This window comes from Carcharodon carcharias, chromosome 32 (genome assembly GCF_017639515.1).
Source record: "Carcharodon carcharias isolate sCarCar2 chromosome 32, sCarCar2.pri, whole genome shotgun sequence".
NCBI classification, from domain to species: Eukaryota; Metazoa; Chordata; class Chondrichthyes; order Lamniformes; family Lamnidae; genus Carcharodon; species Carcharodon carcharias.
In genome coordinates this window covers 20,196,488-20,268,576 of record NC_054498.1, presented here as the reverse complement: position 1 = coordinate 20,268,576, position 72,089 = coordinate 20,196,488, and the positions used below count along the sequence as shown (strand labels likewise).

General features: G+C 44.4%; 2 protein-coding genes across 4 annotated transcripts in view; both read right to left on the bottom strand.

Annotated features, from left to right (window-relative positions):
• Positions 1-16,971, bottom strand: part of LOC121271973 — a 22,411-nt gene extending 5,440 nt beyond the window's left edge. Inside the window, exons 1-4 of one of the 2 annotated variants that reach the window (XM_041178233.1) lie at positions 16,733-16,968; positions 12,197-12,326; positions 9,433-9,615; positions 2,582-2,752 (exon numbers count right to left, since the gene is read on the bottom strand). In XM_041178233.1, the coding sequence (XP_041034167.1) occupies positions 2,582-2,752; positions 9,433-9,615; positions 12,197-12,326; positions 16,733-16,879 (631 nt within the window). In that variant the 5' untranslated portion in view covers positions 16,880-16,968. Of the gene's footprint in view, positions 1-2,581; positions 2,753-9,432; positions 9,616-12,196; positions 12,327-16,732 lie in introns of both variants that reach the window. The other variant, XM_041178234.1, reaches the window with a different exon arrangement.
• Positions 16,972-34,910: 17,939 nt separating this feature from the next.
• On the bottom strand, positions 34,911-63,010 carry idh3a (isocitrate dehydrogenase (NAD(+)) 3 catalytic subunit alpha). Of its 2 annotated transcripts, XM_041178651.1 has the most exons (11): positions 62,905-62,993; positions 62,099-62,158; positions 60,055-60,138; positions 58,003-58,117; positions 55,321-55,508; positions 50,696-50,829; positions 48,473-48,575; positions 48,286-48,350; positions 44,954-45,038; positions 42,348-42,500; positions 34,911-35,770 (listed from the first exon to the last, which is right to left on the bottom strand). In XM_041178651.1, exons 1-11 carry the CDS (start codon positions 62,929-62,931, stop codon positions 35,687-35,689), a joined length of 1,098 nt encoding a protein of 365 aa, XP_041034585.1. In that variant the 5' UTR covers positions 62,932-62,993; the 3' UTR covers positions 34,911-35,686. The 2 variants fall into 2 exon arrangements, with proteins under 2 accessions (XP_041034585.1, XP_041034586.1); XM_041178652.1 differs by lacking the exon at positions 62,099-62,158 and having other exon boundaries at positions 62,905-63,010.
• Positions 63,011-72,089: the final 9,079 nt, after the last annotated feature.

Genomic DNA, 72,089 nt, shown 5'->3' with positions numbered 1-72,089 from the left:
TGCCTGGTGGCCACTTTTGTATCTGCGCATGTGTGAGGGGTGGGGGGATGCAGTGGTTTGTGCCTGGTGTTTGTGACCTCCACCAGTGTCCACCCTAGCCTCCACCACACTCCCAGGCAGTAGGTTCCAGATCCTAACCACCCATCACATAAAGAGTTTTTCATGTCGCCATTGCTTCTTTTGTCAATCACCTTAAATTGGTGTCTTCTGGTTCTTGATCCTTCCAGTAGGTACAGTTTCTCCCTACCTACTCTATCCAGAACCCTCATGATTTTGTACATCTCTCTCCCTAATTTCTCTTCTCCAAGGAGAACAGACCCAGCTTCTCTAATTTGTCCATGCAAATAAAGTTCCTCATCCCTGAAATTATTCTCATGAGTCTCATGAATCTTTTCTGCACTCTAACGCCTCCACATCTTTCCTAAAATGTGGTGCCCAGAACAGGAGGTCATACTCCAGCTGAGGTCAAACCAGTATTCTATACTGGTTTATCATAACTTTCTTGCTTTTATACTCTATTTGTAAAGTCCTGGATCCCATTCTTATGCTTTCTCAACCCAGGTCCCTCTCTTTTAGAATTGCCCCTTTATATTTCCTGTTGATAATGTTGACTTTTAATGATCTTTTAATAATTGAACAAAATCCATTTCCATTTTTGTTTCATGTTTACTTGTTAACCTTAGGCAGGAACTTTGTGGGGGCAGGAAATGGGAGTCAGGACTGTTCCAGGGCCCCAAACTTACCCCAGGGAGGTTGGGGGGTGGGGGGGGGGGGTGTCGGGGAGCGGTAACAGTCACATTGGAATTTTAACCTGGGGGGATCCCCTTAATTTGCTTGGAGACAGGTTCCCTGTCCAATTAGGAGTAACAGGTGGCCATTCAAAGCTAGAGGACCGATCAGAGGCCTTCCAGCTTCAGAGGAGCTGCATGGGTGTTAAGTAACTAAGAGGGATCGTCCACGTGGAGGTGCCCTGTATGCAACTTTAAAAAAAATAGAAATAGCAGACAGGCCACCTCTGTGGGGAGAGAATCTCTCTACAGGGTAGCCTTTGGCTGCAGCCAAGGAGGCAGCCTGTAGACCTGCCACAGAATACGCCCTTCCATGTATTTGAACTGTTCCCCACCAACCCCAAACACCAACTCACCACGCCCCCCACACCTCATCATCATGTCAGGCAACTGGAGGATGACTGGAACATTACACTTGGCCTTCACTATTTACCTTTCTTCTTATGAAGCCTAACTGGCTGCCTGCATTGTTGGGGTGTGCAGCCCTGTAGATTCGAACTCAATTATCAAAATGGCTGATGTCGGGTACTGGGTTAAGAAACTGGGCAGCACTGGTATTTTCAGGCCCCGCCCGTCTCCATTCCCAACCTCAGCAGGGCCCAAAAATCCTGTCCCTTGCGTTTATCCACAGTAAAATCTGTTATTTTTCCTTAAATTCATCCAGATCTGCTGTATTCAGTGTCTAGTTTTGCAACTTGCTGCCATTGGCACATTTCCAAGATTACAAGATATCCCTCCCCCATGTGATTTATGAATAACAGCACTGTGGGTGTTCCTACAACACATGGACTACAGCAGTTCAAGGCAGCTCACTACCACCTTCTCAAGGGCAATTGGGGATGGGCAATAAATGCTGGCCTAGCCAGTGATGCCCACATCCCATAAACATATACTTTTAAATAATGTGAATAACAGATCAGACCAAATGGAATTCCAGCCAGAGTTTTGCTTTTTCATTAGTACCTTTTACTTTGCTTTGTTGTCAGCCCGGTTAGCAAAATTTCCTTTAGTTCAATGTGGCTGATTTTCATCTCCCTTCAACGGGTAGGAAGGATTGCTCACATGAAATACTAACAGTGCCACTTAACACACCCATTCCCACCAATATCCAGGTCTTTCTCATTTTGATGGAAACAGGGAGAAAAGAAATAAGTGACTTACATTTATATAGCACCTTTCACAACCTCAGAACTTCCCAAAATGTTTTACAGCTAATTACATTTTTTGAAGTGGAGACCCTGTTGTAACATGGATCTCTCATTAGTCCATAGGAAATTGGGGTCCCACGACATCAGCAGGATGCCAATACAATTCTGAATACCGCTGGGTGATATGTTCTGCCCATTGCTCCTTGACATTGAACAGTCCCCAAAGGGATTGCTGCAGACACTTCAAAAAAGTTGAAATCCGTGGCCCTCCTGCCTGATCACCACCTCCTCTTGACCCTTAGCTTACCTGGACTAGCTAGGATCTGTGATGGAGTCGCTAGAATTCCTGCACCTTCTGATGGGCGAACAAGTGTAGAAGCAGCTCACCAATGGAATGCGAGTGAAAATGCCAGGAAGAGGGTCCTACTTTCACTACTTGCATCCAGTGGGCTCATCTTGCGCTCAACAGAAGAAGCCCCTTGAAAATCAACCCCCATGAATCTTAAACTCAAAAGCCTTCTCAAAATCAAGTCTTTGCTCAGTTGTCCATGGCAACCAATATACTTCAGAAGTTTTCATTGTGTTTTACATCACTGCCATCACTATGTCTCACACCCAAACTCCAAAGTATCGGGAGTCACATACCTGTGAAAATGAAATGGTCCAAGTTACCAATGTCCTTGACAACCTTGTCATAACAATCGCAGAGTGTCTTCCATTCCGTCTCATCTTTACTGTTAATTCCCTCTGCTATAACCAACTTAATTTCCTTCATGTACATTGGGATCACAGTAGGATACCGAATCAGTAATTTTCCTGAAAATAATTACAATAACCGATTAAAACTGTTTTCTACAAGGAAACCATAAATGCCAGTCAACTGAGAAAATCCTTGTAGATCTTTGCTCGGCAACAACAGACCAATGTTCTGTCAACAGCACCTTCCCTACGACCCTCACTGAGAAAGACAACAGCAGCAATGTCAGGTGATTACCGTCACCTACCGTCCTAACTTAGATGCATTCCTTCAATGTCGCTGGGTCAATATGCTGATATCCCCTAGCTAACACTGTCGTAGGAGTACTGGCAACATACAGGCTGGCACGGTTCAAGGAGAAGATCCACTACCATCACCTGAAGGCAGCTGGGGGAGACAGGCAATAAATGCAACCTTGCTAGTGTTGCCCACAGTCTGAGAATAAATATTTTTTTTAAATTTCCAGAAGTATAGTGACGTCTAAAATTGGCTTTCCATGTAGGAATCTATTCCTATCATAGTTACAGACTATGCAGCATGGCTAATATGCTTAGCAGCAGAGCCTGAGATTTCTGAAGAAGGCTTTTATGCAGATAGGGCATTCTGTCAGTGGCAATGTTCTCTTAGAGGAACTACTGTCACCAGATTGTTTCCCAAATATTCTAGTTTTTCTTTCTAAATGTGTTAATAAATGACGGGATTATGTAATTTGTGAGGGTATTATACGTGCAGCTGTTCTTACTGGAACAGTTGAATCTAAACGAAACATGGTGACCATTTTCCGAACATGTAAAGGTTTCTACAAAAGGAAAAGGCAACAGACAAACCCTTCAGAGAGGCTCTAGAATGTGTTTTAAAGTTAGGTGTTGAGATGTATGTTTTCTTTCTGTCTGGTTTCTGAAAGATCACTGCATGGGAATGTTATTATTAAACATGGAAATCTGTGATGTGGGGACTCCTCTGACTGATATGATGGAGATCTTGATGGCATCTTATTTTCAATAGATATCTTGTAGGCAATATGGTGAAGGCCCTGAAAATACAATTTGTTAGAAAAAATTGTTGCATGATTTTTAAAATTGCTGGAGATGAGTAGGGGTTGATCTGACTATTTACTTAGGATTTTCATCGTCTTTAAGAAGTATCTACTGTACTGCATTTCTGATTTTACTATCGAGGTGAAGATGTTTTACCAGCTTCAGATTCAGGATCTTTAAGGTATTTTCTACAGATGAGATAACTGCTCTTGACATCAAGGCATCATTTGACCGAGTGTGACATTGCAGAGGCCTAACAAAATTGAAATCAATGGAAATCAGGAGAAAAACCCTTCACTGGTCGGAGTCATACCCAGTACAAAGGAGGATGATTGTGGTTGTTGGAGGTCAATCATCTCAGCCAGGGCCAGGGAGAGAAATCATGGGCCCTGGTGCTTCTGTTTCCTGGCCCTCAGGTGTATCTGTGCAACAGAACTTTTAAGAGGCCAGAGAACAAAGACTGAACTTTTCACACTAGTTTCATGGTCAGCAAGTTGAAGACTCGGATTGCTGCTTCTCGCCACAATATATTTTCAATATCTACTTTGCAACACAACTTTATCACAATATTTCAATATCTCAAAAAACTCATAAAAAGCACCAAGAGGTAAGTAGACAAAATGACAAGATTGAAGTCAATGGGAAAGATTCTTGAGAATCATGTGCAGGGTAGAACAGGTTACTGATTCACTGAGCCCATTATGCACTCCTGTTCTGGCAATTTCATCCCACAAAGCCTGCTCACACTAAACTTCCATTAACAACAAAATAAACGGAACTCCAGCCATAATTCCATCCTCTGTTTGCAAAATAATTATGGTTGACAAAGGCCATCTAGCCCAGTTTATCCCAGAATGACTTATGAACATACGTATTAGGAGCAGGAGTAGGCCTTTTGGCCCTTCGAACCTGTTCCGCCATTTTATAACATTGCCTACGTTATACCATGAGTGATTTCAACTCAAAAGTACTTAATTTGCTGTAAAGTGATTTGGGGCATTGTGAAAGGTGCTGTATGAATGTAGGTTTTGCCTTTCTTTCATTACACCTGCATGCATTAGGCAGAGTGGCTGGAGCAATGGTGAAATTGGATGCTGACTCTCTAAGGATAATAAATCACACAGCAATCAATTGATGTTAGGAAAGTGGCTACAAAGAAATCATTGCATTTACAAAGCAATTCAAATTTGCAGCGAACCTCCTCCCAACACCCACCCCGTAACCTCTATCCCAGCCTCCTCCCTAGCCTTCTCCAACCTCCCACACAACTGCCCGTCTAATGTCCCCCTGACCCCCCAATGATCTTCCTCTCCAACCTTCCCCCAAGAACCCTCCAAATGTCCTCCTGACACACCCCCAGCCCTCCCTCCAACCTCCCTCCGCAACCGGCTGTCTAAACGTTCCCCCTAACTCCTCCTCCAAACGTCCTCCCAAACCACCCACAACCTTCCCCAAATACCTCTCCGGCTGCCCCGCCACCCCCTACCATCACACAGCATCAAATTGGTTGTAAAATTATAGGGATGTGACTTAATATTTTTCAAGCAGGAACACTCAATTGCTGCTGCTTCTCACCTTCGGGCAGTTTTGTGGTTTGCTGGCAGGCTTTTCTAAGAAAATAATCAGAATCGTGAATCTGCCCAAAGGTCGAAAGCAGCAGGAGCTACTCATGAAATTGACCTGAGACTGACAGACCGGTTAAAAAAATATCGAAACTCTCAGCCTGACAAATCTGTTTTTTAGGTCTGCATCTCTGGCTGCTCAATCTGGACAATGGGAAACTGTTTGAAACACTGAGCCCAGGCCAGGCACCCTCAGACCCCCGGTCCTGTTGTTTGGCACAGTCTGCACCTCCCTCTCCTAGGCCCGAGCATCTTCTGCTGCTTCATGAATAACCTTCCCTCCATCGTAAGGTCAGAAGTGGGGATGTTTGCTGATGATTGCACAATGTTCAGCACCATTCACAACTCCTCAGATACTGAAGCAGTCTGTGTCCATATGCAGCAAGATCTGAGCAACATTCAAGTTTGAGCTGATAAGTGGGAAGTACATTCATGTTATGCAAGTGCCAGGCAATGACCATCTCCAACAAGAGCGAATTTAACCATCGCCCCTTGACATTCAATGGCATTACCATCGCTGAATCTCCCAATATCAACATCCTGGGGGTCACCATTGACCAGAAGCTGAACTAAATCAGTCAAATAAATGCTGTGGCTAGAAGACCAGGTCAAAGGTTAGGAATTTTGTAATGAGTTACTCAACTCCTGACCCTCTAAAGCCTGCCCACCATCTATAAAGTCCAAGTCAGGAGTGTGATGGAATAATCTGCACGCCTGGATGAGTGCAGCTCCAACAACACTCAATAAGCTAGACACCATCCAGGACAACGTAGCCTGCTTGATCAGCAATCCATCCACCATCTTAAACATTCACTCCCTCCACCACCGGAGCACAGTAGCAGCAGTGTGAACGCTATACAAGGTGCTTGCAGCAACCCACCAATGCTCCTTCGACAGCACTTTCCAAATCCAAGATCTCTACCACCTAGAAGGACAAGGGCAGCAGATACATGGGGACTTCTCCAAAGCCACTCACCATCCTGACCTGAAACTATATCTCTGTTCTTTCACTGTCACTGGGTCAAAATCCTGGAACCCTCTTCCTAACAGCACTGTAGGTGTACCTACATAAAAAGGACTGCAGCGCTTCAAGAAGGCAGCTCATCACTACCTTCTCAAGGGTAATTAGGGATGGGCAACAATTGCTGAGCTGGCCAGTGATGCCCACATCCTGTGAAAGATTAAAAAGTAAAATAAAATCTTTTTACAAGATTGTTTTCATTTCTTCAGCTAATATGGAGCCTGTTTTGTAAGGCATGCTTAATGTAAATGATACTGTGCCATGTGTACAGATGTTATTAATTGTAAATTAATTCCATAATATATTAAGCACAAAGCTTCACCTAAATTGTATATATTTTGGGGCAGCATTTTTTGCTTGTTAAGCTGAGAAATATCAATGCTAAAGAATCAAAAACACTTTGAAAGCTACTTCCAACTCAAAAATATAGCTGGAAAAGGAGAAAGAACAATGTAAAGTAAAAAAAAAATGTCGGTATGGGCAAAATAAAAATGATGGGGTCAAAACAATCTTTCTTGATGGCTCATTGGGTTGATACATTCAAAAATGTCTCTGTTTTAATATCTCACCTGTTGTTATGGACAGGAGGGGGTTTAATTTAAACAACCCTGATTTCTGCTCTCACCACCCATTCATAAACAGAAAGCTGTTTTGATTTTGATTTCCCATTTATAAGCGGTGGCATATTTCTCAAACCCTCAGTTCTGGAGTGATCCAATTTCTATTAGTAACCCCAAACAAACTTGAGATAGGGTGAGCTCAGAGGGGCACACAGTCAAACACGAGAGAAGAGCTTCCTTTTTCACTCATACAATAAAAGAGGGGGGAAATAGAGAAAGAAAGGGGTTTACAAGGTAAAAACCACAGAATAAAGAACTATTCTTTCTTGTGAGTCCAAAATCAAAGTGCAGTGGGGTATTCTTTCACAGAGGTTGGCAGGTTGAAGACTGATACTGGATAATTCATTTTTTCAGTAGAGATGCCTTCCACAATGGGATAGGCACATAGAGCTGAATTAGTCTTGTAAGCACTAGTACAGAAGTTCCAGTAGAAGCTGTGTGGCTGGGAGACAAGCCAAGCCCTTGTCTGAGATGCTGCTTGCTAGGTGGAAAATGGCAGACTGACTGACAACACAGCAAGACAGCTTTACAGGTTCCTCCAGCTAGGGGTTCATTTCACATGACTGCCACCTGCTCACTTTGGCTTCGAAAAAGGATATGTATTCCTTTGTCTGGATTCTTGAGATTGTTAACGTCCCAACCATTAAGAATTTAATGGAGGTTTCAGGGCCCTTTGTTTTTACAGACTGGTAGTCTCTGTTGGCCTAGCCTGGCTTAGGAAATGTAGATGGCCTTTGTATAATTCCCTTTGAATTTGATCTCCGCAGCCACAGAAGTCATTAGCATCTCTTCAGAGATAACGAAGTGTCAGCTTCTTGGGTATTGCTGGAAAATTGCTTTTGGTAAGGATTACAGACATAGCTTCAGCCTTTTTAAAGTCTTTGTCCAGTTTTAAAAATTTTAGGAAGTAGCCACCATGGTACATATATTTCATAAAAATATAGTGCGAGGTCTTAGCTCTGTGATACTGTGCTGAGTTAATGGACCTCAGATAAGGTAGTACAATTGTGAGGACCACTGAATTGAGGTGAGGGAAACCAACTATGATTCCCAATGATTTGCTATCCAGCAACTCTACTGGAATGAACTGTGAGGAGATTGAGTGAGGTGAAGATTGGGCTTGGCTGCACACTTCTTACGATTAAAGCAAAATACTGCAGATACTGGAAAACTGAAAGCAAATCAGAAAATGCTGGAAAAACTGAGGAGGTCTGACAGCATCTGTGGGGAGAGAAACAGAGTTAATGTTTTGAGCCTGTATGACTCTTTTTAGCTCTGAAGAACGGTCATATGGACTTGAAACATTAACTCTGTTTCTCTTCCCAAAGATGCTGTCAGACCTGTTGAGTTTTTCCAGCATTTTCTGTTTTCATTTCAGTCTTCTTACACTCATCCATAGTATACCATTGAATACTGGTCAATGGTACAATGCTTTGATGGAAGAGCATTGTTCATGGAATAATATCCACTCAACACCTTCAGGAGAGAGGGAAATGGAGTAAACTGGTCAGAACAGTTTTAAAAATGGAAAAGGGAGCAAAAGAAGCTTTGTGACTTTCTTTATTGCAGCGCTATGATATGTGAGCTGAAACATTTTTTAAAAAATGCATCTGTACTGTTCAGTGCATAGAATCTAGAATTTTTGCACCATCTTAAAGATTAAAATGAATACAAAACAAAGCAGGATATTGGATAAAAATCCTCGTGTGTCAATCCCAAAAAGCTAACATACAAGTTCAGCAGGTATTAGGGAAGGCAAATGGAATGTTGGCCTTAATTTCAAAGGGAATGGAGTATAAAAATAGAGAAGTCTTGCTACACAAGGCACGAGTTAGACCACACTTAGAATACTGTGAATAGTTTGGTCCCCTTATCTAAAGAAAGATATACTGGCATTGGAGGCAGTCCAGAGAATGTTTACCAGGTTGATCCTGGGTATGGAGGGATTTTCTCATGTGGAGAGGTTGAGTAGGTCAGGCCTGTGCTCATTGGAGTTTAGAAGAATGAAACATTTAAGATTCTTAGGGGGCTTGACAGGTTAGATGCTGAGAGGTTGTTTCCCCTTGTGGGAGAGCCTAGGACCAGAGGGCATAATCTCAGAGTAAGAGGTCGCCCATTTAAGACAGAGATGAGAAGAAATTTCTTCTCTCAGAAGGCAGTGAATCTATGGAATTCTTTACTGTAGAGGGTTGTAAAGGCTGGGTCATTAAGTGTATTCAAGGCTGAGATAGACAGATTTTTAATCAGTAAGGGAATCAACGGTTATAGGGAAAAGGCAGGAAAGTGGAGTTGAGGATTATCAGATCAGCCATGATCTCATTGAATGGTGGAGCAGACTCGATGGGCCAAATGGCCTACTTCTGCTCCTACGTCTTATATCTGAAGTATCAAAAAGGACACGACCACAAATAAGTGTTTTAAAATAAGGTATGTACTTGCCGCTGTCATTTATGGGATGACCCAGTAGAAATTCTTGTTCATATGTCCGCTTGACAATCAGCTGTTTTAATTGCTGCTCCTTTGACCCAGGATTGTTCATTTCTCTATAGGTTAGGTCGTTTGTAGACGTGACAGTGACAGGCAAGTTGAAGTATAGCAACACCTCCTTCATTGTAAAGGGGCCTGTTGTGAGAATAACATATGAAAGAATGGAATGAGAGAAGGTTATTTGGTTCGTCAAGCTTGGTTCTCAATGGCAATGTTTTCTGTGAGTTTTTTGTTCTGTTCAATCTTCTGAAGAAGGCACCATCTTTGACTCAAAGGTTTTATAAATTGGTGCATAAAGTGCACCAGCAGAATCTAAGTAGATAATTTGTCTGGATCCAACCATCTTCAGCTATTTCATCACTGACCTTCCCTCCATCAAAAGGTCAAAAGTGGAGGTGTTCACTGATGATTGCACAGTTTGGATGAGTGCAGCTCCAACACCAACATCATAAAGGACAGAAAGGTCTGTGTGATTGGCACCCCATTCACCACCTTAAACATTTACTCCCTCCACCACCAACTTACATTGGCAGCAGTATGTATCACTTACAAGATGCACTGCAGCAACTCACCAAGCCTCCTTCGATTGCACCTTCCAAACCACTTAGAATGACAAGAGCAGCAGACTCATGGGAACACCATCACCTGCAAGTTCTCCTCAAGCCACACACAATCCTGACTTGGAACATCACTATCCCTTCACTGTTGCTGGATCAAAAACTTGGAACTCCCTCCCTAATAGCACTGTAGGTGTACCTACACCAGTGGCTCAAGAAGGTGGCTCATTACCATCTTTTCGACGGAAATTAGGGATGGGCAACAAATGCTGGTTTTGCCAGCAACACTCAAATCCCAAGAAAAAGTTACAATGGGGCAGATTTTGTTCTCAATAAAGCTTATTTTTCCAGCAGCAGCAAGACTAAAATCACAGTGCAGCACTTATTGTCTCATTCTCAGCACTATCCAGACAGGTGTGTAACTCTTTCGAGTACAAACCCGTTTCCATCTGTTTCAGATGAAGTTACATAGTTTCATAGTTTGCCATTGTGAGATTTGAACTCTTGATACTCTTTCGAGTACAAACCTGTTTCCATCTGTTTCAGATGAAGTCACATTATTCCATAGTTTGCCATTGTGAGATTTGAACTCTTGATCTTGGGGTTACAAACCCAGTACCATAACCACTTGGCTATTTAGGCCAAGGCAAACTAACTCTTTTGAGTACAAACCCATTTCCATCTGTTTCAGATGAAGTTACATTGTTTCATAGTTTGCCATTGTGAGATTTGAACTCTTGATACTCTTTTGAGTAAACCTGTTTCCATCTGTTTCAGATGAAGTTACATTGTTTCATAGTTTGCCATTGTGAGATTTGAACTCTTGATCTGGGGGTTACAAACCCAGTACCATAACCACTTGGCTATTTAGGCCAAGCTCCAGACAGGTGTGTATCTGAAATAAGTGGAAGCTTCACTAATAAGTGCAAATTGAGGTCCTTAATTGGTGGCTTCACCACCAGAGTCAATATCCACATACTCCATTAAAATTTTTGAAGAATATGGTTTACGCCTAAAGGCGGGGTCAAGTATTCTATCTCGTATAGCTCTAAGGGAAGATGCTGGTGGTCTTGACTGTGTGTGTGAACTAAGACAGTTTACAAGCAAAAGGCAGAGATGCTGAGGCATTAGGAATTTTGAAGACAGCATTAGTTAAGAGAGAAGCAGAAAATGCTGGAAATACTTGATGGGTCTTGTCAGCATCTGGAGAGAGAGAAACAGAGTTAATGCTTCAAGCCTGATCCTAAGTCAGGAGGTGATCTCACCTAGAGAAGGTCTTCACTTGCTAAGGCCTTGCAGATTCCACAGAAACTGAGTGGGGTGCCAATCAAGCAAACTGCTTTGTCTTGGATGATGTTGAGTTTCTTGACTGTTGGAGCTGCACTCATCGAGGTAAGTGAAGAGTATTCCATCACACTCCTAACTTGTGCCTTGTGAATGGTGGAAAGACTTTGGGGAGTCAATAAGTGAGTTACTTGCTACAAGGCACCTGGCCTCTGGCTATTGTTTTAGGAACTTCAATATTTATGTGGCTGGGCCATTTAAGTTTCTGGCACAGATTGACAGAATTTGATAGTGGTAACACCATTGAACATCATGGGGATGTTAAACTTTCTCCTGTTGCAGATGATTGCCTGACACTTGTGTGGTACGAATATACAAATTGTTGTCTGAACCACTCAGGCCTGAATCACAAGACCGTTATCATCAAAGATCTAACAACTTTATGTTGCAACAGTAATGGCATGAAGGAAATCCAGTTACATTCCCCTCCGCCATCAGATATATAATGCAGCTGGGCCAATATCCTGAATGTCCTACCTAACACCATTGTGGGAACACATGGAGGAGCACCACATCCTCCTTCTCAGTGTAATGAAGGACGGGCAATAAATATAGCTTTGCCAGTGTTGTCCATGTCCTCAGAAACTAAAATGTATTTTTTAAGTTTCAATGGTCTGTGGGAGGAATATTAGTCAGGTCACAGGGGAAAAAAGTATGTCCTCTTTAAAATTCCCATTGCATTGTTTGAAGCACACATGAACCTCAAATTAATATTCAGTCAAAGGATGAGATTAGTTCTCACTGAATGTGCTATGGTACAATGTGATTAAATATTTCAGGTGATAATTACTGAAGCATTTGAAGAACAAAAGTACCTGTTTTATGTTTCTGATCTGCTACATTAAACATCATTGACTCTAGGGTTACAGGGATTGACAGGATCGATCCATTTTTGCATTCCACAATGGCTCTCTTTTGTGAGTATAAGCAATGAATCCTAAGAATCTGCAAGAACAAAGGGATGCAGAATGAATTGATGCACTAAGCTGTACAGATACTAATACAAACACTTAGCTTGGTATTATCAGTCTAAAATGCTCCACTTTAAAAACTTAAATTTTGACTTTCACTTCGAATTTTCTTTCAATAAATTGTATGACCTTTTAAAACAAATTTCCGAATAAATTAATTTAATTTAGGGTGGCATGGAGGTACTGAGTAATCAGCTCCATTCACTGGACCACTCTTTGGTAGGAAGGAAGCCTGTGGTGTTAAAGAACTTTCATTCTGAGAATGTGGATGTTATACCATGATAAAACTGTGGCTCCAGTAAGTTGGAACCCATGGAAACCGAAAATGATTCTAATTTGAATCTGGATCAGTAGAATGGCATTGGGAGAAATCCCAATGTAACGAAACAAATTACATGCAGATGTAGAAAATAAAAACAGAAAAGGTTGAAAATGCTCAGCAGGTCAAGCAGAATCTGTGTAAAAAAAGTCAGCGTTAAGCTTGACACTTGGACAGCCCTCTTACCACAAGCAAGTGGCGCAGTGAAATTAAGAGGGGGGGGCACAGGACATTAGACAATGACTTATTGTCGATGAAGCAAACAGTCTCTTGCAATGCCTGTGTGATCTAACCCTAAGGTAAACTGAGTGTGCACCCGGAGGGGATCTAATGGTGTCTCTGCTTTAGTTAATCTTTGTTCCAAAGTTAATCTGTAAAAGTTTTTTTTAAGTGTATAATGTATTTTAGCCACAGCGTTGTGCTTCATAATTTCTGCCAGGTATCAAGAAAAGACTACTGAGCTGACTAAAGCCTCCATTCACACCTTGTCAATATAAATGCTCTGTTTCTTCCTCCAGCCACCAGCAATCTGTCACTTGATGCTGAAATCAGCCCGTACATTTCAAAAGCTACAGCTGTTATGTCCAAGCTGAATAAGAAAGTGTGGAACAACAGTAACCTGTCTGTGAACACAAAACTGTGAGTCTATCAAGCCTGCATCCTCAAGACGCCCCTCTACAGTGGTGGGACCTGGTCAACATATGCTAGGCAGGAGAAAAGGCTCAACAGTTTCCACCTTTGCTGTCTCAGGTGTATCCTCGGCTTCTCTTGGCTGGACAAGGTCACCAACTCTGAGGTTCTGGAGCGTGTTACAGCATGGCTAAGCCGATGACATCTGCACTGGCTCAGCCATGTTCACCGGGATAATGACCGTAAACCCAAAGGCCTTCTGTACAGTGAATTGGTCACTGGGTCAAGACCTCCTGGGTGTCCATTCCTCCACTACAAGGACACCTTCAAGCAAGATATGAAGATGGCAGACATTGACACAACTGGAAAATATTCACTGATGGCTGTGATCTCTGGAGGCTGACTGTTTAGAAGGGCATTAGAAATGGAAAGCTCAGCTGGCTAGGAACCGGGCCCAGAGTAAGCAAGGGCCAGTGAATCGTGCACCTTCTCAGCCCACTGTCTTCCTCTGTAGCAAACACAGCAGAGATCACCATGCCAGAGTGACCACCACAGCGCAAACCATCGTCTGACAAGACGGAAGACTGCCACCACTTCATCCTTCTCCCTGAGATCCACAAACAATACCAATCAATCCTTCCTACGCTTCATCCACCAAAACTCATTCCTTAATCATCTCAACTCCATTTCACCCACTGCCCCTTGTCCACTCCCTACCGGCCAATAACAGGGACTCTTCTGATGCCCTCTGCTATTTTAACAGTTGGACATATACTTCAGTCTCCATCCACCACCACCCTCCTCTGCCTTGCTGAACATCTTCACACATTGCATAACTTTTCCTTCAAGTCTACTCGCTCCTCCCTCCAGATGAAAAGTATCACTATGTGAACCCCCTTGGGTCCTAGCTATACCTGTCTTTTTGTAAGATGTGTCAGACATTCTTTATTCCAAACCCACTCAGCTTCCATTACGGATCTGTTTTCTTAAATCACACTTATGGCTGCTTTGGGGCTGCGTTTTGCTCTCGCGCTGATCTTGAGAATTTTATCGATTTTGATTTAAATTTTCACTGCTCCCATTACACTGTCCATTTCTCTCTCTTCTATTGGAAGCCCACTGACTTCCACAATACCTGGATTCTACTGCATTCTGCTCTCTGGTTATTCTGTCTGCATTGCATCTGTTTTGATGGCATCATCTACCACATCAGAGCATCCGAAATATCCTTCTGTCACCTCATTCTCCCCACTCCAAGAATTGGGATAGGTTCCCCCATGGGCTGAACACCCTTGTGGAAACACTATTGATGGGCTGCTTTGCACCCTTGGCTGCTTCTTTGTTTTCCTTTCATCCACCAGATTCCTGGGCTACTGGAGCCTGCTCCACCTTGCCAATTTTTCATGCTCCACCTTTCCATCAATCCCCCTTTTAACTATTTGCACACTCTCTGGGGGAGATTTTGAGGGGCGTCTGTGTGTGTGAGTGTGTGTTTGTCCTATTTCCAGGGCATGAAATTAGTATTCAGGGGATGAATTCCAGCTGGTGGAACCTGCATCTGATCCACCTCAGAAGTGTGCCAGCTGCCATATTGAAAATTGCCTGGTCACCAAGGCACCTGTCTGAAACAAGCATTGTCCCCCTGAATACTAATGCTAATCAGGGTTTTAACACCCATTTTAGGACCCTGCTTTCAAATTCAGCAGGTACCAGGCAGAGCTCATGCTCTGCATGCTCAGTTTTTCTGGATCTACTGAAGTCTCACTGGCAACTTCTAAAGGCACTGAGGAAGGCCAGTAATGAGAAAGTAAGTCATTTTTTTTAAGTGACCTTAATGTGGAGGCAGGAGGAGAAAGTTTACAGGTTACAGAATAAAGTATATTTTTTTTTTAAAAACTTACTAAATGTTGCTTCAGGTTAATTTATTTGTGCTATAAAATAGTTAATTATCGTTAGCACAGGCTCTTACTAACCATGATTGAATACATGAACAATGATTTAAAGCCAAGAGCAAGGTTTGGTACATTGGCAAAGCTTTCACCCTTTAAAACAATTTATTGGATATTTAATTGTTGGAAGTGCCTTAATCCCAGTTAATATATTCACAAATCAAGTTCACTTGTATCTGAATGCTGACTGGGGGTAATAAACCTGATTCTTTAACTCTTTGCGTCAAAGGTATTTTATTGTCTAAGTGCAAATCCCAGCTCAGTGCACACCCTCAAATCTCCCCTGCTACCATGACAATACTAATGCAATGTTAACCTTTCATTGTGTAAACATTTCTTTATTAATCTAAACTTTACTTCCTCTTTGGATCTAAGTCACTCATTAATCAGTCCCATCAGAATGTTATGGCTACTTGCACCTAAATACATTCACATGATGTGTGCACTCCTGTGTTGAAAACTTTTTTCTAGAGGTTTCAAATATTGGATAACAGGCTGTACATTGTTTGCAGCTAAGATAAATTGGACAGCACCTCCCCCTTCCGCTACCCTTTATCACAGAGAAGACCACCAACAACATTCCTCTCCAAGCCTCATACTATCCTGATTTCGACATGGTTCCTTCATTGTTAATGTATTACCATGCCTAGCAACACTGGGAGTACCTTCCCAGATGGACTACAGCAGTGCAAAAAAAGAGTCCGCCCACAGGACAACTGGGGATGGTCATTCATGGGAGCTTTGCCAGCATCATTCATATCCCACTAGAAAATAATTTTTAAAAGAATCACTGTGAACTTTGAATAATCTAAACTAATTCAGCCTTTTTTTTTAAAAGCATACAAATATAACGAGCTTTCTGGTGAGGGTAACGCCATTATCAAGCTCCCACTTCCAGCAACTTTGAGGGCAAAACATTTCCGAGTTGAATAACTTTAAAAAGCTGGAGGATGTATTATCCCTTTAGCAACGCTTTCCGCCTAGGAGAGTTCCCACAATGGAGGCAAAAATCCTCTGGTAAATATTACCAAACAGACTGCATTGAAAGTGCACGGGAGTATTGCCCTTCCTTATACCATCTACTTTATGAAATAAAAGAAATAGCTCTACAGATGCTTAAAATTCAAGAAATAGCCTGTCGTCTAGATAAATCCTGTACACGGGCAAATCGTAATTGACAAATTCCTCCCCGCGGTAAAGGGATTCCCTAGAATTTAGCAGGATCTAAAAATATAAAAACAAAAAACTGCGGATGCTGGAAATCCAAAACAAAAACAGAAACAGAATTACCTGGAAAAACTCAGCAGGTCTGGCAGCATCGGCGGAGAGGAACAAAGTTGACGTTTCGAGTCCTCATGAACTGTTGAAGGGTCATGAGGATTCGAAACGTCAACTTTAGCAGAATCTGTTGGTTTCTGGTCCAGCGAGCTCAGAATTGTAGCAGGTTCTAAGGGGTGAATACTTTGGGTATGAGCTGCTTACCGTGCTAGCACTAAGCGTGTCCACTTCTTGCCGACCCAGGTAGCCCTCGGTGACTTTAACAACTTTAGACAAAGACGTTCGGAATTTTCTGAGGAATTCCTTCAGACCGTACTCTCTTGCCGTCCACTGTATCGCATTCGACTGCATCTCGGTGGCAAGTTTATTCCGGCGCCATAGTCCGATCTACACAAAGCTACTGCACCACCCCTATGACAGTCCTGTATCCAGGTAAAACAGGGAGGTCCCTCAACTCGTCATGAGATGGTGACGGCGGCCAAGTTCCACCTGAGTTCAGGAAACACAATGGAACTTAAAGCATTTCCATAAATCATAGCCAAATAAATCAGAACCTCAGATAGCTGTGACACAGAGTGTCTGGTTAACAGTCACATTGCTGTGTATGAGAGCTTGCTGTGAGCAAATTGGCTGCCATATTTCCTATGTTACAGCAGGTGGCTGGCTACACTCCAAAACATTTCATAGGCTGTCAAAAGCTTTGGGATATCCTAAGGCAGTGAAAGGCGGTATATAAGTACGAGGCTTTCTCTTATTCTGTATGTATTCGATTATAGCAACTTGCAATTATTTTCCCTCTTTTATGTCAAGTAGTTGAGCACTTCGTACAATATTATTTTTGCTTGTTAATGCAGCTTTTTTAATTTAGTGAGTCAGTGATTCAGTTTGAATGGAAAAAGATAAAAGACTTGCATTTCAATAGCACCTGTTCAGAACCTCAGATATTCCCAAAGCAATTTACAGCCAAGGATGTACTTTTGAAATTTAGTCAATGTTATGGCATACGAGGTAGGAGCAGGAGTAAGCCCTTCAACCCCTCAAGCCTGCTCCACCATTCAATAAGATCATGGCTGATCTGTTTGTGTTCTAAATTCCACATTCCCATCTACCCCCAATAAACTTTGATTCCCTTGCCGAGCAAGAATCCATCTACCTCCTAGCTCTTACATGGTGAGAAACGCAACAGCCAAATTCCACACATTGGCCAGCATTTTCCGGCCCTCCCGCTAGCAGGGTCTTCTAATCTGGGCAAAGCGATTGGAAGTTTGAATGGCTGGCCGCATCCTCCGCAGCGGGACTGGAAAATCCCAGCCATCGAGTTCCGCACACAGCACTGTGATAGCGACCAGATAATGGCCGGGATTTTCTGGCCTCTTTGCAGGCGGGACCCCCCCCCCCCCCAACCTGCAGTGGGCGAGGCGGCGCCCCAGCCCCAGAAGTCCATTGACTTGCGGCAGGACCGGAAGATCCCAGTGGCAGGCAGGTGCAGAAAATCCCGCCCAATATATTTTTGTGATGTCCATTGAGGGATAAATATTGGCCAGGACACCGGAGGTGACTCAAAAACCAAAATAATGCAGTTTTTGTTTTATTCTTTCGCGGGATGTGGGCAGCTGCTCCCTGCCCCTAATTGCCTTTGAGAAAGTGGCACTGAGCTGCCTTCTTAAACCGTGGCAGTCCATTCAATGTTAAAAATCCAAAATAAAAATAGGAGATGCTGGAAATACTCAACAGGTCAGGCAGCATCTGTGGAGAGAGAAATTGAGTTAACGATTCTGTAATCTTTCTTCAGAATTTAGAAATGTTAGTCATGTTCTGATTTTCTGCAAGTGAAATGGGGGATGGGGGTGTGTGGGAAGAACAAAAAGGGAAGGTCTTGCGATAGGTTGGAGGGTAGCAGTGATTAAATGACAAAAGCCAAAGTGAGTGGAAATGAGTAAGGCCAAAAAACATGAGATGTGACTAGAGGAGGTGCGGATGGCAGGATTTTGAATAGCCGTTGCCCAAAAGCAAAAACAAGCAAATGAGAGGGAAAAATGAGAGAGGGAAATGAGAGAGAAAAGAATGAACCAGCAAAGAAAAATGAAATAAAATGAGGCCAGAGGTTATGATCTAAAACTGTTGGGAGCTCAATTGCCAAGTCAAAAGATGAGGTGCTGTTCCTCAAGCTTCATAGGAACATTGCAGCAGGCCAAGGACAGAAAAGGCAGAGTAGGAGCAAGGCAGGCATTTAAACTGAAGCTCGGGGTCACACTTCTGGATTGAACGGAGATGTTCTGCCAAGCAGTCACCCAGCAAGAACAAGTTTAATGCACTGAAATGAAATGCAAATAAATAGCAAATGAATTAATGAAATGTCCCAAGGCACTCCGACAGGGGCGTTGTGAAACAAAATATGAACCCAATGGCATAAGGAAATATTGGTTAGGATTTTCCGTGCCTTCCAGTGTCAGGCGTGTTCAGTGGCATGAGCGGACAATATGGCGCGATCAGGTTCACGACGGCGTGAAACCAGTTTGCGATCATCTGCTCAGCCCGCCGATGGTGGGCCATATTTCCCACCATTGGACGTCGGGAACCTCATTGGAATACATCTGCATATCATTATTAGGCCTGCCCACCGGAATTGTTCTCCCCCGGCCCGCTGGATCACGTGCCCATGTCGGTGGGAAAGCATGTTGATGTGTTTCACAACACCATAAAAAGAGGCTTGCGCTTGTCGGGCTGCACTTTGAGGGGAAATCGGAGGTGAGTACACAGTAATGTTCCACAGCGCTCACCAGGGTCACCTGTTGGATTTCAAAATTGAGGCGCATTGGGTGAGGAGAGTGGGTAAGGGCAACACTGTGGTTGAGGTGACTCGGGGGGGAGTTGGTGGGTGTCTATGGCTGTCCTGCAGTTGAGTGTAAAACCCAAGCATTTGGGGTGGGGGGGTGAGGGTGAATGGGTGAGGGAAGCAGCCACACATTAGGAACGCCTTATATAAAGTGAACATTCCTTTGCAACTGAGACAGTTCAGGTGCAGCCACATTGATATGATTGGAGTTGGGCTTCTAGCTTATCTGCCCACTCAACCAATGGAGAGTCATCAAGGTGCCTCCGAGTGCTCCAGAGCTTTTCACCCCTTGGGCACAGACAGCAAACTAATGAGCATTTTAGTGGGCTGCAGAACAGTTGGACGACTGGGCACGTTGTACAATCTCCTTGCTAAAGGTAGCCATGGAGCAGTCACTGGTGGAGCCGCTCACAGCCCCTTACAATGTCAGCATCCGGGTTTGGACCAGTCTCCCCCATGGTTCAAGCTAACAGTGCAGCCTTGCAGTGCGGGTTAGGAGAATGCCTGTGCCTGAGCTGAGAGCACAGCATGCTGTCCAACGGGCAAAGCTGCTGCCAATCGATCAGGAGGAGTGGGGCGAAGGTGGTTGGAGTTTCAGGCAGCCATACAGCACACTAAACTCTGGTCATCCAAGTGGTGGCCAGCATTCTCCGGGAAGCATTAAGGGGCCTTCAGACTTAACCAAGAGAGATTCTTAGTACACCCATGCTAACCACGTGTCTCTGCCTTTCATCCTGCAGGAGGAGTACATCAGGATCATGGATCCTGGTGAACTAGCTGTATGCCTCATGGCGTACAGAGCGCGAAGACGATGGAGGAGAGCGCGATTGAGGCACCTGGCTTGCCAAAGGCAGGACCACCAACCTCAGGAAGAAGGGGTGGCTGGGGCTCCCGCACACGCTGCCAAAGAGCCACAGCAAGCCGTCACTGGTCGGCACTTAGCAACATCCAGGGTCCATGGACGATGCCTTTCATTCCTGCAGATGACCGAGAACGAGTGTCGCATGTCTAGGGAACTGGTCGGTCACATCTGCCACCTGCTGCAGGATTTGGTGCCACGGGGTTATAGAGGGCATCCACTGCCAGTGGCTGTGAAAGTGACCGCAGTGCTCAATTTCTGTGCCAGTGGCTCCTTTCAGGGCTCCACAAGTGACCTTTGTGGGATATCACAAATCTCCACCCACAAAGGCATCCATGAAGTCACAGATGCCTTCACGAGGGCACATAACTTTGTGCATTTCACCCGGGACCAAGAGACCCAGGGTGCATAAGTGATTGGACACACCACAGGGCTGGACATGGGACAAGAGCAATTGTTCCCATTTTGGTATTCTCATTGTGACATGGTAATGCAATATCTCCTTGTACCCAGGTATGCAACGTGAGTTGGTTCCAACTTAGCCCATATAGCTTCCATTGTACAATTGATTGTCGCATTAAATCCACACCCGGCTTCCTCTGTCTCGTATATTGGATGTGGACACACTACTGAAGAGGCCTCCACTCTGCATCTCTCTGAAGTGGTGCTCACTATATTATCTGCTATCTCTACTGCATATGGCAGTATATTATGATAACTTACATAATACTTGCCCCTAATTACCCCAATATTTTCTACCCTATATAATGTCTTAGTGGGTGTTGTTTCCAATATAACTGGGATTGCCAAAACAATGCCGATTAACATATTATTATTCACATCACATTTAGTATATGCACGTCAGACCCCTGAGCTGGCAACCGGTCAAACCATGATTCTCATGTAATGACAGGATAAACAAGTGTGCATTTATTATCCACAGGGGCACCTCACCCTCATGAAATTGTCTCAGGTTTTCCTGTGTCTGCTTGAACATCCATGATCCATAGGTGCTGCAGGTATCATTCCTGATTGCATCATCTGAGAGGTTTCTCTCTACATTAATCAATTTGTTAATGGTCCATGCATGGCTCTCTAGTACAGTGGCCAAGCTCTGAATTATCCATGTCAGGTCTTGGTCCATACTGAGTTGCCTGTCCTGGATACCTTGTCCCTTCTCCAGAATTTTCTTAAGTTGAGAACTTAAGATCCAGACTTTTTGCTCCACTGATGCCAAATCAATCAAATTTGCTATTGAGGTCCCTGTTTGAAATACTGCAGCGACATCACTAACCAGACTATGTTTTAGTCGACCTATTGCCTGAACAGGGTGGGGGCAGCCATTGGCCACCCTCCACCATTAGACCAAGCTGCCTGGGCTGTCACTTGTTTTACCAGAGCTGCACACAGTGCTTGGGTCTAACCTGAGCACCACTCAGGCAAGTCATTATCGGAGATGTTTAAAATGATGGGTACCAGCTCATGGTGCACATAATCATACAGAGTTTTGTCCGCTTTTCTCAACACTAGTCCATTCTCTGATCCAGGGCTCAATGCTGGACAAGGGGAATCAGTTAATTGCAGCTGTGGCATTTTGCCTCCACCTGTTAGGCCAGTTCACGCTGTTGTTGTAGCATCATTCCTGCGGATTCAAGTACAAGACCTCCCAGTCATCACTGGTTGGTCACGATTAGTTCTGTAAAATAAGATCAGTTAGAAACATGCTTCAATTGCAACCAGTGCTTCCCTTTCATATCCACACAGACACAAGTAGCGCTAATCATTGTTATCTCGTAAAGTCCTATCCGCTTTGGTGCAAAACCTAGTTTTTCGGGCATTACCTTCACTATTACCCTATCCCTCACTTTTGGCATGTCCTGGGAGGGACACCCCCCCTTCACTTCTTCCCTGGTCTGCTATCTCCTGCTGCTGTCTCACTTTGGACGTCAATTCTTAATCTGTCTACACAACTCTACAATACACCTTCTTATCCTATCTCTCAATGGCTCAATGTCTTCATTTCCAGTGGCACTTCTCTCTGGAAGCCATTTGACTCTGCCTGTCATCATGGTGTTAATCCTGCATTCTTACTTTTTGTAGCTCACAGGCACATTAATATAGTCAGTCATACATCTAATTAGCCTTCTTCCAGCTTTCCCTTTACCTGTATCCATCTTGTGGTAAATTGTTGTTAAGTGTTAGTTCTCCTTACCCTTCAATTGCCTCAACTACAGACTCCTTATACTTTTACCTTTAAGCTTTTTTTTACTCCCTCTGACCATCACCATCCTAAGATTCTCTTAAGGTCAGCTTCTCTGTTGCCTGGACCATTTAAAATGTTTCATTACTCTTTAGACCATATTAATTATTCCATGTCCATGGGGATCTCTGCCTCTGGATCTTTGCTTATCTTCCCCTGTGTGGTTCCAATGTCTGAGGTGATGGCCAGATTATCAAATTCACTTTGCTTAAAACAGTTTGTATATTGTGTCCTCTTCTTGTGTACTTTATCTCCTACTGTTAATCATTTCCTCATACCATTTTACACATGCAATAGCTACTATCTTATCATTCAGGTTGTCTGGACAGGCTTTACACTCCAATAAAGTAGTCTCATAACATTTCTAAAATGGAAAGCAAACATTTTTAATAGATTCCAGAGATTAACATGCTTTGCGTCCTTATCTTCTCCTCAAACATTTTATTTTCTCAAAAGTAACCCACTAGATTGTTTGGTTTTTTTTGTGTTGTCTTGCTAACCTGTGGTGCAACTTTTAGTGACTGACGTATTTGTACTCTGAGATCCCTTTGTTCCTCTACCCCACCTAGACTCCAAGTAATAAGTGGCCTCTCTGTTCTTCCTATCAAATGTACTACCTCATTTTTATCTGTGTTGAACTTCATTTGCCAATTATTTGTCCAGTCTGCTAATTTATTAATGTCCGCCCTTTAATGTATGGCAGTTCTCAGTATTAACTATTCCCCCAATTTGGTGTCATCTGCAAATTTAGAAATTGTGTTTTTAATTCCAAATTGTTAATGTTACATAATGTGAATAGCATTATAACCCACTAGATTGTGCCTGATCTTTTCTCATTCTAAAATTATCCCATATTCATTCATTCTGCCAAAAATTGGATTTCTGCCAAACTTTGTCAAGGTCTTGAGCTTAACTTTATATTTTGGGAACAGACTTACAAATACAAAAAGCTTGCAGCATTTGAATTAGTGTCAATTGTTATCAAACCTTTTAAAATAAAAATTCCCTTTTGAGAACTTTATCAGGAACCAAACCTTAAATATTTAGACTTTGTAAGAACTGTAATTTATACTATCAAAATTAAAACTGCCTCTTTCTCCTGTGTATAAGTTTGTGTCCAGATTAAAACTCCCACATGTTTATCAACACATATTCTTTATCTTGGGTGGCATCCTAGTTATTCAAAAGTAACCTGTTAAATTACACTGCGCTTTTCACATCTCAAGATTATCCCAAATTCAGATAGCAGTGCTGTTGGGCTGCAGATTTCCTTTCATATTTAATTCATCTCTTCTTCAAAAGAAACCTCTATTTATCCATAGAAACCACCTAGACTGTGTGTTTATGTCTCTTGGTGTTCCTAGAATCCTTTTGAATTTCAGGTAATTTTTTCCTCGTATGAAATAAAATTAATTCATCAATCCCAATCAGCTTAGAAGGTGGTGGAAAGAGTTACTCCCTGCCAGTCTGCAAGGGGGTGGCACAAAGGCTGGTTCATCTCAAAGGAAAACCATGGAAAGAATTTTCTCCCTGTTGGGCAGGCTGGTTGGGAGTGGGTGCGGAGCCGATCGCCGCCCGTGATTGGCTGCGCGCTGCCATTTTATGTGGACGGGCCAATTAGGGCCTGCCTAGCATGATGCGCAGCATGACGCGCACCCAGAAGCACTTAGTGCTACCTGTGCAGGCGCGGGGAGGAAGGAGAGTCGGGACCTGTGCTCTTTCGCGCATGCGCAAGAAAGAGCGCAGAAATCTCCATGGGCCATGGAGCTGCCTCAGGCAGATTAATGTCATCATGAAAAATTGAATAAAATAATTTTTTTGAAATTCAGACATGTCCCCTCATGTGACAGTGTCACATGAGCTGGGACATGTTTATGAATTTTGAAAATTTTCACTTAATCTATAAGCCCTTCATCAAACCTCATCCTGCACATGGATGAAGCTCCATGAAAGATATAAAGGCCGCCTGGGTCTTGGCCTGCCCGCCAACCTTAAAGTTGGATGGGCAGCCCCGAGAACGACTTTAATTCGAGTATTAACCACCTTAACAAGCCTTTGACAGTTCAGCGGGCACGCAGCCTATGGAAGATCAGAATGACGCGTGGTGACATTGGGACACACGCTCACCCCCGCATGGTGAGCAAAAGATTCTGGCCGATGTTTTATCTTTACAGTACCTTTGAACTGTGATTTTTGCCAGAAATCTCACCTCGAACCTTATTCTCAAAATATTGGGATTTAAGTATACTTTTCCCTTAATCTAATGAGGCTTTTGACTCTAAAGTGTTGAGCTCCAATTTAGGGAAGAAAACACAATAAAACTCACATACAAATTCTTCCTTGCACCTTTTTACCATAGGGGACTTTCATTTGCCAGGAAGATCTGCAGGATACTTGTTTAGCCCATGGTGGGATGACACATGGTTTGCAGACGAAACCGCTGGTAAGGTAGCGCACCTAGCCATACAGGAGCCTACAAGGATAGCTCAATCATATGTGAAAGCTAGGGAACAAATTGTCTGGGGGCGTGTGTAATCGGCCTGATGGCACACAAACACACACATGTATAAAAGCACGTACTTCCATTCTGATAACATTTATCTTAACAACTTAAAACTTTCATACTCTAAACGAAAGTTCAAATGGCAGTGGGGGGAAATAAAGGGATCTTCGAGGCTCCACCTACAGGAAGAACCGAAATGACATTTCTTCAGCTCCTGCCTGTCACTGCTTATTAACCCCTGTAGGGGCACCCCTCTGTGTCTCTCTTTCTCTCTCCAGAACAAGCAGCTCTTGTGACTTAGTGGTTGGAGAGAAAAAAGGAAACAAACCATCAGGAGCTGAGAATAACTTTGGACTGGTTCCTGGACAACAAAGGGACTTAAGGGATGAGCAATGTATAACCATGTGTGGGATGTTCTGGTCATGTTAATAAGTTAAATGAGTAACTTCTTTTCTGTAGTTTAGAGTATAAGTTGCCCACTAAATAGTGTTTAGTTGATGTATGCTTTTAATAAGTTTATTCCAGTAAAAGTTCTAAAACTTGAAACCTCGTTCTGTGATCCTTTCAGTTGGTCACTGGAATTTCAAATATAATTTTAAAGTTAACAGTATCTACGGGATTGTAACAATAGAATGTAATTTGTGACTTTGTTAAGAGCTGTTTCAATACTGTGGCACGGGCGGTAACCAAATTGGAGGGTTTCAATCATGGAGTTCCAGGAAAGATGGGAACAGACTTGGGAGGCAAAAACACATTCAAGGACTTTGAGAGAAGAGAGAGGTTGAGGTGGATGTTAGCTTGCGAAGACGGGGGAGTCGGGGGTTGTTTTTTTGAGGAGAGGGGTGACGACGGCAGGTTTAAAGGAGTGAAGGACAACAACTGAAGAGAGAGAACCTTTTAGAATATCAGCTAGCGCGGGGACAAGGAGGGGAAGTTGGGTGATCAGCAGTTTGCGATTAGTCTGCTCACCCGAACGTAGAGGAGGCTGCATCGTAAGTAGTAAATACCAGATACAACATTGTCTAAATGTCCACTTTATCAAAACCTTTCACAATTCTAAAGATGTCTATTAGATCATACCACAGCCTTCTTTTTTCAAGAGAAAAGAGACCCAGCCTGTCAATCCTTTCCTGATATGTATACTATCACATTTCTCCCATCATCCTTGTAAATATTCTTGGCACCATCTCCAGTGACTCAAAATCCCTTTTGGCAACCAGAATTGCACACAGTGCGCAATACTAATTGCACTAAGTGTGGTTTAAACAATGTTCAGTAGAGGATTAGCTTAACTTCCCTACTTTTCAATCTTATTCCTCTAGGAATAAAGTCTAGTGTTTGTTTTTTTTGTGGTCTTGCTAACCTGTGGTGCAACTTTTAGTGATTGATGTATTTGTACTCTGAGATCCCTTTGTTCCTCTACCCCACCTAGACTCCAAGTAATAAGTGGTCTCCCTATTCTTCCTACCAAATGTACTACCTCACTTTTATCTGTGTTGAACTTCATTTGCCAATTATTTGTCTGCTAATTTATTAATGTCCACCTGTAATTTATGGCAGTTCTCAGTATTAACTATTCCCCCAGTTTGGTTTCATCTGCAAATTTAGAAATTGTGGTTTTAATTCCAAATCGTTAATGTAACATAATGTGGATAGCAGTGGTCCCAGCACTGATCCTGGTGGACACCACTTCCTACCTTCTGTCAGCCTGAATAACTACCCTTTATTCCAACTCTCTACTTTCTGTCTTGATACCAGCTAACAATTGATTTGTTCCCTGACTCCATATTATTGACCTTATTCATTAGTCTATGATAGGCACCTTATCAAAAGCCTGTTGAAAATCCAGATAAATTACATCTACTACATGACCATTATCTACTCTCTCGTTACCTCCTCAAAAAATGCAATAAGGTTGGTCATACAATTTCCCTTTTGAAATCCATGCTATTCGTTACTAAATTTTTATTTTCTAAATGTGCTTCTCTTCTATTAGTAGAGATTCCATTACTTTTCCTCCCGATGTTAAGTTGACTGGTCTATAATTCCCTTCTTAAACAGAGGAATTAAATTAGCTATCTGCCAGTCCTCTGGCAGTACACCCTTTTCTAACAAATTATTAAACATGAGTAGTAATGCCTCTGCTATCTCTGCCCTGGATCTTTGAAATGCAATCCATCTGGACCAGGGTTATTATTGTCTTTGAGTTTGATTAGTTTATAATACAGCTCCTCTTTTTTATTTAAAATGCTCTTTGACAGTATTGCATCTGGTGAAACAATGCTTTGTGCCTTGGTGGTCAACTATGTGTTAAACATCACCTGGTGCAGCTCAGAAGCCCCACTCTGGCAGGGCAGTCTCTGCCATGTTTGCTGCAGGGGAAGACAGTGGGGCTGAGAAGGTGCACAATTCACTGGCCCCTGATTTCTCTGGGCCCCCTTCTCAGCCAGCTGAGCTTTCTGTATCTTCTCGCCTCTTCTAATGTCCTTTCAAACAGTCAGCCTCCAGAAGTCACGGCCATCAGTGACTGTCTCCCAGTTGTCAGTGCCAATGTCCACCATCTTCATATCTCATCTGCAGTTATCCTTGTAAGAGGTTTGGATGCCCAGGAGGTCATGACCCATTGGCCAGTTCACCATAACGAAGGTCTTTGGGTATACCGCCATCATCCATCCAATGAACGTTGCTGAGCCAACACAAACATTGTTGGCTTGGCAATGGGTTTATGCTGATGAAATTAGCACATTCCAGGATCTGAGTTGGTGACCTTGTCCTGAGACACCTGAGACAATGAAACTGGGAACTGTTCAGTCTTTTCTTCTGCTTAGCATATGTTGTCCAGCTCTCACCCATGTAGAGGGGTGTGCTGAAGACACAGGATTGGTGGACTCAGTTTGGTGTTCTCAGTCAGTTTGCTGTTCTTCCACACTCTCTTACTCAGCTTGGACATAACAGCTGCAGTTTTTGCAATGTACCATTTGATTTCAGCATCAAGTGACAGATTGCTGGTGATTGTGGAGCCTAGATATGTGAAGCTATCAACAAGCTCCAGTGTAACTTTGATCGCGTGCCTGCCGACAATTGAAAGGCATATTAAGGTGATTAAAGATATAATTGTAAGAAATTTTTCACTGCCCATCCAATCTTATGGCCAATTGGCCTTTGCATCTTTTAGGAAACCCCATCCACAGGCAGGCTGAGGTTTCCAACAGCAAATAAAAATGAAATAAAAACTTTAACATTTCATTAATAACATATGACAGTCGGGTTCCCGGCCACGAAGGGAAAATCCTCCCGTGTGTGTGAGGTGATGGAGAGCACCTTTTCAGCTTAGTTGATGAACTGTTGATTTTTATCTGGGGAGGCAGAATGGGTGACATTGAATGAAGGCAGCCTTTCTGCTTTGAATGAAAAGGCTTCAAGGGTTTCAACCTAACCCTGGCGCACACCAGGGAGTGATCTGTATTGCGGCCAGCTAAAAGTGTTGAGAAATGCTGTTAAGAATCATGCCTAGTGATGACCAGGTCCAGTTACTGCCAATGCCTAGATCTTGAATGTCTCCAGGACAGCTTGTGGCCTGGTTTGTTTTGAAGGAAAGTGATAATTACACAAAGTTTGTGGTGGCAGCAAAGCTGAAACAGTCACTGATCATTTTCATTTATCATTCCCAAGCCATGATGCCCAAAACCAGAGATCTATGCCCACTCTTGCATTGCTATCCCCTAGCGGTTAAAGATGTTCTGTTTTAGGGATTCTGTTGATAACAGTGTCAATCTCCTTGAGAAACTAAAAACAAAAAAACTGCGGATGCTGGAAATCCAAAACAAAAACAGAATTACCTGGAAAAACTCAGCAGGTCTGGCAGCATCGGCGGAGAAGAAAAGAGTTGACGTTTCGAGTCCTCATGACCCTTCGACAGAACTTGAGTTCGAGTCCAGGAAAGAGCTGAAATATAAGCTGGTTTAAGGTGTGTGTGTGGGGGGGCGGAGAGATAGAGAGACAGAGAGGTGGAGGGGGTTGGTGTGGTTGTAGCGACAAACAAGCAGTGATAGAAGCAGATCATCAAAAGATGTCAACAACAATAGTACAATAGAACACATAGGTGTTAAAGTTAAAGTTGGTGATATTATCTAAACGAATGTGCTAATTAAGAATGGATGGTAGGGCACTCAAGGTATAGCTCTAGTGGGTTTTTTTTTATTTTATATAATGGAAATAGGTGGGAAAAGGAAAATCTTTATAATTTATTGGGAAAAAAAAGAAGGGGGAAACAGAAAGGGGGTGGGGATGGGGGAGGGGACTCACGACCTAAAGTTGTTGAATTCAATATTCAGTCCGGAAGGCTGTAAAGTCCCTAGTCGGAAGATGAGGTGTTGTTCCTCCAGTTTGCGTTGGGCTTCACTGGAACAATGCAGCAAGCCAAGGACAGACATGTGGGCAAGAGAGCAGGGTGGAGTGTTAAAATGGCAAGCGACAGGGAGGTTTGGGTCATTCTTGCAGACAGACCGCAGGTGTTCTGCAAAGCGGTCGCCCAGTTTACGTTTGGTCTCTCCAATGTAGAGGAGACCACATTGGGAGCAACGAATGCAGTAGACTAAGTTGGGGGAAATGCAAGTGAAATGCTGCTTCACTTGAAAGGAGTGTTTGGGTCCTTGGACGGTGAGGAGAGAGGAAGTGAAGGGGCAGGTGTTGAATCTTTTGCGTGGGCGAGGGGTTGTGCCATAGGAGGGGGTTGAGGAGTAGGGGGTGATGGAGGAGTGGACCAGGGTGTCCCGGAGGGAGCGATCCCTACGGAATGCCGATAAGGGGGGTGAAGGGAAGATGTGTTTGGTAGTGGCATCATGCTGGAGTTGGCGGAAATGGCGGAGGATGATCCTTTGAATGCGGAGGCTGGTGGGGTGATAAGTGAGGACAAGGGGGACCCTATCATGTTTCTGGGAGGGAGGAGAAGGAGTGAGGGCGGATGCGCGGGAGATGGGCCGGACACGGTTGAGGGCCCTGTCAACGACCGTGGGTGGAAAACCTCGGTTAAGGAAGAAGGAGGACATGTCAGAGGAACTGTTTTTGAATGTAGCATCATCGGAACAGATGCGACGGAGGCGAAGGAACTGAGAGAATGGGATGGAGTCCTTACAGGAAGTGGGGTGTGAGGAGCTGTAGTCGAGATAGCTGTGGATGTCGGTGGGTTTGTAATGGATATTGGTGGACAGTCTATCACCAGAGATTGAGACAGAGAGGTCAAGGAAGGGAAGGGAAGTGTCAGAGATGGACCACGTGAAAATGATGGAGGGGTGGAGATTGGAAGCAAAATTAATAAATTTTTCCAAGTCCTGACGAGAGCATGAAGCAGCACCAAAGTAATCATCGATGTACCGGAGAAAGAGTTGTGGAAGGGGGCCGGAGTAGGACTGCAACAAGGAATGTTCCACATACTCCATAAAGAGACAGGCATAGCTGGGGCCCATGCGGGTACCCATAGCCACACCTTTTATTTGGAGGAAGTGAGAGGAGTTGAAGGAGAAATTGTTCAGCGTGAGAACAAGTTCAGCCAGACGGAGGAGAGTAGTGGTGGATGGGGATTGTTTGGGCCTCTATTCGAAGAAGAAGCTAAGGGCCCTCAGACCATCCTGGTGGGGGATGGAGGTGTAGAGGGATTGGACGTCCATGGTGAAGAGGAAGCGGTAGGGGCCAGGGAACTGGAAATTATTGATGTGACGTAAGGTGTCAGAGGAATCACGGATGTAGGTGGGAAGGGACTGGACAAGGGGAGAGAGAAGGGAGTCAAGATAACGAGAAATGAGTTCTGTGGGGCAGGAGCAAGCTGAGACGATCGGTCTACCGGGGCAGTTCTGTTTGTGGATTTTGGGTAGGAGATAGAAGCGGGCCGTCCGAGGTTGGGCAACTATCAGGTTGGAAGCTGTGGGAGGGAGATCCCCAGAGGAGATGAGGTCAGTGACAGTCCTGGAAACAGTGGCTTGATGTTCAGTGGTGGGGTCATGGTCCAGGGAGAGGTAGGAGGAAGTGTCAACTCCTCTCACTTCCTCCAAATAAAAGGTGTGGCTATGGGTACCCGCATGGGCCCCAGCTATGCCTGTCTCTTTATGGGGTATGTGGAACATTCCTTGTTGCAGTCCTACTCCGGCCCCCTTCCACAACTCTTTCTCCGGTACATCGATGATTACTTTGGTGCTGCTTCATGCTCTCGTCAGGACTTGGAAAAATTTATTAATTTTGCTTCCAATCTCCACCCCTCCATCATTTTCACGTGGTCCATCTCTGACACTTCCCTTCCCTTCCTTGACCTCTCTGTCTCAATCTCTGGTGATAGACTGTCCACCAATATCCATTACAAACCCACCGACACCCACAGCTATCTCGACTACAGCTCCTCACACCCCACTTCCTGTAAGGACTCCATCCCATTCTCTCAGTTCCTTCGCCTCCGTCGCATCTGTTCCGATGATGCTACATTCAAAAACAGTTCCTCTGACATGTCCTCCTTCTTCCTTAACCGAGGTTTTCCACCCACGGTCGTTGACAGGGCCCTCAACCGTGTCCGGCCCATCTCCCGCGCATCCGCCCTCACTCCTTCTCCTCCCTCCCAGAAACATGATAGGGTCCCCCTTGTCCTCACTTATCACCCCACCAGCCTCCGCATTCAAAGGATCATCCTCCGCCATTTCCGCCAACTCCAGCATGATGCCACTACCAAACACATCTTCCCTTCACCCCCCTTATCGGCATTCCGTAGGGATCGCTCCCTCCGGGACACCCTGGTCCACTCCTCCATCACCCCCTACTCCTCAACCCCCTCCTATGGCACAACCCCTTGCCCACGCAAAAGATTCAACACCTGCCCCTTCACTTCCTCTCTCCTCACCGTCCAAGGACCCAAACACTCCTTTCAAGTGAAGCAGCATTTCACTTGCATTTCCCCCAACTTAGTCTACTGCATTCGTTGCTCCCAATGTGGTCTCCTCTACATTGGAGAGACCAAACGTAAACTGGGCGACCGCTTTGCAGAACACCTGCGGTCTGTCTGCAAGAATGACCCAAACCTCCCTGTCGCTTGCCATTTTAACACTCCACCCTGCTCTCTTGCCCACATGTCTGTCCTTGGCTTGCTGCATTGTTCCAGTGAAGCCCAACGCAAACTGGAGGAACAACACCTCATCTTCCGACTAGGGACTTTACAGCCTTCCGGACTGAATATTGAATTCAACAACTTTAGGTCGTGAGTCCCCTCCCCCATCCCCACCCCCTTTCTGTTTCCCCCTTCTTTTTTTTCCCAATAAATTATAAAGATTTTCCTTTTCCCACCTATTTCCATTATATAAAATAAAAAAAAACCCACTAGAGCTATACCTTGAGTGCCCTACCATCCATTCTTAATTAGCACATTCGTTTAGATAATATCACCAACTTTAACTTTAACACCTATGTGTTCTATTGTACTATTGTTGTTGACATCTTTTGATGATCTGCTTCTATCACTGCTTGTTTGTCGCTACAACCACACCAACCCCCTCCACCTCTCTGTCTCTCTATCTCTCCGCCCCCCACACACACACCTTAAACCAGCTTATATTTCAGCTCTTTCCTGGACTCGAACTCAAGTTCTGTCGAAGGGTCATGAGGACTCGAAACGTCAACTCTTTTCTTCTCCGCCGATGCTGCCAGACCTGCTGAGTTTTTCCAGGTAATTCTGTTTTTGTCCTTGAGAAACTAGTCTGTCGTCTTTGTGAAGCAGTGTTGGTGCATAGATACTCATTAGGTTAACTGGTCCTGTTTGAGTTGAGAGGCAGTTGGAGAGAAAACACTCAACCATTTGTGGGGAGTTCCATCATCGAAAGCAGAGTTCCCTCTGAACTCTCCCCCTGCCAGATGAAAGTGTAATGTTTTTTTCCAGTGATCCACTCATTCTCTTGTAGGGAAGCTACATCAATCAAGCCTATCAAGTTTCATGTTGATTTGTTGTCTTGTGTGCGTTATTGACCAACTGCATGTCATCCATCAGTCCGGTGCACGTGATCCTGATGTTCCAGCTTGCTGATCGAAGGGCTGACATCTTTTTTCATTTGCCCTGGTGTGATGGATTTGGTCCAGTAGGTGAGCAGAGACTCTATGATCCAAGCACCCAGTGAATCAGATGGACTTTGGTGGGTCAGCACCTTAAAAGTCAGACTGCCTGACTTGGTGAATGGAGGCTGACTAGTGGAACATAATGAATGCCCCACCGCCAGTTGCACCTGTTGTCTACACCAATCAAGTTGGGCTTATTGCTTGTGATTGCTGTGCCCCAAGTTGTATTAACGCTGTATAGCAAAGTTGGAGTATCCTCTCCAGGGTACAAGTCAGGGCAAAATTTATTAAGATCATGGGCTGCCCAAATGTCAGGATGCCACTCTCTGCCTCCCTGGTTGAGTGCAAAGGAATGCAGAGCACTATATTCTGCACTGGCTTTCTTGCAGGAGTTGCCAGAAAGAAACATGTTTAGACACCAATGATCCTTTGGGCTCCACTCCCGATTTTTTATCACAAAATTACTCCCTTAGTCTTTGACTCTCTCCAGGTAGCCCCAAGGCGGTGGAGCTATTTGCCCACAGCTGGGAGTTGGTTCATGACAGCCAGGGCGTGTCCACAGAGTGAGCACCTGGGGGGACAAACCTCCTCTGAGCTCCTCAGAAGCTTTAACCTGAGGCCACAAGGGACCTGGTTTATGTGTGTCGTCCTGAGGAGACACAGCAGAGGACTTGCGGATAGAGAGGCTGTGTACTGACAGGAGAGACTTCCACATTTGGCTCTCCCTTTGGCATTGCTGCTAGCCAGCAGTGTGGACTGAAAATAAGCAAACTAGCACAAAAAACAGCAGCACAGCAATACTCTCCACTCACACAATAGACCCATTATAATGACCTGCTGGACAAATTTTAAATGTACTTATCTCATTACTCACCTCATCAACCAATGTCTAGCTCTCTGTTATCACCAATTGCTGGGCTGGCACAGTCTCCAGAACCAAAGAATAGTCCATAGGTCGACATGCTTCGCTTCAATAAGATTTTGACTAGTCAATTAAATATTTCTACGTGGTACATCAAGGCCAAACGTGTCTGAGCTTGAACAGTTCATAACCAACAGTTCCAACTGTATACACCCCATTGTGCTTCCCCTGCTAACTCCTTCTGCCTCCCTGCCCCAAGAACAATTAACGACTGGAACAATCTTTCACAAATGTTCACCTCCATGCTCCCCTAAGGATTCATTTAAGAAAAATCTGTTGAACTTTTTAAGTTAATATCACCATCGACTGCACTCATTGTCTACCAGCAGGGTAGGAGGTGAACAAAGTCTATTCCATAATTGGCCCTATTCCACCTTCCACTTTTTGTTTTGATGTGCAGTAAAATATTTTACTATGTTGCTTGGTAATTTGATTTCATAGTTTCTCTTTGCCTTCCTAATTGTTTTTTGATGTGTTCTAATATCTGTGCATTCTTTCTCATCATGTATCGTCCGAACAGATGGAGAAATGATGAGAAGGGAACAGAGTCCTTATACAGGAAGCAGGGTTTGAAGAAGAGTAGGCAAGGTCCCATTGGGAGTTATTGGGCTTATGGTGAACACTGGTATCGCACCCTATTTCCCCAATGCTGCTTTGCTTATCTACTGGAAATCCAAGCTCCTAATATTTCTTCAGGGATGGGGACCACAATGAAACTTTGCCAACATCACCATGACTGGACTTCACATAGTCGAAACTCAAAATAATCAGCACAGGCCAAGAATTTCTGTTTTGTATGCAATTACATTCGTGAATTATTTTGCTCAGTTTGCTGCTCAAACTCATTTCATTATCTGCAAACAAAATCTGCCACAGACATGTTGGGCAGAGTTTCAAAATGTAACTCTTAAAAACTTAAATAGAATAAGGAATATTTTTTAATGTAAGAGTGGTAACTTTGTGTATTGCAGCTTTATTAATACAGCAGAAATGGGTTTATCACAAAAAATAAGCATTTTTAATCAGATTCAGTCCACCTGGCTTGAGTAACTCAATATTAAATAACTGAAAATGACTAAAAAAATATACAGAACACTTTATACTAGATTCACTGGTGTACAATAGTCAGTTTCTGGTAAATTAAAAAATATTTAAAAGCTTTTAAAATGTGTCCTTGAGCCTAAAAAACTATCTTAATTTTTAAATATGCGCAAGTAGCAGAACTCGTCATGGTAATGAATTCAATCTGGGGTGTGGCCAGTTTTGTGGTTAGGGTCAGTTTGCAGCACAATGATTTCTTAATTGAACGTAAAAGCCCATCTTCAACAGCAGAATAGAGGCAGCTTTTGATCTTTAAAGCAATGACATTTAAACAGCTTTTCAATGAGTTGGCAAAATGGAAGACGACATTTTGAAATCAATTTTAATTAAAGGGGATGGCAGTGAACAATGAAATCTCATGCCCAACCTTACTAGCAGCTTTCGATTAAAAAAAAAAGACAATACTCTGTGGTCTGAACAAAAATACTCAATAAATAGAAAAATTGGAATGCCACTAAAGAGAGCAAATTATAGATTTCAACTGAAAGTTATGATGCAAAATTGCAGCACATTTAAATGACAATTTAGAGCAGTTGTTTACACAGCAGTTATGGGTAGATTCTGTGCGCTGGAGTTGGTTTTGCAAGATGGTGACTCAATCTTGATCCCGCACTCTTCGACAGATTTCACTGGTGAACTCAGAGCATTTAGAATTGCCTCCAAGATCTTTGGTCAGCACCTGTAAAGAGATCAATATGGCTTAGACTGGATGAGATAAATAGGAAGAATTGCTGTGGTCTGATGTTCTCGGTCATTACAATATCTGTTGTGCCCCGGTGGAAGGTACCCACCAGATCAAACTTTCAATAGGAAATCTAACAAATTCGATTTGGTAAGAAAAGCAGCACATCATTTGATTCCAGACTAACTTATCAAAAACGATGGTAGTCACTCTAGTTAACTATAAGCTCTAAAGGGAAAAGAGGTTTCCAGTCATGTCAACCAAAGCTAAAATTCTGCAGCCTTTAACTTGGAAAACAACTTTTATTGTATTCATAGTCTGTAACATAGCAAAATATTCCAAGGCACTTCATAGAACGCAGGGTCAAACAGGATGTAGAGGCTGCAAACAGCCTGGTTCAGCTCAAAACAATGGCCAAGAAGGAGAATGGAATCAGTGGTTGGGGAGCAGAGTTCATGGTGGGGACCAATGACTATGCCTTAGGTCTTCCCAATAGTTAACTGAAGTAAAGTTCAGCTCATCCAGGACTGGATGTCCCTGTTACGATGTGGCAGGTGATATATGTGCCAAGCAGACCAAATCCACAAGGGAAACTTGGCCACAAAATTACAACAGTTTTGCAATTTATATTTATTACGAGACCATTTGTGCACTGAATTCAGAAGTAGTGAGTAGAGATTTTAAAAATTAAATTGAAACATCAAAAGAATTCAAACACAAACATAAGATTAGTTACTTGATATTACAACAAATCCCCAAATTCCTAATTAACCTGACCCCCAACCATACACTCCCTTTAAGGCAAAAGTCCAAAATGGATTTTTAATTTAAATAAGCAATCCAGCAAGGTTACCACAGCACCCACTTGACAGTGGAATTCCAAAGGCTTTTAACAACTTTAGTTACTGGACACAGACTTCTGCAAAAGTGGCTAAAGGCTGTTTCCCCAAGGCTGCTTTACACAGTGTACCTTTCAAAATGTTACACGGCCACCCCCTACATAACCTTCCATCCTTCTTTATATATGCTTCTCGCTCTCTCTCTCTCTTCTGTGTAAAATCCCATTGTTCTACATGTCTTCAGAAATTTACTTTTCTCATAATATAAAAATCTTTCATGTTGCCAATATGGTCAGTACTTTAGGGAAAAATAAATGTTATGCTTAGCTTTATCTTAGTTGTAAACATCCTACCGTCCCTTTGAAAATCCAATAACCCCTTCATTATCTAAAAATGCAAATTTCATTCACATTTACCCTGTAGAACCCTCATCCTAGCTTATCCATCTCCATTTCAAGTCTGCTTTACACCTAACTCTTAATTTCAACCTTGCTATCTGACTCTAATTCAATTAAATCAATCACACAGGCAGAACCATCCACACTCACCCATAAACCTATTATTAAAAATATTATAGTTTTGTGACATCCCAGTGATCTGACAGGGGCACTGGAAGGGATGAGAGAGGTGGTGGTGAGGTAGAATTGGGTGTCCTCAGCATACATGTGGAATGTGAAGTTGTGTTTTGGATGCTGTTGCTGGGGATGGCAGTAACTAGACGAGAATTAGGAGGGGGCAAAGATAGATCCCCGGGGGACTACAGGCATAACAGGTGGGTGCAGAAAGAGAAACCATTGCAGGAGACTCCTAGACCACAACTAGTTAGGTAAGAGTAGAATCAGGCAAGGTAGTCACACTGAGCTGTACAGTGGAAGAGCGTTGTTGGAGAAGGAGGGATGCCAAATATGTCAAAGGCTACAGTGAGGGCAAGAAGGATGAGGGGTGAAAATATTCACAACCAGAGTGAATGACACTTGTAATTTTAATGAGAACATTCCAGTGCAAAGGCAGGAGTGGAAATCTGATTGAGATTTAATGTTTGATTTATTATTCAGAAGGTATCAAATTGAGTTTTTGAGGTGAGGGTGATTTTTAGCAATTGAAATCCTTTTTTTTTTAAAACAATGTTCAAGCTGGATATTCAACCAGAAGTGTTAATGGAGGAAAAACTCATCTTAACATTGAAATCTGTTGGGCTGTTGAAAAGCAGCAAAACCAGATGGTGCTATGAAGAAACAATGGGTAACATTTTCTAGTAAAATGGAGAGAGGCCTTGATGAAGTTACACAGAACTCAATGGGGCTGGTCAGTAAACAATGACCAGGAAGTTTGCCAGCTAGAAGTTTGAGATTTGATCTATCCAACCAATCACTGCGGTCTCCATGTGGTGCAATTTACTGAAAGGAGGTTTAAGTGAAATCGTGCAGGCTTTAACTTCAAGTTTTAAACAATACTATGATCTATCACCAGTTATCATGTTCTAAGGCTATCATCGATAGGTCAACAGGGTGATGCAACATTCTGTCCACCAATGAAATGAAAAAGGCATAAAAGAAGCTGTTAAAGTAATTTCGTTACTGCAGACGAGGAACGAACCCAGCTGATCATGGAAGAAGACATGCAGCTTAGGGAACCAATCGAGGAGAATGGCTGTCAAGAGGAAACTCAATTCATCTTCAGAAGAATATCAGCTCAGTGCTCAGAATTAGATGTTTAAAGGGAGCTGACTCATCTTCAGAATATTTAAGAGGAAATCTAAAGTTTTGACATCTGAAGAAATTATCTTTATTAGATGGTGCATCATAAAGGAAGAAGAGTTATGCTGGATAAATACAACACTTTTTTCTGATTGTTCTGCCTTTTTATAACAGCAGATTCTTCATCACGACAAAGCAAGAATACACAAACCAAGGCCTTTGAAACCTCCTACAAGTGAAAAATTTAAGCCTGTAAGCATGACATATATATCCTATTGTCCAGATATACTGTATATATGGTTATACTGTAATTATAGCTGCTGCGTGTAGAGGTTGCTGCTGCACTTGTTTGAGTCTCAGTGCCCTAGGGAACTATCGAATGACGCTCCAACTTCACCAACTGCCGTGAGTTTTACTATTTAACTGGACTTACTAAACTTCAATAAAGGACAGAATGTACTTTTCTTTTAAAATTGCAACCTTGTATCTTAGTCCAATTATTCCTACTTTTAGTCTCTCTTCACTCCACGTGATGCACTCCACATCAATTAAACTATATACAAAAGCAGCTAACTTAAAATACAAGATAAACTGCAGCCATGTCACTGACATCAGAAACATAGTCTTTACTTTCTGACAATCTAACACATGGGACATCATTTAATTACAGCCCCGCTTTCATTCCGAACCCAAATGAATATAAGAGTTAAATGCAGTCAGCTCTCACCCAGGACAGGAGTGCCACAGTTGATCCATCCCACCATTGGTTTTAGGCTGGCGGGGAAAAGCATGAATAAGGCACAGCGATAATCCCCTTGACACTGTATAGCCCAAGAACCTTTGACTCGACGTTGGTATGCAAACAATGGCCAGTTGGTGAGGTACCAAGAAAGGTCACCAGTTCTCCTGGAAGTGCTCCCCAATACAGAACAGTGAATGGAAAGAAAATAATGAGTAGGTTGGGGTGGAGGGCAAATCTCAAAAGAGGAGCATAATATCCATCCCAAATGAGACTAGCAACCTAACAAGGTTTGTATTTTCAAACTAAAGATAGATTTGAGGAAAGCAGAACAAGTATCAGGAAATAGAAACCTTCAAATTTCATAAGAACATAAGAAATAGAAGCAGCAGTAGCCCATTCAACCTCTCAATCCTGCTCCACCACTGAACATGATCTTGGCTGATCTACTTAACTCCAACTTCTTGCACTATCTTGATATCCCTTAATTGCCTTATTATCCAAAAATCTATTAATCTTTGTATCCAATATTTTCAATGCCTTAGCAGCCATAGTTCTCTGGGGTAGGAAAGCTCAAAGACCCGTGAAACATTGAGTAAAGAAATGTCTCATCTGTGTCCTAAATGGCTGTGCCCTTATTCTGAGACTGTGACCAGGCTCTAGACTCCCCAGCCAGGGGAAACATCCTCTCAGCATCTACCCAATCAAACACATCATTCGGTGGATGCTGGGTGCGTGTTTTCGTTGGTCGGGGAGTCTAGAACTAAGGGGTCAGTCTCGAGCAGTCAGTCAGAAATGTTGCAGCCTGACTCTACTGCACACAACATTCTTCCCATCTCAAGTAAGATGCCACTGCAAATCTTAGCACTTTCCACCCATGTCAACCTCATGCCGTCTCACTAGACCAATTTCAAACAAAGTGTGCATCTGTTGGGACTTGAGGCAATATTGTCCCAAGTATATTATCCCAGAAGCCCTAGAGTCAGCATAGACATTCATCCCTATCACTGAAAAACAGCCAGCTACATACGAACATATGAATTAAGAGGAGTCAGCCACTCAGCCCTTCAAGCCTGCTCTGCCATTCAATAAAACCATGGCTGATCTGATTTCAACCTCAGCTCCTAAAATAGAACCCTCCCTTCCTGCTGCCTTAGAGAGATATTTGAACATGAGGATGAGAAATTTAAAATTAAAGTGTCGGCATATGCCAGACAGCATGAGGTAATGGCTGAGGGGAACTTAGTGCAGGCCAGGATACAGATAGCAGAGCAATGAGTTCATTTATGGAGGGCAAGATAATGAATGGCTGGCTAAGAGAGCAATGAAATAGTTGAGACTGGATGCAACAAAAGTATGGGTGAGGGTTTCATCAGCAGATATGGTGAGCTGGGGTGGAGACAGGTGATGTTATGGAGATGGAAGTAGGTGGTCTTTGCAATGGACAAAGTATGGGGTCAGCAACTCAACTCAGGATCAAAACAAGATGCTGAGATTGCAACAGTTTGTTTCAGCCTGAAACAGTAAACAAGTAGAGGGTGAAATCGGTGGCTATGGAATAAAGTTTGTGGCAGAAGCTATAGATAATGACTTTGGTCCTTCCAATGCTTAACTGAAGAAAATTGTACAGAACTGGATATTTGACAAGCAGTTTAATGATGAGGCAGTGGAGGGAATTAAGAGAAGTGGTTACAAGGTTGAGTTGGGTGCCATTGCTCTGCATGTGGAACCTGACACCAATTCTTCCAACGACGTCATCAATGGGCAGCAAGTAGATGAGAAACAAGGAGCCAAAGATAGATCCTTAGGGTATGTCAGAGGAGAAGAGTGGACGGTTGCACACTTTCCTCCATCTACTTTGCTCATTCACTTAACCTATCAATGTCCCCTATAATACCAATGAGGTGTTATAATTATTTGGACAGACTAGAGAAGCGGGGATTGTTTGGCTTAGAGCAAGAAAGACTAAGAAATTTTATAGGGGTGGTTAAAATCATGACAGAGTAAATAAAGGGAAAGGTTTCTACTGGCTGAAAAGTTGATAAACAGAGGGAGCAGGTTTCAGATGATTAGCAAAAAAGCCGATGGCAACATGAAGAAAAACTCCTTTTAAATGCAATCAGTGGCTTGAATTTGAAATATACTGCCTGATAAGCGAAGGAGGGTGCAGATTCCATAGTTGCTTTAAAAAACGAATTGGATAAATATTTGACGGAGAAAATATTGCAGGTATATGGGGAAAGCATGGGGGAGCGGGACTGACTCGATTACTTTTCAAAGAGCCTGTGTAGGCTCAGTCAGCCTTCTGTGCTAGACTATTATGTGCAAAGATGCTGGGGGCAGGGGTGGGATCCAGATAAGGCAACAAATGACTAAACCACTTCTGCACCGTATACACAAAAGTTTGTGCCTCTTGGGCTTGAGCTACCAGAATCATTTCAGTATGCCCAACAAGACTATTCTTCTAATACTTCCAGTGGCAGAAGAATCCGTAACCAGAGGGCACAGGTTTAAGATGAGTAACAAAAGAACCAGAGGGTAGCACCAGGAAAAGTGTCATTACACAACAAGCTGGAATGTGATCCAGATTGCACTGCCCTGAGAGGGCGATGGAAGCTACTCCAATAACTTTCAAAAGAGAATTGGACAAATTCTCGAAGGGGAAAACTTTGTAGGGCTCTGGAGAAAGAGCAGGACTAATTAAATAGCTTTTTCCAAGGGCTGGCGCAGGCATAATGGCCTGGCTATCTCTCACTATGCAATATAATTTAATGATTCAGCTCTGATTCTCTGTTACAGCTTCTGGAGAAAGCGATATGTATTTACATAGCACATTTTACAACATCGGAACATTCTAAAGTGCTTTACAGCCAATGAAGTACTTTTGAAGTGTATTCACTGTTGTAATGTAGGAATTGCAGCAGCTAATTTCCACACAGTAAACTCCCACAAACAGCAATGTGACAACTAGATCATCAGTTTTAGTGATCTTAAATGAGGGATAAATATTAACCAAGACACTGAGGAGAACTCCCATGCTCCTCTTTGAAATAGTGCCATGGGATCTTTTATATCCACTTGAGGGAGCAGACGTTTAATGTTTCATCTGAAAGGCGGCATCGCAGACAATGCAGAACTTGCTCAGTGCTAGATGACATGCTAGACAAGTGCGACTCTCAGATTTGGGAGTATAGTGAAGTGAAGCTGTTGGGGTGTAAATCAAATTTCTAAGTGTTCAGCTGTCGCGAAAGGATCAGGAAATCCTGATTTATTTTTAAACATATTCTTACTGTGCCTACCTTTCCATCCTTAATTGTTTCAAAGCAGGCAGCTTCTATTTTTTTAGCTGGACTGTGGAGTTCCATGTGTCGCAACATCATTACAGCACTTAACAGGAGGGCTGTGGGATTTGCCAAATCCAACCCAGCGATGTCTGGTGCAGTACCATGAACCTGAGCAAGGGGGAAAGAGCAGTGGACAATGAGCAACATGCGATTCTGGTGCAGCAGATTCAAATATTTACACAAACTTCTCTAATTCTTTACAAATTGAAGGAAAATTATTTGGTTGCATTGCATAAATCCAATCCAAATAACTTGGATCGTTACACTGTGAGGAGATGGTGGCATAGGGGTATTGACATTAGACTTGTAATTAAGAGGCCCAGACTAATGCTTTGGAGGGAAAAAAAAAAGCACTGGAAAAACTCAGCAGGTCTGGCAGCATCTATGAAGAATGAAACAGAGTTAACGTTTCAAGTTCAACGTTTCAGAGCTGAAGATGCTTTGGGGACATGGGTTCAAATCCCATCATGGAAGCTGGTGGAATTTAAATTCAATTAATTAATCAAATCTGCTATTGAAAGCTAGTCTCAGTAATGATGACCATGAAACTATCATCAACTGTCGTAACAATCCATCCGGTTCACTATGTCCTTTTGGGAAGGAAATCTGCTGCCCTTACCTGGTCTGGCCTATATGACTCCAGAGCCCACAGCAATGTGGTTGACTCCTAACCACCCTCTGAAATGGCCTAGCAAGTCACTCAGTTCAAAGGCAAAAAATGCATGGTGTTGCTGGTGACGCCCATATCTCAAGAAAGAATAAAAAAGGCTAAACACAGTTCTCCTGTGGGCAGGCACAGGAAGTGCCAGGCAAACACAGCAGTGCCAAGTATAGCCAGCTATCCAGCCTTGATCAAAGGTTCCATTCTCAGCCTGCGCTGAATTAGCAATATAGGGTTAATCTCAGCAGGTCAGGGCTCCTGATCCTAATAGTCAGTCAGCAATTTCTGGGAGAACATAAGGGGACAGGAGTAAGCCATTCAGCCCCTCAAGCCTATTCTGCCATTTCATTACATCATGACTGATCTGGACCTCTCAATCTTCCATATTTTTCCCAGACTCTCATGGCAGATGTATCAGCAGCTTCCGCCTTAGCTTTGTACCCTTACTCCTCTGGCACCTTCTCCTTTGATCATCTTGTTCCATCCCTCTCACCTCTTATTTAAAAACCTTGTTCCTTAGCGTCCATCCAAGTGCCAATTTTTCACTAAGATAGCTTCACTGCTTCCCTCCCTCAGCCTCTGCATTGAGCAACTTCTCACCCTCAAATGATTTCAACTTCCAAAATCATGCTCTCCCTCCTGATCTCACTGTCCTCTTATCCTTCCTTAACTTCCCTCTACATGTAAACTCCACAACCCATAGTCACGAGCACCCTTTTGATCTTGCTATCTCACTTGGCCTCATGTTGAGTCTAATGTCTATTGTTTTTATGTGCCTCACCGTAGATAAGAACTCTTTCCCAATTCAAGCTGCACCTTCAGAATTTCAACAGCCTAACCCTCAGGCCCCAATTCACCACAATATTTGTACAGCTGGCTTGCTTAACTATACTCTAACCTCCATTTATGATGCTCTAGTCCCCAGTAAAACCATTACTCTATCTCAACTTGGGCATTCCCTCTGGTTCTGCTCTCATCTTCACTCCCTTAATTCGAAGGAACACAGACTTGATATGGTGGACAACATGCTTAACCATCAACTGCCAGGTCAGGCTGGACCACATAAAGCAGTATCAGGGTCCTACTCTTGGCTGCGTACTATTCCTGGAAAGCAAAGATAGCCCCTGGTTTCTTTTCTGTTACAGCAAAAGATCTTCTTAAACCTCTCTTCCATGTCCTCCGCCCTCACCTCTAACAAGTGCAATCAGCTTCTATCACTTAGATTGAGACCATTTGATCAATTGCTTCTGCCACATCCTTCCTGTTCACTAGCCCATTGGACCAAACTTCCTCTAAAGTTCCCTCTCGCCCCACCGTAGCCTTGAATTCACATTGTGTTCTCTCAGCTCAATTTGTCCACAAGACCACCCACCGTTAGTGGGCCTCAGTCATTGTTGCAGGCAGGCCAGGGATTGCAAAAGCTGAGTGGAGTCAGGAGCAAGGCTGGAGAGGCTATAAAGGGGCAGGATTGCCTCCATTTGCACACCCTGCCCTTCCCCAACCCACCGAACCAGCAGGTATCCGGTGCAGAGGCTTTTTGACTGTGGTTTGTGGCAGTAGCCAGCAGGTCCTGGAGTCCCTCTGGCCTGTAGCAGCAGTAGGGTTTCTATTCTTGTTTCCAGGTGCCAGTTTCCGAGACTCAGGGCTACATTTGTCCTATTAGAATATCCAAATCTGGAAATTGAGGTGGGTGCAGGTTAAGTCTGGGGGTGATCCACCTGAATATTGCCAAGAATGGGCGGAGAGGGAAAAGTAAACAATGAGTCCTCTAAGTACATAGCTCCATTTGAGATCTACTGGATCTCGAATGAATGTTTTTTCAATTCAAAATGCACGATTGTGCAAAATACAACTTTTAAAAGATCATTTTAATATTGCTGCGCGATACAACTCATCTTACAGACTCAAAGATTGCGACTCCATTTGCCCCAATGTTCCCACTTGGTGTAACTCCCAGTCCTCCAATTAGTCCAGCACAAAGATCACTGAAACACAGAAAAGAAAACTCAAGGTAACATTTAGCGAGCCCGCCACCACCCGGCAACCGCGCTCAGAGCCTGTTACCACCCGGCAACCGCGCTCAGAGCCTGTTACCACCCGGCAACCGCGCTCAGAGCCTGTTACCACCCGGCAACCGCGCTCAGAGCCTGTTACCACCCGGCAACCGCGCTCAGAGCCTGTTACCACCCGGCAACTGTGCAGAGGAACACTAGAAAATCACAAGTACACAGTTATTGCCAACACAACTTTATATCTGTTGTAAACAGCAACATTAAATTTAGCATGAACTAATGCTCTACTAGTTTCTATCAGCTTAAGTGAGCTCAAGATTTATTATACCCATTAACATACAAACATACAAGTTGGGAGCAGGAGTAGGCCACTCGGTCCCTTGAGCCTGCTCTGCCATTCAATAAGATCATGGCTGATCCGATTTCAACCTCAACTCCACATTCCCACCTACCTTGACAATCTTTCACCCCCTAGCTTATCAAGGATCTATCTACCTCTGTCTTAAAAATGTTCAAAAACTCTGCTTCCAATGCCTTTTGAGGAAGAGTTCCACGGACACAATTCTCAGAAAATTTCTCATCTCTGTCCTAAATGGGCGACCCCTTGTTTTTAAACAGTGACCCCATCACCCCCAGCACTAGATTCTCCCACAACAGGAAACATCTTCTCCAGATCAAGACTCCAAAGGATCTTATGTTTCAATCATGTTGCCTCTTACTCTTCTAAACTCCTCTGGATACAAGCTTAACCTGTGCAACCTTGCCTCCCAACACCTGGAATGGGCGAGTTGTCTTAACTTAAGGAATCAGCTGTGTCTCAGTGGGTAGCCCTCGTGTCTTTGAGTCAGAAGGTTTTGGGTTCAGGCTGACAGTGCAGGACTGTCCTGGAGTGTCAGAAATGTCAGCTTTTGGATGAGACGTTGCTGCACTGTCAGAGGTTCAGACTTTCGGATGTGATATTAAATCATGGCCCTGTCTGCCCTCTCAAGTGGACGTTAAAGATCCCATGGCACTACTTGAAGGGGAGTAGAGAAGTTCTCCCTCATGACCTGGCCAATACTGATCCCTCAATTAACACCAACAGATTACCTGGTCATTACTTCACTGTTGTTTGAGGAATCCTGCAATGCACAAATTGGCCACAGCTTTTCCTATTTTATCTGACTGCAAAATGCTTTGGGACATCCGAGGTTGTAAGGGATGCTACACAATGAAAAGCCTTTTTCTTTTAAAGCAGCTATTTGTTAATGCTGTGACAATAAATGCTTTTTCCCTTTTCCCAAAACTTCCAATTGAAATTGAAAATGATAATATATGGTGACAATCTAGAACTTCTTCAGTGATGATGTTCTGTCATGGCAGAGCTAGGTACTGAACCCAAAGTAGATTCGCTTAGCCAAGCTATTGCTTTGTCTGCCACGGGCAAAGCTCCAGATGATGATATGGTCCTGCCTGAACTGATCAAACATGGGAAACCAGCACTCCTGCAGCATCTGCATAAACCTCTCTGGCTCTGTTGGAGGGAGGGGGGCAGTGCCTCAGGATGTGTGTGATGTAAAGATTGTGACCCTGCAGAAGAACAAGGACGACCACAGCAACCATCGAGGCATCTCTCCGATGAGCACTAGGGGGCAAATATTTGCGGCTGTTGCCCGTCAGGCTGCAGATCTTGAGTTGAGTTAACTCATCTGTCCAGAGTCCCAGTTTGGTTTCAGAACTGGAAGATTCTCAACTGACAAGATTTTCTCAGTCCAGCAGCTGCAAAAGAAATGCGACAAACAAAGGAGGCCACTATATACTGCCTTCTTCAATCTCACCAATACATTTAACCATGTAAGCAGAGATGGCCTATTTAATATGCTGCAGAAAATTGGCTGCCTGCTGAAGCTGCTCAGCACAATCTCCTCTTTCCATGACAATATCACGGGGCAACATGAGACCCTTTGAGATCCGCAATGGGGTCAAACAGGATTGTGTTCTGGCACCAACACCATTTGGCATATTCTTCACTTTGCTGCTGTCATATGCCTTCAGGGCATCGACAGAGGGCATAGATAACAGAACTGATGGAAAGCTGTTCAGCCTTCCTCACCTGAAATCCAAGACAAAAAGTACACCATGTCATCTTCAGGGAGTTGCTCTATGTTGACAATGCCGCACTAACATTCCATACTTAGGAACGCCTGCAGCGGCAAGTGGACAGACTCTCTCACGCAGTAAAGAGTTCGTTTCACTATCGGGGAGACGAACATCATGGTCCAGGATGTTGCCATACTGCCATCTATCAGCATTGACAAGGTGAAGCTGGAGCTTGTTGACAGCTTCACATATTTATACTCCACAATCACCAGCAATCTGTCACTTGATGTTGACATCAACACGCATCACAAAAGCTTCAACAGTTATGTCCAAGTAAGACAGCGTGGAACGGCAACCTGACCGAGAACACCAAACTGTGAGTCTACCAAGCCTGCAGCCTCAGTACACTCCTCCTGGGCAACATATGCCAGGTAGGAGAAAAGGCTGAACAGTTTTGCCCTTTGCTGTCTCTGGATGTCTTGGCAGGACAAGGTCACCAACCCAGAGGTTCTAGAGCATGCTAATTCCAACAGCATACACTTATTGCTAAGCTAATGATTAACATTTGATTGTTAATTGGATGGGCGACGACCGTATACCGAAAGTCCTTCTGTACAGTGAACTGGCCACTGGGTCATGGCCTCTTGGGTGTCCATACCTCCCTTAAAAAGACATCTGCAAACGAGATATGAAGATAACAGATATTGACACTGACCACTGGGAGACAATAGGCCATGACCTTTGAGGCTGACCATTTGGAAGGGCATTGGAAGAGGTGAGCAGAAACAAAATGCTCAGCTGGCCCAGAAACAGAGTCCAGCGAATCCTGCACCTTCTCAGCCCACTGTCTTCCTCCACTGAAAATGCAGCAGAGGCTCCTGAGCCACACCAGGCGATGCTAACCACGGTTGACCACCACGGTGCAAATCATCATCTTATGAGACAGAAGGCTGCCACAATGGTGATAGTACCTGGACATAGCACATTGTAACCGTGGCAAACTACTTCAGGAAATGTCCTCACATATCCACAATCCCAATCTCAAGAATGAGGCTTGAGCTGAGGCCAGGAACTACCAGATACGAGAGGAAGAGCACGCACAAACTTTACAGAAGGACAAGCTTCCACCTGGTATACTAACCTTAAAATATCACCATAGAGGTTTGGCATTACAAGGACATCAAACTGTGATGGGTCCTGCACCATCTGACAGAAGGAACAGAGTTTTATCAAACATTTTAAGCGACCATATCTGGCATTTATGGCTTCCATTTTATGAAAAAATCAACGAGCTATAAAATAGATAATTTCATAATGCTAACACTTACATTAAGACAGACTGTATCCAAGTACATTTCTGTAAACTTGATATCTTTACAATTTTCTGCTGCCTCTCTACATTTTCTCAGGAAAAGTCCATCTGACATTCGCCTGAAACACACATGTACAAGGTATTAAAGTGCAGGTTTATCTACAGAGCTAATAAGCTTCAGCCCCTACTTATAATTCCAGAGGTGAACACATAAGCCACTCTCAAAAGCGGTGCATAGTTTTAACAGAGTGAGAATGCAGCTCTGCGAATGTACACATTGCTGATATTCACCTGCTTCTGGCTGCAGGTGAAAACCAAACAGGAGACTTCACATAACTTCAAACTATTAATCCTACTATCAGAAAAGAAAACAGTACATATTAATGTCCCCTAGTTGTTAAACATTTACAATACGCTAGTGAATTTATTTTATTAACTTGCAGGGTGCAAGGGTCGCTAGCTAGGCCATTATTTGTTGCCCATCCCTAATTGCCCTTAAGAAGGTGGTGGTGAAGGGACAGCCACAGTGAGGTTAGGGAGAGAGTTTGAAGGTTTAACCAAAAGGCAAGGAACAGTTGAAATATTCCAAGCCTGGATGGTGTGTGGCTTGGAGGGGAACTTGCAGTTGGAGAGGTTCCCGTGCCTCTGCTATCCTGATCTGCTAAGTGGTAGAGGTTTAGAAGGTGCTATCAAAGGAGCACTAGCAAGTTTCTGCAAGGCATCTTTGTATTTGGTACACACTGCTGCCACTGTGCATAAGTGATGAAGGGAGTGTACGTTTAAGGTGAAAGCAAAATACTGCAGTGCTTGAGATCTAAAATAAAAACAAAGCGCTGGAAAAGCTCAGCCGTTCTAGCAGCATCTGTGGAGAATGAAACAGACTTAATGTTTCGAGTCCAACATTACTTCGAAATGGCATGTTTAAAGAATTCATTCATGGGATGTGGGCATTGCTGGCTAGGCTGGCATTTATTGCCCATCCTTAATTGCCCTTGAGGTGGTGGTGGAGAGCTGCCTTCTTGAACCATTGCAGTCCATTGCAGTGTAGGTAAACCCACAATGCTGTTAGGGAATTCCAGGATTTTGATCCCGTGACAGTGAAGGAACGGTGATATATTTCCAAGTCAAGATGGTGTGTGACTTAGAGGGGGAACTTCCAGGTGGTGGTGTTCCCATGCATCTGCTGCCCTTGTTTTTCTAGATGGCAGTGGTCGTGGGTTTGAAAGGTGCTGTGTAAGGAGCGTTGGTGAGTTCCTGTAGTGCATCTTGTAGATGGCACACACTGCTGGCACTGAGGGAGTGACTGTTTGTGGATGGGGTGCCAATCAAGCAGGCTGCTTTGTCCTGGATGGTGTTAAGCTTCAAGTGTTGTTGGAGCTGCACTCATCCCGGCAAGTGGAGAGTATTCCATCGCACTCCTGACTTCTGCCTTGTGGATGGTGGACAGGCTTTGGAGAGTCAGGAGGTGAGTTACACGCCACAGGATTCCTAACCTCTGACCTGCTCTTGTGGCCACAGTAATTATATGGCTAGTCCAGTTCAGTTTATGGTCAATGGTGACCCCCAGGATGTTGATAGTGGGGGATTCAGTGAGGGAATGTAATTGAATGTCAAGGAGCAATGGCTTGATTCTCTCTTGTTGGAGATGGTCTTTCCCTGGCACTTGTGTGGCATGAATGTTAATTGCCACTTGTCAGCCCAAGCCTGGATATTGTCCAGGTCTTGCTGCATTTGGACATGGACTGATTCAGTATCTGAGGAGTCGCGAATGGTGAACATTGTGCAATTATCAGCGAACATCCCCACTTCTGACCTTATAATGGAAAGAAGGTCATTGATGAAGCAGCTGAAGATGGTTAGGCCGAGGACAATACCGAGGAACTCCTGCAGTGATGTCCTGGGACTAAGATTTGAGCTGAGTGTTGTCGGAGTTGCACGCATCCAGACAAGTAGACAGCATTCCATCACACTCCTGGCTTGTAGATGGTGGATAGGCTGTTGGAGTGAGGACATGAGTTACTCGCTGCAGAATTCCCTGCCTCCAATCTCCTCTTGTAGAGCCAGTATTTGTGTGTCTGGTCAATTATATTTTGTATAATCTGCATCATTATCTCCTCTGCTGCTATACAAGGCATTAGGCAGCTGGAATTTTGGTTGTGACAACTTTGAAAAGGACTAAACACAAGTCAATGGTAAGGAAGCTGGAGCCTTTGCAAGTGTGTGTTCCAATTCCACTTACATGATGTTGGCTTTGTGCACGGCTGTAACTGTGCTCCTCTGATTGTTCCTTGCATACTCAAATGCAAACTCTGCGATGCGCCTGCTGGCATCCTCTGTGATCAGCTTTATACTCTGCACCACCCCATCAACAATCTGCAACACAGGCACAGAGAGTCAGGCAAAGCTTACAAATCACCCACATTAACAGGACAAATCAAAAATGTTGGGGAAAAAACAAAATAGCAGCTGCACCACCAATAGTAACATCTTGACATCCACAAATGACACACCATGAAACATGAAGCAATTCTCCAAGTTCCTACAACCGGGTTTAGTAACTATTCTTAGTAACTATTCACCCATAAAGTTATTCAACTCCGGGGGACTTAATACCTGGAGCTCAATCCTGTGCGCCACTCACGCAAATATAATAGGGTACATTGATAGCAATCATGAGCATTCCCACTCTCCAGCGTACAAGGTGCTGAGGCTACTTCAATAGCATCCTTTTTCAAGATTAGCTAACTCAGCATTGACCAGAAATTAAAACTTCTTGTCTGTGTTGTTTTGGAAGATACAATGCACTTCATATAGACACAGATATTTAAGGAGCTACCTCTGTTCAGTGCAGGAGTATGACATTCAATAATCTGCACTCAGCATCTAATTTGCCCTTCAACACCCCAGCAAGGATAATTAGCAGTGGATGATCAGGGAACTGGTTACTGTGCCCTATTGTTGGAAACACAGCAAAGGTGACAATTCTACCTGGGAGATCAATAAGCTTCAGGCTAGTGTTAAACTCACTTTAACATCTCAACTGGATCTCTTTGACCCTCCCACCAGCTGCCAGATCACCTAAGAGCTATTCACCTCCCGACTTCACTGATGCTGCTCCGAGATGGAATATACCAAGGCAACTTGTCCATTTTCCCTCTGTTTCTCTGGCCAAGCAGCTGAGCCCCAACACCACGTTCCCCAGAGGTAGCAGGCAGTAGTGACGTGGTGCTCCAACAATCCACACAGCCATTCAATGTCAAGTATTCGATAAATAAGTTCCCGTATCTAATTCAGAGAAATGCGTCCAAGAGGAAGGAATGGCCTTCGAGAATTCCTTTAATCTGAAACAACTTTCCAAAGAGGGTTACAAATAGCTTTGGTAGCAGAGTAATAACCAATGAAACCTCCACCTTCGCACACACTATGCCAAGCTGGAAGATAAGTTAACAGACCCCCATACAACTCAAGGCTTTATTACAGGGAGGTGGGGAGCAGGTCACTCTCCAACACCTCTCACTGACACCTCCAGCAGGCAGTCCAAGGAGGAGTTCCTTGTCTGTCGCTTTGGACATGCTACATGGAGTGGAAGGTCACATTATAGCCCTACTGTTGACAAACCAGCTGCATTAACATGCACTAGTCAGTCAATGGGTCACACGTAGAGGATTGCATTGATAACAATTCATCAAGATTTCTTCAAACCACCGGGTAAATAAAATGTCTTGAGTCCTTACAGGTAGCAGAACCAGACAGTCTGACACCAGTGAATTAACCCCATAACTGCCAATAATTCAACCTTTGTTCACCAGGATTAAGCAACAGCATTTAAGGACACCGGGGAATTCATGATTCAAATCAGAACTCAACTCTACAGGTTTGGTTTTGTGGTTCTACTTATGCATTGAAACTTACTACAATTAACTCACAGTGCAAGTGGTTTTGCACAATACTTGTTAAAAACAGAGTGCCAGAATTGAGAGTCAGGAATTTCAGGAAATACAGTCCCAGGCTGGTCAAACTAGGAGAAGGAAAGGAATGGCAGGGGGTCCCATATTACTGCTCTCATCTTGTTTTTCAGCAAGAGGTGGCACGATGAGCGTGAGGGGTCTTACTGTCCTGCTTCTAGCTACTCCTATCAGAACATCTGCTGTCGGGGTACGTCGATGATTTTCCATGATTGACTATGGGGCTTATACTGTGTGAGGTCACAGGTGAATGGCCAATCACCTTCCTAAGTGTCATGACTGTGCCCCGGGTGCGTCACACATTGCTGGTCTCCGCCTTCTGGCTCACTGGTTTCTCCTACCACATACCCCTTTCGATGTGGGTGCGCGGCTTGACAGGGGATCAAGGGTACTGGCATTCACAAACATCTCCCACGTACCCCAGTGAGTGGTGTATGGGGTAAGGGAGAGGGGGTGGTAGGGAAGGGGCCAGATTGCTTCCAAGGTCTGCAGCAGTCACTTGTATTTTATTTGTTTCAACTGACATATCCCGCAGCTAGCCCACCCCGTTTACTGAGAGGAATGTTTTCGTGGCCTTACAGTGGACGAGAGGCCGATCCAGTACCTCACCAGCGGAAGGCATGTCCTCACTCCTTGCAGGGATTGTGGAGGGACTGTGCCAGCTTCCATGCTGCTGTACAGCTCTTGTCCACAGCTCATTTAGCAATAATTCTGTTGTCCGTCAGGTTTCTCATTCAATCACCTTTACTCCAGCTCGCTTTAGGCTTGAAATATTTCAAATTTTATATAGTGACCTCTACCTCAATGCTTGCTATCATTGTGGCAATGGACACTTGTTCACAGATGAGATCAGTGATTAAGACGTAGACAGAAGCTGGATGGTACAGAGGAGCTGTCCTCATCAACAAGGCAACATTCCACCACATAACCCTGGGCAAAACTGAAATTAGAGCAGGATCAAAGGGAAATCCCCAAATGGTTGGAATCACACCCGATGCCAAGAAAGCCCAGTGCAATCAGCAGGACAGCATCATCTGGTTATTCCACTTCAGGTGCTTCACCAATAATCTTTCCTCCACCATAAAGTCACAAAAATATTCAAGCTTGGGCTAAAAACTGGCCGGCAGATGCCAGATTGTGAAATCAGGGGGAAAACTCTCCATTGGATGGGGAGTTATACCTAGCACAAAGGAAGACGTTTGTGATTGCTGGAGGTCAATCATCGCAGTCCTGTCACATCACTGCAGGAGTTCTTCAGGGTAGTGTCCTCGGCCCAACTATCTCCAGCTGCTTCATCAATGTCACAAGGTCAGAAGTGGGGATGCTTGCTGATGATTACACAATGTTCAGCACCATTTGCAACTCCTCAGATACTGAAGCAGTCCATGTCCATATGCAGCTAGACCTGGATAATATCCAGGCTTGGATTGATGTGTGACGTGAATATTACTTGCCACCTAAGTGCCAGACAATGACCATCTCCAACAAGAGAGAGTCTAACCACCTCCCCATGACATTCACTGCCATTACCATCGCTAAATCCCCCACTATCAACATTCTGGGGAATTACTATTGACCAGAAACTGAACTGGACTAGCCATATAAATACTGTGGCTACAAGAACAGGTCAGAGGTTGAGAATTCTGTGGAGAGGAACTCACCTCCTGACTTCCCAAAGCCTGTTCACCATCTACAAGGCACAAGTCAGGAGTGTGATGGAATACTCTCCACTTGCCTAGATGAGAGCAGCTCCAAAAACACTCAAGAGGCTTGACACTATCCAGGACAAAGCAGCCCACTTGACTGCCACCTTAAACATTCACTCCCTTCACCACTGACACACAGTGGCAGCAGTGTGCACCATCTAAAGATGCACTGCCGCAGCTTACCAGTATTCCTTCAACTGCACCTTTCAAAGCCACAACCACTACCACCTAGAAGGACAAGGGTAGCAGACACATGGGAACACCACCACCTGCAAGTTACCCTCCAAGCCACTCACCATCCTGACTTGTAATTACAATCAACGTTCCTTCACTGTTGCTCGATCAAAATCCTGGAACTCTCTCCCTAACAGCACTGTGGGTGTACCTAGACTACGTGCAGCAGCAGCTCACCAGCACCTTCCAAGGGCAATTAGGGATGGACAATAAAAACTGGTCTAGCCAGCAACGCTCACATCCCATGAATGTATAAATTAATATAAGGTTAATGACCACCTCAGGCAAGGGAGGGCCCATCTCTCTGTCACATTCAACACCATCACAATTACAAAGGCGTCCACCATCAACATCTCTGTGGGGAAAGGGAAGGAGCGAGGTGTCACTATTCGTTAGCTGGACCAGCCACATCAATATAGCGGCTACAAAAGCAGGGTAGAAGCTGGGCACTCAGACAAGTGGATCAACCTCCTGACCTCTTGAGGCCTCTCTACCTTCTGGAAAGCTCAAGTTAGGCATATGATGGAATTCACACCACTTGCCTGGATTGGTGACACCATAACACTCAAGAAGCTTTTGCCATATCCAAAACGTATTGATTGGTGCCTATCACTAGTCTCAATATCCACTCCCTGCATCAGCAGTCTGTCATATATAAGATCTACAGAATGTGCTACAACTCACCAAAATAACTGCTCCCCCCCATATCCTCCCCCATTCTTACTTGGGCATATATCACCATTCCTTCATTGTTATTGGATCAGTATACTGTAATTTCCTCCATCACACCATTGTGGGAGCGCCATTAGCATAAAGGCTGCAGCAGTTTAAGCAGAAAGCCCACATTCTCAGGGCAAGCCAAGATGGACAAGAAATCTGGCCTTGCCAGCATCGATCACATCCAAAAACAAGGAAAAATAATAAAATCACCATGCCATTCACTATAAACAGGAACTCACCACGTGTTCTATGCCACTGTATTCTCCCTCTGTGTTTTCTCGAATTGTAACAAGATCCACACCACTATACGGAGTCTTAAAACCTTCGATAGATACACAGGGGCGGACATTTGCATAAAGATCAAAGGTCTTGCGAAGTAGCAAGTTCATTGAAGGATGCCCTGCTGCAATAGGAGTCTTTAAGGGCCCTGAAAGATTCAAACATTTGCCAGTGAGTCATCCCTGCAGTGATTAAACAAACACCACAGAGAATCACAGAATTCTAAAACGAAACAAAGATAAATGCACGTGTTTATTCATCAGTCTTTTAGTTCAAGTTTAAAACTAAAGGAAACCTGGGAACAGGTTACCTAAGAATTGCATCAAGAGCCTAGGGTGTCCCGGTGGAATATGTTGCCAGGTGGTAAGCAGACATTTTAAGACAATATACGGCATCAGAATTCACAAACCTCAGATGAAACTAAGTAAATGAGCAGATACACAGCCCACGTTGAATCAGGGAAAATACAAGTCATTTCTGACACAAATGATTCATTTCTGTTCTTAAATTATACTGATCTTAAGAACTAAAAGCTGCAACACAAAAAAAATTCAAATTTATTTGAGTCAAGTCATTTTTAGGATGTAGGCCAGCATTTATTACCCAACTCTAACCTGAATGGGTTGTTAGGCCATTTCAGAGGGCAGTGGAGAGTCAATCACATTGCTGTGGGTCTGGAGTCACATATAGGCCAGAATGGTTAAATATGGTGGATTTTATTTCCCTAAAAACACAATCAAATTCTCTAGCTGCTGTGATGGGATTTAAACTCATGGCTCCAGGCTTTTGGATTACTAGTCCAGCAACATAAGCACGACACTATCATACCAATCGGGTTGATAAAAAATCCTTTATTTCGAGCAAGTTGTGGTTACGGCAAACTCCTCAGGACCATAAAGCCTCTAAACCTATGTTACACATAATTTGAAGCTATTAAAACCTTAACCTACTTTTCATGATTTTGAACACCTCGTATCAAATCTCCTCTTAATCTTCTTTTAAGGCTGAGTTAGATAGATTCTTGATTGACGAGGGAGTCAACGGGTATCGGGGATAAGAAGGAAAGTACAGTTGAGTTACATTCAGATCAGCCATGATCTTATCGAATGGCAATGCAAGTTAGAGGTGGCAAATGGCCTATATCCTGCTCCTATTTCATATGTTCTCCAGTCTATCCAGGTAACTGGAGTTCCTCACCCCTGAAACCATTCTTGTGAATCTTTTCTGCACTCTAATGCTTTCACATCCTTTCCAAAATGTGCTGCCAAGAACTGGACAATACTCCAGTTGAGGCTGTACCAGTGTTTACCATAACTTCCTTGCTTTTGTACTCTGCTCCCCGAAATTTAAAGCTCAGGATCCCGTATGTTTTATTAACTGCCTTCTCAACCTGCCTTTCCATCTTCAATGATTTGTCTACATACACCCCTAGGTCCTTCTGTTCCTCCACCCCCTTTAGGATTGCACCATTTTATATTGCCTCTTCTCATTCTTCCTACCAAAATGAATGCCTTCACATTATCTGCATTAAAATTTCATCTGCCACTTGTCCATCCATTCCATCAACCTGTCTATGTCCTCTTGAAGTTTATCACATCCTTCTCACGGTTCACAATATTTCTAAGTTTTGTGCAATCTGCAAATTTTGAAATTGTGCCCTGTACACCCAAGTCTAAGTCATTAACATACACCAAGCAAAGCAGGGGTCCTAACACTGACTCCTGGCGAATTCCAATTGCTGTGGGTCTGGAGTCACAAACAGGCCAGGCCAAATAAGGACAGCAGATTTCCTTCCCTTAAAGGACAGTGAACCAGATTGGTTTTTATGACAATCCAGTAGTTTCACGATCGCCATTACCAATACGATCTTTATATTCCGGATTTATTTCTTAACTGAATTTAAATTCTCCAGGCAGGATTTGAATTCAGGTCCAGGCCTCCAGGTTACTAGTCCAGAAAACAGAACCACTACACTATGATATCATACCCCACTTGTTGGATAAACCAATTTCTTTATTCAAGTAAGTTGAGGTTATGACAAAGCCCTCAGGATTAAGCTAAATTATTGACCCCCTTTACAAATAATTTGAAGCTATTAAAACCTAATCTACTAAACAATTACTCAATAAACCAGACTGAATATTTTAAACACACAACAGCAACCAGATCGGAATAGAAACGTGTGTGTTGCATGGAAGTTATTTAAGTGAGTGGATGGTCACATTATGTTTAGGGATCAACATGAAGCAAAGACTGCTGGAGAAATGTGCTGAAGGCCCAAACCACAGCCCAGACTGACAGAAGACAAGTTACCCCCTCCCGTGTGTTTAAACTACAGCTCTCACCCACACTGTGGGTGGTGTGGAAAGAAATGTAACTGAGTGAGAGAGAGAAGTTTCAGCACTGGGAGTGGGAGGTAGGGAGGGTAAGGAGAGGAGAGATGCCTCATTCCTCCCAGCAGCTGGTTCACGGTGATATAGGTACAGGCTTAGGAGGGCATCACCTTCTCCAGAGACAAGGGAAGCAAGGGCTTTCTCCTCTTCCACCCTGCTACCAGCCATGCCTCTAAAAAACAAAGCATTCCAAATGGCTACCCAATACAAACTAACAATCACACAGCATGGTTTAGCTCCAGCATCTACCTTTCAATCCAATCTTGTTTGCATCCATGGATTCTTTAGCCTCCGGAGGAATGATCCATTTTCCGCTGGATGCTTGAATAGCTGTAACAGTCCTCTCCTCCCAACGAATGGGAACCTTCCAAAAAGCAAGGAGATTGTGTGAACAAGTTGCTTTCATCCTCTGGCTACTCCTGCAGCTCTAATTGTTTCTCATTGCCCCAAATGCACTTAGGGTGAATGAGATAACTTGCCATGAGGTAACTCTGACACAGGAGATACAACACTGAATACCACACAGGTGCTTTGTTTGGCAAACAACACCATCAACCACCACTTTAAAAATGCAACAATTAGCAAACTGTTACTGTTGTAAAATGTCATAGTGCTATCAATCCCCTTTATCCCCTATATGGTGCTCCTATTAACATTTACATTAACTTCATTTACCAACTTATAAAAAGACTATGAAAAGGAGCTGTGCCTCTCAACTTTTCAATCCCTGCTCCTACCCGGACCACTTCTCCCCTTCGGCCACTCGATAAATGCAGCACTGAGGTGATCATCCAATTCCAAGGGACAAGCTGCTTCCTTGCTCCTGAGGGTCAGCAACCCATCACACTGGCACCACATCAGGTGCTAGAGGCGTGGTAGTTCTGGAGCACAAGTCTTGTCAGGGACCAAAGCCTTTGTATCCAGTGCCACCAGCCGTTATTGGGGGGGGTGGGTAGAGGCAGATGGCAAAATGGAGTTGAGACTACAACCAGATCAGCCAAGATCTTACTGAATGGTGAAGGCTCGAAAGGCTGAACGGCTGACTCCTGCTCCTAAGTCCTATGTTGCTATATCCATTATTGATAGCCCACGAACTGGGAAGCAAGGATCTGTTCAATTCCAAGATATAAGCTGCGTATTATGGGAGAATGGTTGGAACTGGAGGGTTTGAATGTAGTGGTGCGCTCTCTGCTGGCAATAAGGTACTCTGCAGAACCAATGTAAAATGACTCAAATTACTGCAGCAAAAGTACATGAAACAAATTCCAATTTGAAGGCCCCTGCAGGGCTAAGACTGTGCGGTGAGACAAAGATAAAGTATTTTTGCTATGGGGAAAATCGCTGTCCTGAAGTGAAGGGGCAGGGAAGGGAGGGAGAGAAAGACCACAAGAAATCAGAATTTAAAACTGAAAATACCGGGAAGGTACAGCAGGTCAGCCAGCACGTGTAGAGAGTCTGACATTTCACAATGATTGATTCCATTATTTGCACACTGACTCAATATTTCCACAATTTCTGTTTAAATTGCTCTGAGATGGGGAGTTTTAGTGATGCTACTAGGCTCTGGGATTCTAGCTTCTGGAACTGAAGTGTAGTGAACCAAATTGGTTGAAGATCAACAACAGGGATGCTGGGGACCTCAGGAGAAGGTTGAGATGGATCATTCACTTAGCACTTCTAGAAAGCACTATATTAATGCAATTTTTCCCCACCAATTTGTGCACAGCAATGAAATAAGTGCTGCCTTAATGAGGAACAAAGTCAGCCAGGATACCTGCCCAGCTCTTTTTAAAATTGTGCCATGGAATCCACCTAAGAGGGCAGGGTCTTTGGTTTAATGTCTCAATCGAAAGACGGCACCGCACCTCCAACAGTTCAGGACCCAGTCAGCACTGCTCTGGAGTACCATCCTGAATTATGCACTTGAGTCTCTGGAATGGAGCTTGAACACACAACCTTCTGACTCAGAGGGTGCTGCTACCGAGCCACGCGTGATATCTTAATAGCCCCTTTGCAGATGTCAAAATAAAATTTGAACCCCTAAGTAAAAACACATGGCAGGAACATACTCCAAAAACTTCCCCTTCTGTGTCAAGTTCATTAGTGCATTCAACAGAGGAAAACAATCACTAATGTTATAAAGCAAAGTGTTTATAGAGAAGGAAATTAAAAATCTATTGCGATTAAGGAGAAAATGCAAAGTTATAACCTTAAAACAAAAATCATTTGAATAAAAAGTATTTAAATTCAAAATATACATTATACAATCATCCCATTAGCAAGAATTTAAAAGGCATTTACTTCAGCAGCGTCAAAGATCTTCACTACAGCTTCAGATATCTCTGGACCAATGCCGTCACCTGGGATTAACGTTACTGTCCGTGCCTGAATAGAAATATAAATATACAGGTAAACAAACTGGTGAGCACCAAATTCTGTTGAAGGCAAGAAACAGCACATGCTTTGTGCAATGATTCAGCCATATCTGCTGGTGGTCCAGTTGCTTTTGCTTGTGGTTTAAAGCCACTTCGAACAGGAGTTTTTCTAAATGCATGGAGCATGGAACATAAAGATGGTGTATGGAAACAAGTACCAACTGGTCTTGTACCAGAGGCTGCAAGCAGGCTTTGTATCAATACATTCTTGGCAATGTTTCCAAATAAAAAGATAATTGCTCAACCCCATATTTAAAAGACATGTTACCGGCACAGTAACAGCACTGCGCTTTTTGTTAAAAAACATCCAACAGTGACCATCAGGTTTGGTAACAATCCTTCAATATATGAAGTGAGTTTTTAAGCCTATCCACATCCATTTCATAACTATTTAATGTCGGAAGAATTACCCAGTGGCATCAATCAGTCACTTGCTAATTCCTAAAAGATATTTGTAATGACCTTGAGACCTGTGCAAACTACCAAATACCTCAAGTGCTTTGAGATTTCCCACGGGTATCACAGTCATTTGATACTTATGTTGTTCCTTTGCTTAAAGTTATTGGATATACAAATCACAATCAAAGATCTAAAACCCAGTATCAGGCCTGCATTATCTAAACACATCAGCCATTGCCAAACATCATTTACCCTTGAAAAGTCACTGCCACACCAGCAAGAGAATCTTATTCTGAAAGCAGCACACTCAACGGAGGTGCAGAATACCCACTTAATGTCACAAACAAGGGGCACCCAGTCACCAACACACACAATGCTTGGAGCATGGCAGTTTCAAACCCAGAGACACATCCCTCTACAGCATGTATGCCTGTTTATTCAGGTAGTGATACAACAGAAACGTTAATACTTTAGACGACAGATTAAGTAGCACAGCTGGATTAGTGATGAAATTGCAGTGAGGCAACCATAATAAGTGAGCCGAATCGGATATCACCAGTGACATCCTGAATAATATTCAGTACTCTGTTGCAGACACACAGTACTGGTTTATCCAGCACATTATTTCTTACCTGTCACACCACAGGTATTTAATAGTGTCCAAATCCTTTCAGATGCCAGGAATAAATGAACGTTTACAATTTTTAAAAATCCCATCAAGTTTCTTATTTGTTTATCACCCTCTGCTAAATACATTTTGGTTGAATCGTTAATATAGGTTGGTTTCCCTTGTTTTCAGTTCTGGAGTTCTCTATACAGTTGAGAAACAGGTTACCAATTAATCAAAATGCCTCACAATCCAAAATAAAATGCATCAAACTTTCCAGCTGCCTTTCAACGTTAGCACTGAACTTCTACCTGTGCTGAACTGCCTCCAATTACACCATATCCCTGTAAAAGCAGAATGATGAAATTGGGAACACGACTCTCCAAAGCTTCATCTAATGTTAGTGAGAAAATCAACAGCCTCAGTCAGTGTTTGAGGTCATCAAGGAATACTTCAGATTTCAATTTAAATTTATCCACCAGCATTCACACTGCTCAAGTCCTCTCGACATTCGTCCACTGTTGCCGAGTCAAAATCCTGGAACTCTTACATAGCAACACTGGGGGAGGGGGAGGCAGTTCCTACACCACATTGCAGCAGCTCAGAAAAAGATAAGGACAACTGGGAACGGGTAATTTACAAAAAATCCGCCTACACTGTGCATATAACATGCTGGCACACTGCCTTGAAACACTTGCCAAGATTTTCTGAAATAATAGCTAGCTCTGTAAAGAAGGGTCTAGACTGTATTGAAGGGATAGTGGTGGTCAGCAGTAGGTTGATAGAATGTACTGCTAGATAGATCACCGAGAGAATATCAGAGCCGCCTAAAGAAGCACAGGATCTCCGGGTGGGGTCTGTGTGTGTGTGTGTGAGAGAGGTCACCCTGACCTGGGATACTAACATCAGACAGGCTCCTGGACACGGGGCTGGGATTCTTCACCGCTCCCAACACACGGCAAACCTGAGGGAACAGAATGGGAGCAAGGTCAGCCAGACCCAACTCCCCCATTCTCCGCCCCCTCATCCCCTTCCCTCCCCTCCCATTCCACACCTCCTGCCCCCTCATCCCCTCCCCTCTCCCTCATCCCAACCTCCCTCATCCCTCAACCCCCCTCATCCCTCAACCCCTCGAGCCCCCTCATCCCTCAACCCCTCGAGCCCCCTCATCCCTCAACCCCTCGAGCCCCCTCATCCCTCAACCCCCCTCATCCCTCAAGCCCCCTCATCCCTCAAGCCCCCTCATCCCTCAAGCCCCCTCATCCCTCAAGCCCCCTCATCCCTCAAGCCCCCTCATCCCTCAACCCCTCAAGCCCCCTCATCCCTCAACCCCTCAAGCCCCCTCATCCCTCAACCCCCATCATCCCTCAACCCCTCGAGCCCTCATCCCTCAACCCCCCCTCATCCCTCAACCCCTCGACCCCCCTCATCCCTCAACCCCCCCATCCCTCAACCCCTCATTCCCTCCTTTCATCCCCACCCCCCCCCTCCCCCTCCCCCTCCAACCCTATCTCCTTGCCCCCAGCCCGGATTAGGCCCGCGGCCAACTCGGTGCCCATCTCCCTCGGACGGCGGTTCCCCTTCCGCCCGCCGGCCCAGAGCCCATGTGGAGCCGGCGACGCTCGACGTCACTCCCCAGCCTCAAGACGGAGCTGAGGCGTGGGAAAACCCAGGGCCCCGGCCCCATCCCCACCGGCCGGTTCTCCTCACCGCTCTCCGCCACAAACCCGCTGCCATCTTCACGCTGCAGAACCGGCTGCTCCCCCCCACTGCCCCCGCGCTGGTTATGTTGGAACGCGGCTTCCCGCCAATCAAAGCCGCCCTGCAGCACAAGTCCCGCCCTCATGATTATCATTGGTCGCAGCTTCTGTCAATCACAGACCTCCACGGTAACTCCCGTTCCGATAGGCCCCGGCTCCTGTCAATCATTCTGACCGACCTCGCCTCAAACTACTGTCAATCAGAGCCACTTGGCCCCGCCCTGTCAGTGCCCCAGACCCCGTCCCCTGTCAATCAGACCCTGTCCCGCCCTGTCAATCAGAGTTAACTGGCCCCGCCCCTGTCAACAGTGGCTAACTTAGATTTCTAGCCAAATATTGCGGATGTTGGAAATCTGAAATAAAAACAGAAAATGTTTTTAGTTTGTATTTATAGCCCCTAATTTTGCAGTGGAAGTCATCTTTCATCCACACAAAGCCCTTGTTATACATTGTGTACTGTGTGAGCAGTTCTAAGCAACACACCTTAGGAAGGACCTTGGAAAGAGTGTGGTGTAGATTTACTAGAATGATAAAAACAAAAACAAAAGACTGCGGATGCTGGAAATCCAAAACAAAAACAGAATTACCTGGAAAAACTCAGCAGGTCTGGCAGCATCGGCAGAGATGATAAGAGTTGATGTTTCGAGTCCTCATGACCCTTCAACAGAACTAGGTGAATCCAAGGAGAGGGGTGAAATATAAGCTGGTTTAAGGTGTGGGGGGAGAGAAGTGGAGGGGGAGTGTGGTTGTAGGGACAAACAAGCAGTGATAGGAGCAGATCATCAAAAGATGTCACAGACATAAGAACAAAAGAACACAGAGGTGTTGAAGTTGGTGATATTATCTAAATGAATGTGCTAATTAAGAATGGATGCTAGGGCACTAAAGATATAGCTCTACTGGGGGTGGGGTGAGCATAAAAGATTTAAAAATATTTTAAAATAATGGAAATAGGTGGGAAAAGAAAAATCTATATAAATTATTGGAAAAAACAAAAGGTAGGGGGAAGAAACAGAAAGGGGGTGGGGATGGAAGAGGGAGTTCAAGACCTAAAGTTGTTGAATTCAATATTCAGTCCGGAATGCTGTAAAGTGCCTAGTCGGAAGATGAGGTGCTGTTCCTCCAGTTTGCGTTGGGCTTCACTGGAACAATGCAGTAAGCCAAGGACAGACAGCTCCAACAACTCATCGACACCAACACCCATCTAGGACCCTATACCCCTGCCTGTCCCTCCGTCTCCACCCCATCTTCCAATCCCAGCCCCAGCCATGTATTCACTATACCTCCTGACCTTCCCCTCTCCGACGCTGAATGTTCAGTGCTTAGCAAAGGACTTAGTTTCATACGCTTACGCCCTCACCTCAATGAATTTCGGGCTCGGCACGATGCTGAACTCTTCTTCCACCGTCTTCGTCTCCGGGCTCACTTCTTTGGGCAGGAGTCCTCTCCCCGTTCAACGGATCCTTTTACCCACCTCCAATATTCTCCCTCCACCTGGACCCCTCCCTTTGGATTCTTACCTTTTCTTGATCTTTTCATTGAGAACTGTCAGCGCGACATTAGTCGTCTCAATTTCTCTGCTCCTCTCACCCATTCTAATCTCTCTCTCTCTGAACTTACTGCACTCTGTCATCAAACCCGCTGACAAGGGTGGTGCTGTTGTTGTCTGGCGCACTGACCTCTATCTCGCGGAGGCTGAGCGTCAACTCACAGACACTTCCTCCTACCTCTCCCTGGACTATGACCCCACCACTGAACATCAAGCCATTGTTTCCAGGACTGTCACTGACCTCATTTCCTCTGGGGATCTTCCTCCCACAGCTTCCAACCTGAAGTCACCCAACCTCGGACGGCCCGCTTCTACCTCCAACCCAAAATCCACAAACAGAACTGTCCCGGCAGACCGATCGTGTCAGCCTGTTCCTGCCCCACGGAACTCATTTCTCGTTATCTTGACTCCCTTCTCTCTCCCCTTGTCCAGTCCCTTCCCACCTACATCCGTGATTCCTCTGACACCTTACGTCACATCAACAATTTCCAGTTCCCTGGCCCCAACCGCTTCCTGTTCACCATGGACGTCCAATCCCTCTACACCTCCATCCCCCACCAGGATGGTCTGAGGGCCCTTAGCTTCTTCTTCGAATAGAGGCCCAAACAATCCCCATCCACCACTACTCTCCTCCGTCTGGCTGAACTTGTTCTCACACTGAACAATTTCTCCTTCCACTCCTCTCACTTCCTCCAAATAAAAGGTGTGGCAATGGGTACCCGCATGGGCCCCAGCTATGCCTGTCTCTTTATGGGGTATGTGGAACATTCCTTGTTCCAGTCCTACTCTGGCCCCCTCCCACAACTCTTTCTCTGGTACATCGATGATTACTTCGGTGCTGCTTCATGCTCTCATCGGGACTTGGAAAAATTTATTAATTTTGCTTCCAATCTCCACCCCTCAATCATTTTCACGTGGTCCATCTCTGACACTTCCCTTCCCTTTCTTGACCTCTCTCTCTCAATCTCTGGTGATAGACTGTCCGCCAATATCCATTACAAGCCTACCAACTCCCACAGCTACCTCGACTACAGCTCCTCACACCCCGCTTCCTGTAAGGACTCCATCCCATTCTCTCAGTTCCTTCGTCTCTGTCACATCTGTTCCGATGATGCTACCTTCAAAAACAGTTCCACTGACATGTCCTCCTTCTTCCTTAACTGAGGTTTTCCATCCACGGTCGTTGACAGGGCCCTCAACCATGTCCAGCCCATCTCCCGCGCATCCGCCCTCACGCCTTCTCCTCCCTCCCAGAAACATGATAGGGTCCCCCTTGTCCTCACTTATCACCCCACCAGCCTTCGCATTCAAAGGATCATCCTCCGCCATTTCCGCCAACTCCAGCACGATGCCACCACCAAACACATCTTCCCTTCACCCCCCCTATCGGCATTCCATAGGGATCGTTCCCTCCAGGACACCCTGGTCCACTCCTCCATCACCCCCTACTCCTCAACTCCCACCTATGGCACCTCCCCATGCCCACGCAAAAGATGTTACACTTGCCCCTTCACTTGCTCTCTCCTCACCGTCCAAGGGCCCAAACAATCCTTTCAAGTGAAGCAGCATTTCATTTGCATTTCCCCCAACTTAGTCTACTGTATTCGTTGCTCCCAATGCGGTTTCCTCTACATTGGAGAGACCAAACGTAAACTGGGCGACCGCTTTGCAGAACACCTGCGGTCTGTCCGCAAGAATGACCCAAACCTCCCTGTCGCTTGCTATTTTAACACTCCACCCTGTTCTCTTGCCCACATGTCTGTCCTTGGCTTGCTGCATTATTCCAGTGAAGCCCAACGCAAACTGGAGGAACAGCACCTCATCTTCTGACTAGGCACTTTACAGCCTTCCGGACTGAATATTGAATTCAACAACTTTAGGTCTTGAACTCCCTCCTCCATCCTCACCCCATTTCTGTTTCTTCCCCCTACCTTTTGTTTTTTCCAATAATTTATATAGATTTTTCTTTTCCCACCTATTTCCATTATTTTAAAATATTTTTAAATCTTTTATGCTCCCCCCACCCCCAGTAGAGCTATACCTTGAGTGCCCTACCATCCATTCTTAATTAGCACATTCGTTTAGATAATATCACCAACTTCAACACCTCTGTGTTCTTTTGTTCTTATGTCTGTGACATCTTTTGATGATCTGCTCCTATCACTACTTGCTTGTCCCTACAACCACACCCCCCCCCTCCACTTCTCTGCACCCACCGCCCCCCCCCGACCCCCCGCACACACACACACCTTAAACCAGCTTATATTTCACCCATCTCCTTGGATTCACCTAGTTCTGTTGAAGGGCCATGAGGACTCGAAACGTCAACTCTTTTCTTCTCCGCCAATGCTGCCAGACCTGCTGAGTTTTTCCAGGTAATTCTGCTTTTGCTTTTACTAGAATGATACCTGGATTCCAAGGATTAAGCTGCAATGAATGATTACACGAACTAGGGCTATAATTCATGTTGTTATAAAGTACCAATCACTCATAAGGAATTGAGTAAACACGCAGTGGATTCATTTATTAAGACTAGGCACATGAGAACATATATCCATCAGCAGCAGAGCCGTGTGTGTGTGTGCGCGTGCCCTGCTGAAACACAAAAGTGAGACTAAGACTGCATTGCATGACATACTTCCCTTCGAGTGATGTCATGCTAATATTCCTTAAAGAATATTATACCATGTATTTCTTGTGATTTTGAAGGTTAAGTGGTCATTATATTGAAGTTTTCAAGACATTGGCCTGGATCTTGTGATCAGCAGCAATGGATCAGCACATCTTCCCCTCGGTAAATCCAGTGAGCATAGGAGAGTCAAGGAAAGGAGAGGTCAGGCTACCTTTTGTGACAGTAGTTTTTAAAGGTCTCAAGTTTTTTAATGAATGAGTGTGGGTCAGTGAATGGACGAGTGAGTGAGTGGGTAGGTGCGTGAGGTGGGTAGGTGGTTAGGGGCATAGGTGGTCAGGTGGGTCAGGTGGGTAGTTGGGTCTGGTCAAGGGCAGGTGGGTCTGGTTGGGGGTTAGTAATCACGTGGTTGGGGGGGTGGTGGTGGGGGGGTGTAGACCAGTCAAGGGGATTGTAAGAGAGTAGTCAGGTGGTTGGGAGGTAGTCGGGATGGGTCGGAGGGGTAATCTGGTAGTCTAGGGTAGTAGGGTTGTCGGGGGTAGTCAGATGGTTTGGGCAACCGGGTCAGTTCAGTGGGGTAGTCGAGTTGGGTAGGTGGGGGTAGTCGAGTGGTTTGGGGGTATTTGGGTCTGATTGGGGTGTTAGTTGGGTCTGGTCGGGGAGTGTGGTTGGGTCTGGTTGGCAGGGCTCAGGTGGTCAGGAGGCTAGTCGGGTCTGGCTGGGGGTTAGCTGGGTGGTTGGGAGGGGAGTGATTGGAGTGCGGGTGGTGATCAGCTGTGATGCTTGGCCATGTTACTCAGCTTTGAGAACAGGTACTAAAATGTCTAACATTTCCTGGGTAAGTCCGTGTATCCAGGTAAGCCCAGGTATCTGGCTCAAATCTCCACCCTGAGCTCAGAGTCAGAGAGTCTGGGCAGCACAGAATCAGCCCATTGGAAATTTAAACTTTCCCAGGCAATTCCTATGTCTACCTGCGCACCAGGACTTCCACAGGATCCTGATGTGCATCTCTCAACATATGTTCCCATCTCTGACGATCTGCAGACCAGGAGATTTGGGCCATTGGAGGATTAGATAGAGGAGATAGACAGAACCTGTACCCGCTGGTTGGGGAGTCTCGAGCTGAGGGGGCGTGGGGCAGAGTCTAAAAAATTAGAGCCAGACCATTCAGGGCTGAAATGAGGAAATGCTTCTTTGTGCAAACAGTGGTAGAAGTTTGGAATTCTTTTATGCAAACAGCAAGTGACCAATTGTTAATTTTAAAACTGAGATTCATAGATTTTTGTTAGATGAGGATGTTGTGGGGTATGGGTGGAGTTAGGTCACAGACCAGCCATGATCACAATGAATATTTCAGCGCAGGGCTATGCAGAAAGGAGTGGAGTTGAGGAAGCTTTTCGCTTGTTCGTTCACGTTATGCAGGGATTGAGAACTTTCTAATTGGTCACCTTAAGTATTTGAATCAAGCTACTAAGGTAGAACATTTACACTTCCACCTACCAAAGATTAGGACATCATATGGAAGCATATGATATATTCCATTAGCTGGTGAACACTATTGAGGCCTCACTAAATTTTCCCCAATATTGGGAAGGTGAAGACACGCTCTGGTTCATAGGGAATGCAGGCTTGCATGTTTTTCGATTTGCCTTCTACAGTTTTCTGCCCAAGTCTGACCCACAGCGCCATGATCTCCAACACAGATTGGGCAAGGAGGCAGGTCCCGAATTCACCCCAACTGGGGCAGGGGATTGAACCCTGTGCAGTTGGCACCAACCTGATCCACACCAGATGTCCAACCAGCCCCTCCCAAGAAATCTGAGTTACTGTGGCAGCATGCACTTTTACATGCATGTTATAGTCCAGAGCGGTGGATAGTGATGGTAGAGGCATTCTTTCCATCACATGGCTGACCAGGAGTCTCTCCCACTCTTACCACCTGCCATTAGCATGTGTTGGAGGGATTTGCAGGTTGATACTCGACACGTTTGGCCATTCTATGAACACACCTTCCGCAGCCGTCAAGTCCTGGGGTGGGACTCGAACCCAGAGCTTCTGGCTAAGAGGCAGGGATGCTCCCCATTGCGCCACAAGAATTCCTAACTAAGTGAGATGAAGCAAATGCACATGGGATACAGGGTAATTTGATAAGGTGGATTCAAAATTGGCTTAGTTGTAGGAGACAGAGGGTGATGACATAAGGATGCTTTAGTGACTGGAAGCCAGTGTCCAGTGGTGTACCACAGGGATCTGTGCTGGGTGCCCTATTATTCATCATTTATATAAATGACATAGATGACTATGTGGGGGATAGGATTAGTAAGTGTGCGGATGACACAAAGATTGGCCGGGTGGTTAACAGTGGGGTTGAGTGTCTTGGATACAGGAAGATATAGACAGGATGGTCAAATGGGCAGATAAGTGGCAGATGGAATTTAACCCTGAAAAGTGTGAGGTGATACGCCTTGGAAGAAGTAATTTGACAAGGAAGTATTCAATGAACGGCATGACACTAGGAAGTCATGAGGAACAAAGGGACCTTGGCGTGTGTGTCCATAGATCTCTGAAGGCGGAGGGGCATGTTAGTGGGGTGGTGAAAAAAGCATATGGGACACTTGCCTTTATCAATCGAGGCATAGATTACAAAAGTAGGAAGGTTATGTTGGAGTTGTATAGAACCTTGGTGAGGCCACAACTGGAGTAGTGTGTGCAGTTCTGGCCGCCACATTATAGGAAGGATGTGATTGCACTGGAGGGAGTGCAGAGGAGATTCACCTGGGATGAAACATTTAAGTTATGAAGAAAGGTTGGATAGACTTGGGTTGTTTTTGTTGGAGCAGAGAAGACTGAGGGGTGACCTGATCGAGGTGTACAAGGTTATCATGGGCATGGACAGGATGGATAGGGAGCAGCTGTTCCCCTTAGTTGAAGGGTCAGTCACGAGGGGACATAAGTTCAAGGTGAGGGGCAGGAGGTTTAGGGGGGATGTGAGGAAAACTTTTTTACCCAGAGGGTGGTGAGGGTCTGGAACGTGCTGCCTGGGAGGGTGGTGGAGGCAGGTTGCCTCACATCTTTTAAAAAGTACCTGGATGAGCACTTGGCATCGTCATAACATTCAAGGCTATGGGCTAAGTGCTGGTAAATGGGATTAGGTAGGTACGTCAGGTGTTTCTCACGTGTCGGTGCAGACTCGATGGGCCGAAGGGTCTCTTCTGCACTGTGTGATTCTGTGATTCTGTGAAGGTCCTGAAACATAACACCGACCATATCCAGGAGATAGTTATGGCGTTAGCACGTAAGAAACAGTGACAAAGTCCTGGGGAGGTCATTTCATTCAGCAGCGAGGGCCAGTTATTCAATGAGCTTTTGTACTACACACTGCTGCAAGGACACTGGGATCCAGTGAATCAAAAGCCAGCCGGGCCAGAGTAAAGGCTTGGACCCCTGAAGGCCCTTCTCAGGCTGGTGGGCTTTTTAAAATTATTTTTTGAAGGAATTCCCCATTAGAGGGGGGCACTGAGGGGTAACATGTTTACCTTCCCTCTGATTGCACACTGGTGGCAGGAACTATTGCCAGTGGGAAATGGGAACAGGCCACTCCCTTCATCCAACCCAATAGCGGTGATTTTCCAACGCGTGCTCTCGGTGGGCGAATGTTCCCCGCTCACTAACACACACTCAGATAACGTACTCGCTGCTGTTGCCACTGATAAGACATTGGTTGGAATCTTCCCGGCAGGATCTTTCGGTCTTGCCAAAGGAAACGGACTTTTGAATAGCCTGCTGCATTTTCCAGCCAGGCTCCTGCTGCTACCTGACCAGAAAATTCTGCCCATTGAATCAAACAGCACAGGTGGAGGCCATTCAACCCACTGTGGCTATGCCAGCTCTTTGAAGGACCTACCCAATTACTCCCACTCTGTTCCTCTTTTGCAATAGGCCTGCAAATCCTTCCATTCAAGTAGCTATCCCATTCACCATTGGAAGCTACCATTGAATCTGTTTCCAACGCTCTTTCAGATAGTATATTCCAGATCCTCAGAGCCCGTTAAGAAATAAAATAATTCTCATTTCCCCTCTGGTTCTTTGTCATTTATCTTTATACAAGGATGTTGCCAGGACTGGAAAATTGCAGCTATGAGGAGAGATTGGATAGGCTGGGGTTGTTCTCCTTAGAACAGAGGAGGATGAGGGGAGATTTGATTGAGATGTACAGAATAGTGAGGGGCTTAGATAGAGTGGATGGGTAGGACCTATTTACCTTAGCAAAAAGGTCAGTGACTGGGGAGCATAAAGTTAAAGTGATTGGTAGGAAGATTAAAGGGTAGATGAGGAAGCTTTTGTGGGGGTCTGGAACTCACTGCCTGAAAGGGTAGTAGAGGCAGAAACCCTCAACTCATTTATAAGATGTCTGGATATTCACCTGTGGAGAGAGAGTAAGCTGCTGGATCACTGTTGCTGGATCAAAATCCTGGAACTCCCTCCCTAACAGCACTGTGGGTGTACCTACAGCACATGAACTGCAGCGGTTCAAGGAGGCACCTCACCACCACCTTCTCGAGGTTAATTAGGGATGGGCAATAGACGCTGGCCTAGCCAGCAACGCCCACATCCCATGAATAAATTTAACAAAACAAATTACTGAGGAAGCTGGAAATTGGAAATAAAAGCATGAAGTTCTGGAAATATTCAGCAGGTCTGGCAGCATCTGTGGAGAGAGAAACAGATTTAACGTTTCAAGTCGAATATGACTCTTCTTCAGAACTGAAGGGAGGTGGGAATGTAATGGGTTTTATGCTGTTGATGGAGTGGAGGGGGCAGGAAGAACAACAAGGAAGGTCTGGGATACAGGAGAGGGCGGGAGAGATTGAATGACAAAGATGTCATGAAATAAAAAGCAAATGGAGTGGTAATGGTTGTACTAAAGAAACAAAATATTTGTCCAAAGTGAGTGTGA

Excerpts from the sequence above, each read along its gene's own strand:
- idh3a (XM_041178651.1), bottom strand. The coding sequence starts at position 62,931 with ATGGCAGCGGGTTTGTGGCGGAGAGCG. Across the intron at positions 58,118-60,054 it reads AGATCTTTGACGCTGCTGAA|GTTCCCATTCGTTGGGAGGA; the intron begins GTAAATGCCTTT and ends GCTTTTTGGAAG. Across the intron at positions 48,351-48,472 it reads TGGATACAGTCTGTCTTAAT|ATGGTGCAGGACCCATCACA; the intron begins GTAAGTGTTAGC and ends TCCTTCTGTCAG.